Here is a 66,148-nt window from a genome sequence, read left to right as displayed (position 1 = left end):
GGGCCTCCTGCTACAACTCGCCTTTGGGCTGCTGCTCAGATGGCAAGACGCCCTCGCTGGACGCAGAGGGCTCCAACTGTCCCGGTGAGTGGGGCGGGGGCTGGTGGAGCGTGAGGAGTGGCCGGGACACGGCCAGGGATGCTGTCTCTCCTCCCAGTCAGCAGCCTGTCCAGCAGGTGGGCACTGGGTCTGTGATCTTCTGGTCTGAGCACTTGCACGTGCGTGGTTCGGGGATTCAGCACACACACGCACATGTGTGGTCTTGGCCTCCGCACACACGTGGGTGCCCAGAACCCTGTGGCTAACCTGTCTCTCCCATCGGCAGCCGGCCTGGGGCACCGCTCCGAGGAGTCTGCCTGGTAACTGGTGCCAGCCCTGCCCCGGGTCCCCACTAACCTCATGGCCATCTGACTAACTGCCACCTGCCCTGCGCTCCATGTGGCTTGCTGCTGGGGCCCATGCCCAAGGCCGGCCCAGAGGCCGGGTGGGTGCCAGGCGGGGCCTCACTGCCACCTCCCCCACAGCCACAAAGGCGTTCCAGGGTGTGCTGGAGCTTGAGTCCGTTGAGGGGCAGGAGCTGTTCTACACGCCAGAGATGGCTGACCCCAAGTCAGAGCTGTTTGGGGAGACCGCGAGGAGCATCGAGAGTGCAGTAGGTGTGGGGCCCACGGGGTCGGGGAAGCCCCTGCCCAGCCACTGGCCTTCCTCCCAGGACAGCCCCAGACAAGTGCTGGGCTGGCAAGACTGGACAGCCTGGCCTGGCAGCCCCCCAGATCCCTTGCCCTCTCCTCACCCACAGCTGGACGACCTCTTTCGGAACTCGGACGTGAAGAAGGACTTCCGGAGCGTCCGTCTGCGGGACCTGGGGCCGGGGAACTCAGTCCGAGCCATTGTGGATGTGCACTTTGACCCCAGTGAGCCCCCACCCCAGTCCCGGGAGGTAGTGGTGGACTGCACAGCCTCCGCCATGCTCAGTGTTTCCTCCTCCCCAGCCACAGCCTTCAGGGCACCAGATGTGGGCCGGGCCCTGCTGCGGCAGATCCAGGTGTCCAGACGCCGCTCCCTGGGGGTGAGGCGGCCACTACAGGAGCACGTGCGCTTCCTGGACTTGGGTGAGCGACAGGGCTGCTGCGCCACACTTGCCTGTCCCCCACAGCCCTCCCCTGCCCACCCACTGCGGTGCTGACAGCTCCCCCATCCGCAGACTGGTTTCCTGCGTTCTTCACCGGAGCCACCACGGGAGCCACTCCTGCTGCGGCCACAGCCAGAGCCACCACTGTGGCGCGCCTGCCTTCTGCTGTGACCCCCCGGGCCTTCCACCCCAGTCACACCAGCAGGCCTAGCAGCAGGACCACAGCCCACACCCCCACACGCCGGCCCCCCACCTCTGCTCCCCGTCGTGGGCCTGGACACCTGCCTTTGTCCCCAGGCTCCCAGCAGCCCCCCAGGCCCTGCGACTCCCAGCCCTGCTTCCACGGGGGCACCTGCCAGGACCTGGGTTCAGGGGGAGACTTCACCTGCAGCTGCCCAGTGGGCAGGGGGGGCACCGTCTGCGAGAAAGGTAGGGGCCTTCGGTGCTGCACGGGTGGGGGCAGGTGGATGGGGGTCGGGGCCGGGCCTGGGGCCACGTGGGAGTCGGGGGGGTGGGAGTAGGGCTGGGGTTTAGCAGGGGGACAGACCCGCTCCCTCACCCCCAGTGGTCCCTTCCTGTCTCCGTAGTGCTGGGCCCCTCCCGCTCCGCACCAGCCTTCGGGGGCCACTCCTTCCTGGCCTTCCCTACCCTGCGCGCCTACCACACACTGCGCCTGGCCCTGGAGTTCAGGGCGTTGGAGCCCCAGGGGCTGCTGCTCTACAACGGCAATGACCGGGGCAAGGACTTCCTGGCGCTGGCACTGCTGGGGGGCCGTGTGCAGCTCAGGTGGGGGACCGCGTGCAGCTCAGGTGGGGGGCAGGGCAGGTCAGGGCTGGGGCAGGTCACCAGGTTGGTGCTGTCCTGGCTCTCTTGGCCGTCCCGACTGCCTGCTCCCGCCCCCCCCCCAAGGTTCGACACGGGCTCGGGCCCTGCAGTGCTGACCAGCTCGGTGCCTGTGGAGCCTGGCCGGTGGCATCGCCTGGAGCTGTCCCGGCACTGGCGCCGGGGCACGCTCTCAGTGGACGGTGAGACCCCTGTCTTGGGCCAGAGCCCCAGTGGTACTGACGGCCTCAATCTGGACACGGACCTCTTTGTGGGCGGCGTCCCAGAGGACCAGGCTTCTGTGTGAGTATCAAGGCGGGTGGGGTGGCTGTGACCTGGATCCCTGACCTTGGTCCTGACCCCTGACTCTTGTGGGCAGCATCCAGGGGGCTCCCTGTGTGTAGCAAAGGGGTGGAAGGATGGATGTGGGTAATGGTAGGGACCCTGACTTCAACCTCAACCCTTGACCCTTGTCTTGGTCCTGTCGTATCTAAGGTGGCATCCCTGAGGACCAGGCTGCCATGTGACCGCCAAGGAGGAGGGGCTGGGCTGGCCCTGACCCTCAGCCTCCTCCTGATTCAGCCCTGTTTGTGGGACTGGCCATCTTGGGAGCACCAAGAGCGGGGATGGGGACAGGGAGCAGCAGCCCTGACCCCTGACTCTGGCTGACGGGGGGATGCCAGCAGTACAGCTGGCTGTGAGAGACAATGCCTCTGGTCTGACCCCTGACCCTCATCCTGGTGGCAGGGTGCTCGAGCGGACCTCCGTCGGCCTTGGCCTCAGGGGCTGCATTCGCCTGCTGGACATCAACAACCAGCGGCTGGAGCTCAGCGGCTGGCAGGGGGCTGCGACTCGAAGCTCCGGTGTGGGCGAGTGCGGGGACCATCCCTGCCTGCCCAGCCCCTGCCTCGGCGGGGCACCGTGCCAGGCTCTGGAAGCCGGCGCCTTCCACTGTCAGTGCCCTCCCGGCCACTTCGGTAAGGGTGGGGCCTAGGCCGGGGTCTGGGGGATGCCATATGTCTGTGGGCAGGGGCTCAGGCCTCCTGGAACCCCATCCCCTCTCCCTCCAGGCCCCACCTGTGCTGAGGAGAAGAATCCCTGTCAGCCGAACCCCTGCCATGGGGCAGCCCCCTGCCGTGTGCTGCCCGAAGGCCAGGCCAAATGCGAGTGCCCCCTGGGACGAGGGGGTCCCTTCTGCCAGACAGGTAGGGCACCAGGCTCACAGGGCAGGGATGGGGGGTTAGGGTCAAGTGTTCAGGTGTGGGTTCTGGTGGGGGTAGGGTTGGGGTTCAAGCTAGTGTTAGGGCTTGAGTTAGGCCCAGGGCTCAGAGAGCAGTGGGGGGGCGGCAGGAGACCCCAGGGGTTAGGGCTCAGCACCCTATGTGACCCCTCCTCTCTTGTCCTCCACAGTCTCGGAGTGGGAGAACCCCCGACCCTTCCTGGCCGACTTCCACGGTTTCTCCTACCTGGAGCTGAAAGGGCTTCACACCTTTGATCGGGACCTTGGGTCAGTAGGAGAGACGGGGCAGATGCAGCCCCCCAATTCCCATCCAGCCTGCGGGGCGAGGGGCCATTGACATGCCCTCACCTGACCCCGTGTGACCCCAGGGAGAAGATGGCGCTGGAGGTGGTGTTCTTGGCCCGCAGCCCCAGCGGCTTGCTCCTGTACAATGGGCAGAAGACAGACGGCAAGGGGGACTTCGTGTCACTGGCACTGCATGACCACCGTCTGGAGTTCCGCTATGACCTGGGCAAGGGGGCAGCGGTCATCAGGTGTGCCTGCATGGGGGTTGTGGGGTCTAGCCTGGCCCTGGGGTGGGGGACGAGGCTGGGACAGGTGGCAGTGTCACTTGGGCCCCTGGTAGGTGGGCTGGCCTCAGCCTGCTCATGGTGCCCCCTCCTCGCCAGGAGCAAGGAGCCCGTGGCCCTGGGCACCTGGACCAGAGTCTCGCTGGAGCGAAGTGGCCGCAAGGGCGCCATGCGAGTTGATGACGGGCCCCGTGTACTGGGGGAGTCCCCGGTGAGTGTGCAGCCGGGGGCCTCCCCCCTCCTCCTCCCGAGGCGTGGCAGCCCCACCCCCGCCAGCTCTCACTGAACTGTTTTCTCTCCGTCTGTCCTGGGCCTCTGTCTGTCTCCTCTCTGCTCCCACTGCTCTCTGGCCCTTGCTCGGCAACCCCCACCCCGCTCTTCGGATGTCAGAAATCCCGCAAGGTATGGCCTCCCTCTCATCCTGCTCATCCATCTTCTCCGCCTCCACCTAGAGTAGTTCCTCTCGACTAAGCCCCATCGGCTGTCCTGTGATTAACTGCCTCCTGGATGGGCTGGGGCGAGGGTGGGCCATCTGGGGTGGGGGCCCCTGGTCTGGGGCTCAGTGTCCTGGTCCTGCCCAGGGGCGGGCTCCACAGCCCCCTCACCCAGTACCTGCCCCCAGGTGCCGCACACGGTCCTCAACCTGAAGGAACCGCTCTATGTGGGGGGGGCCCCTGACTTCAGCAAGCTGGCCCGGGCAGCCGCCGTGTCCTCTGGCTTTGATGGCGCCATCCAGCTGGTACGTGGGGCGGGGTGGGGCTCTCTGCAGCCTGGGGGTAGAGTCATGAGGACGGGCCCATTCCAGGGAGCTTTGCCCTGCTGGGGTGGGGGCTGCCTTGAGTAGGCCCCTGGGTGGGGCTGTCACCGTAAGGACAGAGGCTCTCACCCCCACCCCCCAGGTCTCCTTGAAAGGCCAACAGCTGCTGACCCAGGAGCATGTGGTACGGGCGGTGGATGTCTCGTCCTTTGCAGACCACCCTTGTACCCGGGCCTCAGGCCACCCTTGCCTCAACGGGGCCTCCTGTCTCCCCCGGGAGGCCTCTTACGTGTGCCTGTGTCCTGGGGGCTTCTCGGGGCTGCACTGCGAGAAGGGTGAGTGCCACCCAGCACGGAGCTGAGCCTAGTGGGAGGAGGCCCCACTGCCGAGGCCGGCCCTCACTCCGACCGTTTCTCAGGGCTGATTGAGAAGTCAGCAGGGGACCTGGACACACTGGCCTTTGATGGACGGACCTACATCGAGTACCTCAATGCCGTGACAGAGAGGTAATGCACCGCTGGGGAGCCAGCGCCCCCTCTACCCTCTGCCGTCTGTCTGGTCCTGTCTATGCACCTGTAGGGCAGCCGCCCTTGGCTCTGGCTCTGTGGCCAGGAAGGGCAGGCCCGCTTCCCCTCTCCTCCACCCTCCTTCCTTCTCACCGTCTCTGTCTCTTTGTTTCCAAGCGAACTGACCAATGAGATCCCAGCGTAAGTAGCACCACAGCCCATCTCCACCTTCACACTCATCGCATCCTCCTCTGCTCCTCCCACTCGGCAGCACATTCTGAGCCCCACCGAGGGCAAGGGCTGAACTTTCCATCCCCAGTGGAGGAGGAGAGGGGTTGGGGGACTCTTTGTGCTGCACGAAGTTCCGTTTCCTAGCTTGCAGGGGGAGGTCACCCCTTCCCAGGACATGTGCTGAAGGCCGGTCACCCCATCCACCCCCGCAGCCACACACCTCACACAAGGCACCAGCACAGTGTGCACGCGTGTGTGTATGTGTGCACTTGCATGTGTCTCTGTGTACATGTGCACATGTGTCGAATGTGCGCATATGTGTCCCTGTGTGTGTGTGTGCACATGCCCATGTGTGCTGGGACACCCAGGGGCCTCTCCCACACAGCTGAGCCCTTGGTCTCCATTCCACGCTACCTCACATTTCACCTCTTAAGCTCTGCATCCAGCCTGGGCCATGCCCAGCAGCTCTGTCTGCACATGTGTGTTGCACGCGTGTTGCTGCCAGGGCTCTGAGGTGGGTGGAGCCGACACCCTGGGTCCCGTGTGTCTTCCTGGTTGCTTGCTCCTCCCACCTTCCACGGCCGAAAGGGGACGTGGGGAGGTTCCTGTTGGGTTCCTCCCCACCCTGCCCACAGCACGTCTGTCCCTTGCTCATCTTCCTCCCTCTCTTGCTGCTGCTAAGCCCCGAAGCTCCGGATTCCGGGGCCCCTCCCAGGTGAGCATTGACACCTTGGCCATGCTGTCTGCCCATTGTCTTCTCAACTCTCTGACTATTTCTCTGCCGAGCTATCCCTCTGTCTGCTCCTCCCATGCCTCTGCTCATGTGTCTGCCCGTCTACCTGCCCTGGGTCACATCATCATCCTTTTGTGGCTCTGCAGTCGTGGCCCCTGCCCTCCCACCTCCCCGACCCCATCCCCTGCCACCCTCGGGAGGCCCTGACCAGCTCTCTGCCCACCAGCGAGAAGGCGCTGCAGAGCAACCACTTTGAGCTGAGCTTGCGCACCGAGGCCACACAGGGGCTGGTGCTGTGGAGCGGCAAGGCCACAGAGCGGGCCGACTACGTTGCCCTGGCCATTGTGGATGGGCGCCTGCAGCTGGCCTACGACCTGGGCTCCCAGCCCATGGTTCTGCGCTCCACCGTGCCGGTCAACACCAACCGCTGGTTGCGGGTCAGGGCACACAGGTCAGCAGGGAGCCCAGGACACACTGAGAATAGCGGCGGGCGGTGCCTGGACTTGCCCGGCCAGGGCATGCCTGGTCACTCATGGCTAGGGTGGGGGTTTGTGGGGGGTGAGGTCACTGCCAGCAAGGGGGGAGAGACAAGAGGATGTGGGAGCAGCAGCTATGACCAGGGGACTCCTGATCTGACAAGGGAGTCCCTACTCTGCTCAGATGCTGGCTGGGGACATGTTCCTCTGGGCTGAGCCTGGCCATCCTCTCCAGCAAAGTTTGACCCACTTGAGGCCCCCCTGCCCTGGCCACCAGGTACTCTCCTGGGGGTCAGTACTGCCCCATCCTGGCCTCCAGGGGTGACATTTGGTGGTGGTCCCCAGGGCGTGGCACCTGCTAGGAGTCGAGTGAAAGGGATGTGGGGTTCAGGATCTGGAGGTGGTAGGAGGGGCCCTCTGGAGCCACCTGATGGCCTCCTCCCACCCACACCCCCAGGGAACAGAGGGAAGGTTCCCTTCAGGTGGGCAACGAGGCCCCCGTGACCGGCTCCTCCCCACTGGGTGCCACACAGCTGGACACAGATGGAGCCCTGTGGCTGGGTGAGTGTTTTAGGGGGAGGCCATGGTGGGGGCAGCCAAGGGTCTTAGACAGACCCCATCCCCGGGGGCTGGCAACCAAGAGTAGCATCTGAGTTGACCCCATCCAGGACAGCAGATGGGCCGGCCCGGGTAGGGCTGTGTCTCAGCCCCTGCAGTTCCCAGGGTGGGGTAGGGCCAGTCGGCTGGTCACTGGGTCCCCCTGGGCACTGACAGGCCCCAGGTGACTCACCTCGTCATTCTGGTGCCAGCATCCAGGCCTGCCCATCACTGAGTCCCAGCCGGGTGACCTCCCCTCTGACTTCCCTCAGGTGGCTTGGAGAAGCTGCCAGTGGGCCAGGCCCTGCCCAAGGCCTACGGTACGGGCTTCGTGGGCTGCCTGCGGGACGTTGTGGTGGGTCGGCGCCCGCTGCACCTGCTGGAGGACGCCGTCTCCAGGCCGGAGCTCCAGCCCTGTCCCACCCCGTGAGCCGTGCTGCAGCCCACCACCACCCTGCTGTAATTATTTTCTATTTTTGTAAACTCGTTGCTGTTTTGATATGATTTTTTTGCCTGCGTATTGGCCGGAGGGACTGCTGGCCCAGCTCTGTCCTGTCCAGGCTGGCGGGCTGTGGAGACAGACTCTGTGCCAAGAGATTCAAGGGGACGTGGCAGCATGGAGGGCTCGGCTTGGACAGCAGCCCCAGGAAGCGCCCCTTGGCCTCGCGCCCCCGTGGCCCAGCCCCTCGTGCTGTGTTTCCCTTGTGTGTCCACCTGTGCTGAGCCCTTGTGTCGTCCGGCCTGTCGGCAGACTCTACACACATACATCATCCACTTTCCATCTGGCGAGGCCCATGTCCTCAGAGCAGAAGGCGCTGCTGGGGTTTGAGGGGGCCTTTCTAGGTTCCCACTGGAGCTGCTCCTCCCCACCACATGTACTGTGGATGGGTTAGCCTCGAGCTGGGCTGGCCCCTCCCGGGCCTCCTGTGCCAATACTGTGACTTAGAAACAATGTTTCTGTTGGGCCACACCGCGCCCCTCCCTCCAGCTGTGTCCACAAGTCCCAGGGTGCTGGAAAGCAGAGCCAAGGGCCAGGCCTGATTGGGGCACCCTGACTCTCAGCTGGCCGTGCCCGTCCACCCAGCCCCCTTGGACGTGGCTGTGTCCCCTCCTGACACCCCAGTTCCCGTGAGGAGCCCCAAGAGGGAGCAGGGCCACTGTGAAACCTGGTTGCATCCATGGCTTGCTGCCTGGGCAGCCAGTGTCCCCGTCTCAAGGACAGACATCCCGACCTGACCACCAATCGGAGTTCTTTATGCACTGTTTTCATGTGACACCTGGGTGGCGGGGCTGTCATCTTCCCTGTCCTGGCACAAGAGCAGCTAAGGACACCACACAGCAAACTCTCCCATTCTGGTGTGAGGGGTGGTTGTCCACGTCCACGAACGACCAGGGGCTGGCCAGGTGTCTGACCGAGGCCAGGGGAGGGGGGCAGGGGTGGCAGAGACATGGCAAAGCCAGCAATGCCTTAAACTGCAACCATGCGTCTCATCGCCTCCCGCCCTGGTCCTGGTGGGGTGGCAGCCCGACCCTCTGCAGTGCCCTCCCACAGCTGGGGCTGATGGGACCCAGAGGCTGGAGGCAGCCCCATATGTCACATTACTAACTCCAGTCTGTGTCTGTGTTAATCACCGTGAAATAAAGTCTGAACACTTTAAAAGAGGAGCTTTCGTCCATCCACACCCGGCACCACTCCCACCAGCCCCCTGGCTGGCTCCTCTCTCCGGTGGCTTCTTGCTGAGATTTGTTGTGTGCGTGGTGCTGGCTTCAAGCTCCCTTAGGCAGCTCTGCATGGAGAAGGGGGCCTGCACTGGGGTGGGGGCTGCGTTGGGCAAGGAGACCGCCACATGCAGTGAATGCAGTTCAGGTGGCCTCCTTGGGGTTGGCAGGCCCCACGTGTGGCATATGTGTGCCTGCCTGTCTGTGTATCTGTGAGCACAGGGTGGGAAGGGGGCTGTGAGGAGAGGGGGCTGGCTGCACTAAGGGCAGGGAGGGCCTGGGAGGGGGGCATGGGTGGGCTGGGGACGGGAGGGCCTGGGGGGAGCCAGGGGGAGTGTGGGGGTGGCAGGCAGACATTTTCACTGGCCCAGCTGTGAGGGTGGCCATTGGCCCTGCTGGGAGACCCTAAGCAGGAGGCTGAGAGTGGTCAGGCCTGTGGAACTGGGAGCCCCTAACAAGGAGCAAGAAAGAAGGGAGGGTTGTGTGGCCTCCTCTTTGGAACTCCTGACTTTTATTAAAGATGACTAAGTGTTCTTTTTTGATTTTGTGTTAATAGGAAAAATCACAAAATGAAAATAAGAAAACAGAAAACAGCCACAAGCTCAGCCCCCAGGTGACCCGTCAGGCCCGAGGCATTTGCTTTCTCATCCCTTATTTGTTAGCCTGCTTGTTCAGGGGTTGCGTGTGCAGTGGTTGCTGTGTGTCAGGCAGCTGTGAGGTGCTGGGACCCGGGGTGGGGGGGGGCGGGGATAAGCAGGTGACAGTGAGTGCAGGGGACGGGGGCAGGACTAGCCTGGGGCTCCAGGAAAGGTCTAGGAAAAACTCAAACCCAGACCTGAAAGATGTTGCTGGAGCGAGGGTGTGAAGGCCTGAGGACGGCAGGAGGCGACTGTCCATCAGCGCAAGGGCCCTGAGCTGGACAGAGGGTGCTCTGGGCAGAAAAAGGAAGTGCAGGGCCAGCCTCAGCAGCTGGGGGCCAGGGCACATGCCCGAGAGCTTGTTGGTGAGGGTGGTAGGAACTGGACGGAGATGGGGAAGGCAGATCCCTTGGGGCCTCGTGGGCCAGGAAGAGGGCCTGGGGGTCTGCTTGAAGAGCTGCAGGAAGCTCCTGGAGGAGTTTAAGCAGGAGTTGGTGGGACAGAGCAAACGAGAGAAGGGAGGGGTTTGGGGTAGAACGGATGATTGGCCTGTGCTGCGTTAGACTTGCTGGGAGAGGCCCTAATGGAGATGAGGTGTGACTGGAGCACCTGGGTGTGATGCATCTGGAGGGGCTGGGGTCCAGGAGCTGAGAGCCACCTGAGTGGTCTCCAGAGACCCCAGGGCACTGGTGGAGGGAGGGCTGAGGCCCTGCAGTAAGGGAGCAGCTGGGCTCGGCTGAGTACTGAGTGAGGGGAGAAGAGGCCCCCACGCTGGGAGGAAGGTGAAGGTGGAACAGCGAGGCTGGGAGGACCAGGACAGGGTGCCCATGCTTCCAGAAGGAGGAGGGACTCTTGGGGCAACTGCTTCTGAAGATCAGGACCCTCAGGTGGCCGGGAGAGAGGTGACCTGGGTGAGTGGGAGAGGAGGAGCTGTGGGCACAGCAGTGGTGGGTGGGATTTGGGGTCAGGGGTTGGAAGCAGCAGCAGGTTGCATGCCAGGTGCACCATACTGAAAACGCAGCGGGAGAGGCTGGGCAGGAGAGCCCAAGTGAGGAAGGGTGGTGCCCCCCAGGGACAGGCTCAGGAAAGGTGGTTTGGCCAGTGGGGCAGAGAGGAGAAAGTGATTGTGGCTGTGGGCCCAGGAGACAAGCAAGCCTGGTGGGGAGGCCAACTTTGAGGAGCAGTTGTCTCAAGAGCAAAGGCCCTAAGGCCAAACGAGGTGTCAGGTCTCAGGAAGTGGGGAGACTCCAGCGAGGGTGGTGGAGGCAGGGAGAGAGGGAGGCAGCCCAGGTGGAAGGGGTCAGAGGGAAAACCCGGGGTCCACCCTCCCACCTTCGCCGCTCTGGGGCCTCCGGGGGCGCGGGGTGGGCCTGTTCCGACCCCTCCCCACCCCAGCTGCAGGGAGCGCAGCCCGCTCCCCTCCATTACAGAGGCGGCGCCTAGAGATTCTTGGAAGGAAGGCGCCCTGACGGAGCAGGACCACCGACCCGTGTTAATCGCTTTGACGCTCCACTGCGGAGGCGGCGGATAGCCGGGCTGGTGGCCACTCCGACCGAGCCGCGCGTGCGCAGCCCTTGGGGCTGTAACTGGGCTCCCTCGAAAATTTCGCTTTTATCCCAACTTCCAAGCGCGTCAGGCAGGCGTGGGCGCGGCGCCTTTAAGGAGGCCGGGGGCGGGGCCCGCGGTGGGCGGGGGCCTGGGGGCGGGGCCCGCGGTGGGCGGGGCCTCTCGTGGGCGGGGCCTCCTCGGAGCGCCTCGAGGGCGCGGCCGCCTGGACGGGCTAAAGAGCGGCGCGGAGCAGACATGACCTCGCGCAGGTGAGCCCGACGTCGCGAGCCCGGGGGATATGCTTCGGGCCGCCGGCCACCGGCCGCCGGCGCGGGGCGTGGAAGAGATGCGGCCCGGGACGTCTCCTCGCTCCGCCGGGCGCCCCCTAAGCCTACCGTCCTGACACCGGCCCCCTCCAGGCTAGGGCTGGACGCCTGGGTCCCGGGCCCGCGAGACCCGACCTCACTCAGGCGGGTGGAAAGGACTTTTTCAGATCGAGGGCCGGGGCTGGGTGAAGGTCAGAAGTCCTCTGACCCTAGGGAGCAGATTGTGCCCTGCAGGTGGGTGGGTGGTGGTGGCTGGAGCCTAGAGTGGGCAGTAAGTGTCAGGACAGTGGCAGACCCTCCCTCTCTCCTTCCCCTGGACTCCTTGCTCTGCTCCAGGCTCCCTTTGGGCACCAGAGATGAGTGGCATGTGGCAGGGGTACCCCTCCCTTCCGTAGGCCTGAAACCCGGGGCGGCAGCAGGCAGTCTAGTCCCCGCTCTAGACTTGGCTCCTTGCCCCTGCCTGCCTGCGAGGACCAGTCCACCTCCAGACCCTCCTGAGGGCCGGGTTTAGGAGGCAACCTCCCTGGCAGGGATGTGTGTGAGAGCTTCCTGCCTCCGTGGGGAGGAAAGTGGAAGTGTGACAGGAACTGGGCACGTCCTGCCCTTTCTGCCGGCCCGACTCTCTGGGTGTGTGCACACGCGTGGGAGCTCAGACTTCAGCGTGCATGTGGATGTCAGTGGGGAACCACACAGCTGTGAGACACATGGCACATTCAGAACACCCCCACTGAGGCTCGGTGAGCCAGAGGTCACAGGAGGGGTCATCCTATGACCCCGAGTGACCCCCTAGATCAGGGAGGGCAAGGACTAGGTCTGATTTGCAGGGCCCACAGGGCTTCTCCCTGCCTGAGCCGGGTCCTCAGCCCAGAGACCTCTGCCTCTACCTTCTGCCAGCAGCGCCTCCGCGGTGAGGGTGCCAGGTCCTACGAGGTGTGCTGAGCAGGCAAGCAGACACAGTGGCCTCGGCAGGGTCCTGGGCCCTCAGACTCAGGAATAGTCAGGAGGTGAGTTGGGTCTCTAGGAACCTGCCAGGCCCAAAGTTTAACATCCAGCCAGAACTGAGGGAGGAGGGGATTTTGAGGTCTGGTTGGAGTGACCCCTCAGGCTTCCCTTGGCCTCACTCTTCTTTGTCTCCTGGGCAGGTTCTGGCATTCAGAGAAGGCCGTGTCCATGTCATGTGCATGTGACCCTGGGCCAACCTGGGAAAGCCCCGGGTGGGGCTCTGCCGGCCCTCGCCAACCCCTCCCAGCCCCACCCTGGGATGACCATCTGGACTGTCACTCCTCCGGCCCCTGGGCCCCTGCCCACACCCCTATCAGGCCTGGGCAGGCCCAACCAAATAAAGCTCATCCCCCCATGCCCGCCCCCACCCAGGGCCCCTTCCTGTGGCCCTGTGGTTTGTGGGTCAACGGGCGCCTCTGTGAGCACCTCTCGCCCCAGGGCTCTGGTGTTGTGGCACAGGGCTGGGCGCAGGTCCTGCCTAGCTCCATGGTGGGTACCTAGAGGGGCTGGTCCTGTGGGGGCCTGCTGAGCCCCTCAGGCTCCTCTCTCTCCCAGGTTTGGAGAAGAAAAGGTGTCTGATTAATCTGGTCCTATCCAGTCAGAACCAACCCTGGTTGAGCCTCCTCTGGGACCGGGAGGGCCAGGCCTTGAGCCGAGGGGCAGGGTGATAGGGAAGGACACCACCTGCGCTTTGGGACCCTCAGCCCTGGAATTCCAACCCGGGACCCTTCTCTACTGGCCTGTGTGGCTCCCGCTGTCATGGAAGCGTCTCCCCTCAGGCGTGTCCAGCCTCATAGCATGTGTGTGTGAGTGTGTTGACAGGCTGTTTATGTGTCTCTCAGGGTTGGAGCTCTGCCATCTACAGATGGGACACCAAGGCCATGGAGGGACTGGACCCAGAGGCCACTCTGGGTTCAGGATGATCTCATAGGTGACCTGGGCTATCCTGGGCTCCTGAGCACTGACTGGGCTCAGCGGGCCTTGAGATGCCCAGGCCATTAGATCTACTGGGGGCCCTGTATGCCCTGTCCACCCCACCTGACCCCTCTTCCGGGCCATCCTGGCCATAGGCCACAGCAGAGGTCACCAGGGCAGAGCTGAGTCACTGACCTACCACGGAGCAGGGAGCCTTTCCGCACAGGTGACCCTGGGCCCTGGCACAGAGCAGGTGTGGGCATTGGAGACAGGGACCCAGAGTCTCTACCTTCTCCCCACCCCTCAGCCAGGCGCAGCAAGCCACACTGCCCTGCAGGGCACCAGTCTCCACCTCCAGGCCTGGTAGGGGGCTATGAGGCCCCACCTCGGCCTGGGACTGTGGGAGGGCGGTGGCGCGAGCTGCTGCAGCCTTTCAGGACGCCCCACCCCCGGAGATTTCCACCTGATAGACCCAGTGGCAGTTTGTGGGGAGGAGAGGGGATGGAAAGTATGATTGAGAGTCCCTGAAAGGACAAACAAGGTGCCCTTTACCCCTCTCTGCGGCTTTGATCAGGGCCTCCATCCTCTGCCCTGCCCCTGCACTCTGGGCATTGCCCATCTTGGACTGGAGTCTGAGGCTGCTGGGGCTGGGGGGAGGGGGCATCTGGGCACAGGATGTGGTTCAGCAGGTGTCAGAAGCCTTCTTCTGAGTTCCAGCACCCCCCGACCTGCAGCGTCCCAGCACGGGTCCAGGGATGGCACAAAGCCATCACCCTCTTCCTGGTGGCCCTGCCTGCTCTCCTGTGACTGGCTCTGGAGGTCACCATGTGGCAGCTCCTCCTCCAGGAAGCCCTCTCTGGCAGCCTCATCTACTGGACACTCAACCAAAATTGCCCCCAGGTCCGGCTCCCCTGTGAGCCAGAGTGAGAGGGAGCTCGAGACACCAGGCCCAAACCATGCTCAGGAGGTGCCTGGCTGGCAGCACCCCCCTCCCCCCAGGGAGAGCGTGGACAGGAGTGTTGCTCACACTAGGTGGCCCTAGACAGGTCATCTGAGCTTCTGGGCCTATGCGAACTAGTTCGTGGATCCCGGGGGTACATTGAGGTCAGAACAGAGCCTGTCCTCATGGGGTCTTAGGCTTGGTGATGAAGTCACAGGATGACAGACAAACACAGAAGTGTGACACACCTATCTGCTGTTAGCAAGTGCCACATGTGGACACTCGGCACGGCAAGGGGGCCACAGTGTCAGCCAGGAGGGCATCTTGGGAAATATGAGCTGAGGGTGAGGGGGCATGAGCTGTGCCCCAGAAGGCCAGCTGGAGGTGGCCAGACAAGGGTGAGGTCAGTGAACAGAGAGATGGAGAACAGGAGGATTTCCAGTGATGAGTCCACGAGGCATGTGTGTGCTGAGAGGCACAGAGGGCCACTGGCGAGCTTTAAGCAACTGTGATGTGCATTTCCTGAGACTCCCTCTGTCTGCCATGGCTTGGCTCTAGGGTCAAGGTTGAGGCCCTGGAACTGACAGTCCAGGCGAGAGCTGGCGGGCGCTGGCCGGCGGGGAAGTGGTTCTGGGTGCGTTTGGAAGGTAGGACATGAGGTGCCAATGGACTGGGTGCTGGTGCCAGGAAGCAGAGAGGTTGCAGGGAGGGACCTGAGCACTGGTGAGCGCGGCTCCCTTCACTGAGCGAGGATGATGCAGAACAGGCTTGGGGCATTTTCAGGAGTTTTGAATTTTGCAAACATTAAGATGGAGATGCTGCTGCCTTTCCAAACAGATGCTGAGAAGAGTCGTGTCTGAGTCTGAAGCTCAGAGCCCAAGTGGGGCTGGAGGCATAGATAGCGTGTGGATGTGTAGACGTTTTGGGCACAGGTGGGGGGCTCCGGCAGTGAGGGCTTAGAAGGAGGAGGAGAAGGAAGGCCTGGCCAGTGAGGCAGAAAACCAGGGAACATGGTGTGCTGCCGAGGACAAGCTAGTGATGAACATTTCTAGGAGGTGTGGCTACCTGTGTCACCCGCTGCTGGGGACCAAGGGCTGACCACTGCCCCGGGAGGCAGATGAAGACCCTGAGAGCTGAGGTCTCAGTGGGGCTGGAGGGCAGAGGGGAACAGGTCTGTGAGGACCCCGGCGAGGCAGGTAGTCAGGCAGTGTTGACCGGCACAGACCAGGAGAACCTTCTGTGATGATGGAAAAGATTCCTACCTGCACTGTCAACAGCCACGTGTGGCTTTTCACAATGGAATGTGGCCAGTGTGGCCGAGAAACGGGAATTTTTATTTTGTTGAATTTTAATGCATTTACAGTTACATCCCACGCACACCACAGGTTGGACCCATGCTGCGTTGGACCGTGCTGGTATAGACCAAGCACAGAAGTCTCCTTGGAGGGGTCAGGATGGGAGCTGAAGGCAGGGGAGGCCTGAGAGGGAGCGGGGGGACCTGGAGGGAGAAGGGTCCAGGGCTGCTTTCAACAGGAGATGTGATCTGATCGCTGTTCTAGAAAGATCTCTGTGGGGACAGGATCGTCCTTGTTCCCATCCCACTAGTCAGTGTGGTGGGAGGGTGGGCCCATGGCCCACCCAGAGCACAGCCGCCCCCACCCCATCAGTGCCCAGGTTATGACTGCAGACAACCGGTGGGGCCGGGGGGTGCTGCAAGGCAGCATAGGTGGAGTCGGGGCCCTGGCTTCTTGCTAACACAGGATCTCGGGCCCCCACTGTGTGTCCTGTATGTGGTGACCAGGAGATGTCCCCGCCCCTCCCGCGGTGACTCTTCAGTGCCTGAGGTAGATGAGTTGCAGAGTGACGGTGTTACCACTGGAGGATGGCGAAGCGGCAGAGGCTGGGGGAGCCTCTCCTTCCTTGTTCCTCCCTCGTCCCTTCTTGCTGACACCCTGAGACACTCTGGGGCTCCACGTGCGAGTTAATCCTGGGCCCAGAAATTCCCGCCCTGAGGGCAGGGGACACACTGGGACAGCAGCCACCAGGGCACAGAGAGCACAGTTATCTCAGACAGGGGCTCCTGTGTAGCCTGATGGGGGGCCCCGTGGACTATCCTCCATCTCGTGTGGAGGCTGTGATTTGCTGATGGGCTGTGAGGGGAGCAAGGGAGCCCCACGTGACTCTGGGGGACCCCTAGGGCCTTTGGCCAAGCTGGGAGGCCCTTGAGGGGAGGGGAAGAACAGGCACAGAGAGTGGAGTGTCTGTGTGACACTGGAGGGGTCTGCCCCCACCTCCAACCCGCCTGTGTCCCCGGACCCCAGCCCCACCTCCCTCCCCATGACCTCAGACCCTATGGTCACTGCCCGTGGAAGGTTGTGAGTTGGGGGCCGCCCACAACAGGTGTCGTGGGTGTTTGCCACTGAAACGTTGACAGAGGTTGGGTGTGGGTCAGGGTGGGGCGCAGAGTGCTCAGCATCCCCCCGGCTCTCTGCGGTCACCGACTTGCTGTCCCCATTCCAGGTGGTTTCACCCCAACATTGGCGGGGTCGAGGCGGAGCAGCTGCTCCTGTCCCGGGGCCAGCACGGGAGCTTCCTGGCCAGACCCAGCAGGAGCTGTCCCGGGGGCTTCACACTGTCTGTCAGGTGGGTGGTGCCATGGCCAGGCGTGGACAGTCTGCGGTCCCAGGAGGCCTCAAAGGGTCTGAGCACCCTCAGCTGCAGGCGCAGGTGGGGATCAGGCTCCCCAGTCCTCCCAGAGGGGTGGTGGGCAGCATCCTGGGCAGCGAGGACCCTGCTGGCAGCTGGATGCCCAGAGTCTGGTTTTTGTGGGGGTGGGAGTCCAGCATTCCAGGCCAGGTGGCCCTGGGCTTCAGGAGGGCTCTGTGAGGTGGGGTGTAGGCAGGACCTCTGAGGGGTCTGGTGGGGCGGGCAGGGGACCTCAACGGCTGTGATTGTGCTCCTGTCTCCTGGGGATGCTGCACACTGCTGCCCACTGGGGATCTGGCCAGGGCCCACAGAAGGGCCATTGTGTGGGAAGGAGGGGCAGGGAGGGGCTGCAGCCAGCATAGTGGACAGCTGGACCTATGTCTGCCCTGGATGGGGAGGTGTCAATCTGTGAGGAGCAGTGGTGGTCTGGGCAAGGGGCTTCCAGAGGGCTCTAGATTTTCCCAGGTTCTCTGCTAAACCCAAGGCAGCAGGTGGGGCTGAGGTTAGCCTCAGGATGGACTTCCCTCACCTTGGGGCTTTCAGGCCACACTGTGTGCCTGGGGGAAGCTCTCTTGGGGGCCCTGTTCCAGTAGTCCGGAGCCCCTGGACAGGTGGTCTGGGGTGAGGCAGAGCCCGTCATGGAGGGCGGCCCTAGCCTCCGCCTCCAGGCCAAGGGAGAGTCAGGCGTATGGCCTGCAAGGCCAGTGCTGGCTGCCCAAGGGGCAGTGTGGGTGGGTACCCACCACCCAGGTGGGGCCCGCCCCTTGGCTGGACCTGGAGCTGCTGTGGGAGGGCCTGGCCTTGGCGCTGTTCCTGGCGTGGGATCCGCAGAGGTGGAGACCTCAGGGCAGGGAAAGCCCAGGGACTGTTCCGGAAGCTGAGGATGGTGATGGGAAGAGGCGGCTGGTGGGAGCAGGGCCCCAACGCCAGCTGGCGCACCGCCCTCCCAGGCGCCACGACGAGGTGACCCACATTAAGATCCAGAACACGGGTGACTACTATGACCTGTATGGAGGGGAGAAGTTCGCGACGCTGGCAGAGCTGGTGCAGCACTACATGGACCAGCGCGGGGGACTGCTCCGCGAGCGCAGCGGGGCCCCCGTCGAGCTGCGACACCCGCTGAGCTGCCAGGACCCCACGACCGAACGGTGAGCGGCTGGCGTCCACGTCTGGCCGGTGTCTATTTGTCTGTCGGCGTATGTGCACGTGTCCGCGGGGGCGGGGCCTGCGACGTGTCACGGCCCCCCGGCTCAGGGTCGGGACTGGGCAGAGCTGCGGCACAGCTGAGGGGACTTGCACCCCTCCCCTGGGTTCTGGGCCTCGTTTTTTCCAGGTCCTGGCACCGCAGGGGTGGGAGTGGGGCAGGAACCCTGCGGGCAGTCTCACCCCTGCCCTCCCGGGCTGGTGACCTGGGGTGAACAGGCTCCTCCAGCCTCGGTTTCCCCCTCAGCACCTGAGAGAAGCGGGTGGGCTGGTCTGGGGAGGCGGTTCTGCCCTCCTTGCGAGGACCATGCTGCCACCTGGTGGCCGCCCCAGCCACGCAGAGCCCGCCTGTCCCGCCTCCTGCGGGCTCTTGGGTCGTTGAAGGTCAGAGAGGTGGGCAGGGCAGACCAGGCCAGCGGGGTGAGGGTGCTGCCTGGGCCCCCGAGTCTGGGTGGGTCTGTTTTTCTGTCTCTGTGTCTGTGTCTTAATGTCTGTCTCGGAGCCTCTGGCTGCATGTAGGTCTGTGCCCCTCACCTGGCCAGGCTGCTGCCCCCAGTCTCACCTGTGCTCCCTGCCCCACTGCCCTGGCCAGGTGGTACCATGGGCACCTGTCTGGCAAGGAGGCTGAGAAGCTGCTGATGGAGAAGGGACGTCCAGGCAGCTTCCTGGTGCGGGAGAGTCAGAGCAAGCCTGGGGACTTTGTGCTGTCGGTGCTCACACAGCAGCCGGACAAGGCTGACCGCCGGCCTCGGGTCACTCACATCATGATTCACTTCCAGGTGGGAGGCTGTGGCGGGGTGGGGGTGTGACTCGAGAGGTGGTGGCCAGGCCCCTCACTGCCACCTCCACCCCACAGCCAGACGGGAAGTTCGACGTGGGGGGTGGGGAGCAGTTCCACACTCTTGGAGACCTGGTCGAGCGCTACAGGAAGAATCCCATGGTGGAGAAGTCGGGGGCCGTGGTGCATCTCAAGCAGGTATGCCTCGCGTGGCCCTTGGGATCCAGAGTGGGCTTCTCCCCCTGGGGGGGGCCCCCAGGACACAGGCACAGCCCTACCAGGAGAAAGGGCACCAGGCAGTGCCGGGGCAGTGGCCCTGGGGCGGCCGACGGGAAGAGTGTGGGACAGGGCTGCTGTCCCTAGGGGAGGGCGCTGTGGGGTCTGTGGGGTCCTGCTAAGCTTGGACCGGGCCTCTCCCTGCAGCCCCTCAAGGCCACGAGGATCAGTGCCGCAAGCATCGAGAACCGCGTGCAGGAGCTCAGCAAGACTACAGAAGCCACCGAGAAGGCCAAGCAGGGCTTCTGGGAGGAGTTTGAGGTGCCTGCCTGCTGCCCATACCCCCAGACTCCTGTCCTCTGGGGCTAGGGCGAGGGCCAGCGGAGGGCTGCAAGCCGGGAGGGGTCGGTGCGGAGGGCTCTGGGGAGGGCTGGGCCTCCGGCTGACCCTCCGCTTCCTCAGATGCTGCAGCAGCAGGAATGCCGGCTCCTGTTTCCCCGGAAGGAGGGACAGCGGCCAGAGAACAAGCCCAAGAATCGCTACAAGAACATCCTCCCCTGTGAGGGCTGGGGTGGGGCCGTGTGGGGCCCCACTCCCCACATGCAGGCCCATCTGCCAGGGCGGGCTTGAGGGTGGAAGCAGGGGGCTGTATCCCACCATGGTGTGATGTTCCCTCTTGCACATGCAGGGCCCCTTCCTCCTCGTCTCTGCTCCCCACCGGGTCGGTGGGTAAGGAGGCAGGGAAGCCATGAGCTTCCCGCTTCCCTGGAGAGCTGAGTGGCATCTTACCTTTCCCAGTTGACACCACCCGTGTTGCCCTGCATGACGTGGACCGCAGCGTCCCTGGAGCTGACTACATCAACGCCAACTACATCAGGGTGCGTGTGCATGGGGCAGGTACACACGTGGGCTGGCATGGATCAAACAGGACATCTTGAGCCATGTCTGGCCACACACCAGTCACCCTGTCCCCCTGTCATGAGTCTGGAGCTCCTGCTGGCAAGCCTAGGAAGAGCCAGGACCCCCAGTGATTCATGGACCCTGGCAGGACAGTAGATACTCATGGGGGGAGGGGGGTGCAGCAGTCCCCCAAGGGGTCCTCAGAATGGACTGGACTAAGTATTGGTCCTAAGCACCCTCAGCCTGGGGTGGGAGGGGCTATGTGCCAGCCCCTCCCCCCACCCACCCCTGCCCTGGGACTACTTTGCGGATCATTGGCCTCCATTTGCTTCTGTTCTCTGGCACTTTAATTCCTGGAAACAGCAAGCAGCTAATCCTCACCCACTTCCAGAGTGACCCAGAGGAGAAGCCAGGCCATGGACTGGGCAAGGTGTACATCGCTACCCAGGGGTGTCTGCAGACCACAGTGGCTGCCTTCTGGGCCATGGTGCACCAGGAGAACACACGGGTCATCGTCATGACCACCAGGGAGGTGGAACGAGGCCGGGTAGGAGTGTGGGCTCGTCCCCTTGTGTGCTCACCTGGACTTGTGTCAGTGGCTGGCCGAGCCTTGCTTCTTCAGTCTTTGGGACCTAGGGGAGTGGGGAGGGCCCTGGAGAGCCCTGTGTGTGCCTGTGCATGCTTGTGCCCCTGCAGGGCACAGGGGCGAGGGTATTGGTGGTCTCCCAGCACGGCTGATGCAGTGCACCCACCCCCCAGAACAAGTGTTTCCGATACTGGCCCCAGCTACATGACAGCCAAGAGTATGGCCGTGTGTGTGTGTGCAGTATGGCTGAGTACCAGGCCCAGGGCTACTGTGTGCGGGAGTTGCAGGTGTGGCGGCCAGACCAGGTAAGCCTGGAGGGCAGCAAGACATGAGGGGCCTGGGTCAGAGTGGTCGGGAAGTTCCCAGTCCACACTGGGGGTGAGGCGGCCCCATCCTGGGAGAACCCTACTTGGCTCCACCCAAACCGACTGGCCTTGGTGGCTTCCATGTCCCTCAGCTCAGTGGGCACAGTCCTGGCCTGGGCTCTGCTGAGCAGTGTATACAGGTGGGCCGCATTCTCAACCCCAGGCTCTAGGTCCCAGGTGCCTGGCTCCAGGGTGGCCTCAGGCCCCCATCGTCTCTGCCTGTGCAGTGTCCCCATGGGCCATCTCCTGTGTATGCCAGTGATGCCTGTTTCTGTCCCAGGCACAGATCCCTCCCCCAGGTCCCCTAAGCCTAACCACCTGGGGGTCCTGCAGGCCCCTCACATTTGGCCCCACCCAAATGGAACTCACTGACCCTGAAGCCTGCGTCGTCTCCCCATGCTCTCCCTTCCCTTCCCCAGGCTCCTGAGCCACCTGGGGTCATCTGGGGGCCCCCAAGCCCTGAATCCCATCTCTTCCTCCCACCCCCTCCTCGGCCTTGGCCTTGCTGGTCACTTCTGGCAAACTGTGCAGCCCCGGCCTGCCTCTTCCCAGTTCATTCCCTGCGCCCCTCCCACCGCGGGGTCACCGCAGTGCCGGCCACTCTGACCCCTCGCGGGTCCCACCTGGGCGCTGCCCAGACGGCCTTGCCCCGCTCACCAGCCCGCCCTGCCAGGAAGAGCCGCCGCGCGCGGTGAAGCACTACCAGTACTTCAGCTGGCCGGACCACGGGGTCCCGGCCGAGCCCGCCGGCGTCCTTGGCTTCCTGGACGAGGTGAACCGGGCCCAGAGCAGCATGCCGGGGGCCGGACCCATGGTGGTGCACTGCAGGTGCGGCCGGGGCGGGGCCACGCGAGGCCGTGCCTCGAGAGGGTGGGCCTCCGGGCAGGCCTGGGCCTCGTCCAGTGCACTCGCCACAGGCCTCCTGGTCCGTCCCCACAGCGCCGGCATCGGACGCACAGGCACCATCATCGTGATTGACATCCTGGTGGACGTCATCCGCAGGCAAGGTGAGCCACCCCGCCCCTCCCGCCTAGCCCCGTTTCTCCCTCCCTGCCGGCCCCGCCCCTCCCTAAGCGCGCTGGTCCTCAGGGCTGGACTGCGACATCGACGTCCCCACAACGATTCAGCTGGTGCGGCGGCAGCGCTCGGGGATGGTGCAGACCGAGGCGCAGTACAAGTTCGTGTACCTGGCGCTGCAGCGGTACATCCAGGGCGAGCAGCTGCGCCTGCGCGAGCAGGTGGGGGCGGGGCCGGGCCGGGGCGGGGCCTGCAGGGGCGGCTCCGAGGTGACCGGCGGCCCCTCCCCGCAGCGCGCCCGGCCGGAGGAGCCCGACTACCTGAACGTGGGCTCCGCGCCCGCCGACCCCCACCGCAGCCCGGTACCGGCGCCGATCCGGGCGCCCGCCACGTGAGTGGGGCGTCGGAGGGCGGGACCGGCCCGGGGCCGGGAGCAGCGGGGCGCGGCCCGCCGATGGAGGGCGCGCCCGGGGTGGGGAGCGCGTGGCCTGGGGCGCGGGGGCGCGGCCTAGAAGTCGGGGGTGCGGCCGCGACACCGCGCGTGCGCGTCCCCGAACCCCGTGTCCACCCTCAGGACCCCCGAGCCCTCCGGCGGCGTGTACGAGAACCTGCCCGGCCTCGGGCGGTGAGGGCCCCGCGCCCCGGCAGGGCTGGAGCCGCGCGAGGAGGGAGCGTCCAGCAAGGCCGGCCCTCGCGTTCCTCGCAAGGACTGTCTTAAGACAGTTCTGACCGGAGCTCGTCCCGGAGTCGCCGCTCTGACACTCTCGACCAGGCCTGGACGCCTAGAGATGAGGGCGGGGTGCAGTCTCGAGACCCGGGTGTCCCTGCTGCTCCTGGGGCTCCCAGGTGAGGGTACAGGAGGGCAGGCAGGGCTGTCGCTGTCTCTCTGTGGGAGGCCACCAATGACTACCTGCACAATGCAGTGACCACGTGTGACCTTATGTGTGCTACGAGGCTGAATGACCAGCAAGCAGGTGGCCAGTCTGCGCTTGACCTCACTGCAGCCGCCAGTGCTTGTGCTTGGCTCCCCTGCATCCTGTGCACACCCCCTTCAGAGCTGCTCCTCAGCGCTGCCCACAGGTCTGCGATGTGGTCCAGGCAGTGGCTCAGTCATTGCCATGTCCAGGCCAGGCCCATGCCTTCTCATTGCTGTCACATGAGGTTAAATGCTTTTGGAATGAGGGAATTTGTGAGATGCTCATGTGACTGTGTGTACAGCCTCACGTTGGTCTTGCCGGTAACAAGGGTGAGGCTCCATGTGTGCATGACTGGTGTGTGATGGGTGTGATGTCACTGGCACGTGCTCCATGGTCACACCCCACCATCACGGTGGCCCTGTGGCTTTGTGGTGTTCTAAGTAAAATACCCTGTTCTCAGTTTTGTGTCTTTGTTGGGGCTTGGGGCAAGAGTGTGTGTGGTCCCCTCGACTGGGCCCAGCTTCTCCAGGGTCTCCCCTAGCCCTGCAGCCCCAGCCAGAGTCCCGGCTGGTTGGAGCAGGAAGTCGTGGGCTCTGGGGCAAGGGATGCCGAGGCTGAGCCCTGTGTGAGCCCAAACTGGTTGGGCCTTTCTTGGCCACGCCAACCCAGCAGTGCAAGATTCCTGGGGCTGGAAGCAGAACCAGTCCAGGGCCGGGGCCAGGGGGAGGGGTCAGGACTCCTGCCCATCCCTTGTGATGCTGCACTTTGCCTCTTCACCACCCAGGCCCAGCCTAGGGGGCCAGCCAGAGCCCTCTGCTTCTGTGCAGTGGCTGTGGGCCTTGGTTCTCAGGGTGCATGGGCTCCACCGCTCTCCAGTCAGGGTTCCCACCCAGCAGGACTGTGGGGCCACATGACACGAGTGGGGGCAGGGAGGAAGGCTCCAGACCAATCAGGGCTCCACCCCTGCCTGTCCCAGTGTTCTGGTCTCTCCCTGTGTCCCTGGAGGTGCTTCACAGTCCTGGGGGGCAGTCAGGTCCAGAATTGCTGCAACCCATCCACAGCCTGGAGGGGCAGGAGTTGGACCCATAGGACTTGGGACCCACCTGCCCTAGGGGCTGCTGGGAGTCCCAGCCAGTGGGTGCTGGATTGAGGCTCCCAGGAGCAGACCAGGCTGGGGCTCCTAGAGGAGGAGTTTGGTGGTACAGGGAGGAGGGTGCACAGGGGAGGGCTCCTTACCAAACATGGATACAAAATAATTTATTTAAAAATGTACAGTTCAGGAGAGTGGGATGGGCACTGAGGGGTGGACTCCGTGGCCAGAGGGCAGGGTCTGCACCCACCCAGGGGCAGGGGCCAGCCCTGTCCAGGGAAGGGGTATGGGAAGGAGCCATGGGTGGATGGTGAACCCCTCCCTTCTCAGTAAGGAGCTGCACCTGCAGGCGATTGTACAAGGAGGGGCCTCGGCAGACTCTCTCCTGGATCTCAGTTTCCCCATCTGTATGAAGGGGGTCGGGGGTCTCTGGGGCCCATGGGAGCCTGTGATTTTTGGAGGCTTTGGGGGCCCTTCTGTCCACCCCATCAGGACCCAGCCCCAGAGAGCGGGGGGCAGGGGGATGAATGGAATCTGGGGTCCTCAGAGATGCTGGGGCTCCTCTGGCTCCTGGTGACCAACTGCCAACAGCTGCTGCACCCTGTAACGCCAGCGTGGGCTCCACCCATGAGGCTGGGCAGGGTGGCTGGCCCTAGTTGTCGGCCAGAGGCCCGAGGGAGAAGGCAGCGGCGGTGGCAGCAGTGGTGGGGGCCCGGGGGAGGCAGCGCAGGTTCCCGGTCTTGAGCGCACACTGCACGGGCCAGAGCACCACACAGAAGAGCAGGAGCAGCAGGGCCGTGACAAGTGCCACACGCCTCCAGGCCCGGCAGCGCGCCCAGCAGTGGGCCAGGCGGCCCTGGGGGCGGGTGGGGCCCAGGGTGGGTGGGGGCGCAGCGGGCTCAGCGGGCTTCCTCAGGCCCACGTCCACGCACATGAACCCGGGTGCTGTGAGGCCAGGCGCAGTGGGCGGGGGGCAGCAGCACAGCCTGGTGCCTTCCAGCCACACAGGCTCCTCATGCTGCAGGTGCGCCGGCATCCTGGCCTGCAGCTGGCGGCTGGTGCGCAGCGCGGGGGCCCCGGCAGCGGGCACAGCCGTGGGCTGCCGGCAGAATGGGCAGGGCACAGCCTCACTACCAGGCTGGCCCATTGGCTGGGCGGCTGCCAGCCGTGCCAGGCACTCCAGGCAGAAGACGTGGGTGCAGGACAGCTCCTTGGGTGTCTTGAAGATGTTGTCATAGCCAGAGAAGCAGATGGAGCACTCTAGTGGGGAGGCCACCTTCTCTGAGCCAGGGGTGCTGGGGGACCTGGGGCCGCTGGCTGAGCTGGGTGACCTGGGACTGCTGGCTGAGCTGGGGGTCCTGGGCACTGTGGCTGTGGGACTGCTCCGGCTGTGGCGTGGCGTGGCTGTGTGCCACACCTGCTGGCCTGATGACATGGCTCTGAGCTATGGGACAAACGAGACCACTGTGAATGACCACAGGCTGTCCTTTTCCCGGAAGGTCCATCTGTTGCCCTCTCCCTGTCTCTCTCTTTTACTTGGCACTAGCCTCGAAGATCCCAGGACACTGCCCACCTGTGGGCACCTCCAGAAAACCCCACCTGTGCCCTGCCCTCCCCACCTCCTCCCAGGCTGAGATGGGGTGAGCGTCCTGGCGGCATCATGCTGACTGGCCAGTGGGCACCTCCTGCTGGCCCTGCCCTACTTGGCTGTGCCACCTGGGCAGAAATAAAGGTGACACTGACAGTGGCCCACAGTAGTTCCTATTTAGGTGTGGGCTCTGCCAGGCTGGGCTCAGGTTATGTAACGCAGCAGTCACAGAGGGTGGGGTGACTCAACCAGGGTCACCGGGCCAAGAGCCAGCACAATCTAGGATCTCATAGGAGGATGTGGCTCTGGGTCAGGTGCAGCGGGTTTGGGCACGGAGCTCAGTGGGCGCATGCCCAACTTGCGGGCAGCTGTGTGCAGGCGGGGTGCCCGGCTGCGTGGGGTACAGGTAGGGACTCTGGGTCTGGGGGCTGGTCTGAGCCAGCTGGGCTGTGGGAAGACGGGGAGGGCATGAGCAGCAGTGGCAGCCAGTGGCCTGAGGAGGGTTTGTCTCCCAGCAGTAACCCTGAGCCTGCAAGGCCAGCCTGTCTGGCTGATGGCGAGGGCCTGGTGATGGCCCTCAGGGCCTGGAAATGCACTTCGGCCTGCAGCGAGAATGGGAGGTGGACAAGCCCAGTCTTCCTCTCTGGGCTGGCCCGCTGCCCTGGAGGGTCGCACGAGCACACGCTGCCGTCCGGGAGACAGCGGGATGCCCTCCCAGCCCACTTGCATTTCCTCAGAAGTCTCGCTGGGTGGGCTCAGGTGACTGCCTGCTGACCAGGGCCCACCCAGGCACCCCTGCCCTGCCATGGGGCCCAGGTCTACACCCCAGGCAGCCCCATGAGTCCTGCCTAGGGGAGAGCAGGTGAGGGGAGGTGTTACCCATCACCCTCACAGTGGACAGAGGAGGCCAGGGCCTTTGGGAAGACCCTGGTGGTGTGACCCCATGGAGCCCAGGACATCCCCCAGAGGTGACCCCAACCCTGACTTGCCAATCAGTCCAGGTAGACTGGGGGATGACTTCTTGGTGACGCACCCTGAAGGCTTGGGTGTTGCTACATCATGACTGTGACTGCTGTGAGTCACGGGGACATCCCTATGACGTCATGAGTGCCCCCAGCATCATGGCTGAGATGTCACCATGTCTGGGTGACAGCATTGGCTGCAGGCCAGGCGGTAGCCCCAGCAGGGTCTGGGGGACTGCAGGCTGTCCTCCCCAGGCTGGTTCACCCCACATAGCTCGTTCCCTAGCTCTGAGGACCTGCCCCTCTGGGGAGGTGCCAACCTTGAGCCTGTCCAGGTGGGAGGGGAGTGCCAGCTGGGCTGGCCTTACCTGGTAGCCAGGGGTCAGCGGGGCCTGGGCATGATCCTCTCGGCTGGCCACAGCCAGGATCCAAAGCCCTGAGCTCTCCTGCTCCAGCAGTGTCCCCTCCTTCTCTGGGCCGGCCGGCCTGTGCTCCACCTGGAAGGTGTCCCTCTGCGGAGCTGGCTGCCAGCAGCTGTCCCGATGGCACTGGTCTGGCAGGTGCACCCTCTGCTCTGTCCAGGCAGGTGGGGCACAGGGGATGTGTGTGCTCTTCCAGGTGCGAAGCGCTGTCCCAGGCAGGTCTGAGTTCTCTGGGCTGGGCTACCGGCAGGTGTATTTATATGCTCACGGGGGCGTGCTGGCCAGGGGCGTGGCCTGGGGCCTCTGGGATTGGTTGGCCTCCTGTCCTTTCCCCAGCAGGCTGGGCAGTGGATACCCGGGGAATGGAGACCCAGAGGTGAGAGGTCAGAGCCTGGGGTGGGCTGGGGTCAGTGTAGGCCTCCACAGCCTGGGCAGATCTGGGGGAGTTGGATGTCTGGATAACACCTGCCCCCGCAGCCCTGGGATGCTAGAGCAGCCCCTCTGGAAACAGACCCACTTACCAACCCAGTTCAGGGAAGGTCCTGGTGGCACATGAGCTCCTGGGGGGGCCTCCAGAGGGGCCCCTCCGAGGAGCCCCCCCAGTCTCAGCTCAGCCTGTCACCCCCCCAACCTCTGCTCTCACCGATCCCACCCCAACAGCCCTGTTCCTGCCCCCTACCTCCGTGCCCACACACATGTGCCATCCCACTGTCCACACGCACGGCCCTCCAAGCTTGCACTTCTGCTGCCCCTGCCCCTCCCCCTGCTCTGGGTCCAGGGAGTGGGGTTAGAGGTCAGGGATGAAGATGAGTCAGGGGCCAGGCTGGCCACAGGAACTTGTTTCAGGTGTCTACTGGGGCCACCCTCGGTTACACACGTAGGGCAAGGACCCTGGAGCCTGAGGAAGCCCCCACCCCCCCCAGCCAGGGGCTCTGGAAATCTTCCTGGGGGGAAGGGGGAGCAGTTCAGTTACTCAGCATTGGGGCCTAGCAGACCCCAGAGTGACCTGTGCAAAGGCCTGGCTGGGGGCTGAGGCTGGAGGGGAGGGGAGGGATGGAGGGCCTGGGGGCCAGGGTGGAGGGGCTGAACCTAGTCAAGGCAGGGACTGCAGCTCCCTTACCACCTGTGCCCAAGGTGTTCCTGAGGCTCCCCGACCTGACACCCCCTCCTGGTCCCTGCGGCCACGCAGGCTCTCCCCAACTCCCCAAGGGTTCTCTGCTCCCTGGCAGTGCACAGCACACCTCAGTGCACATCTGAGTTGGAGTAGGGGTGTGGTTCCCCTGCTGCTCAGCTGGGGCCCTGGACCTGAGATGGCACCCAAACCTGAGATGTGGGGAGGGCATGTCAGGCCTGGTGAGGCTGGGAGCAGGGGCCCACTTTAGTCGGGGATTGGCCCCCACCCCAGGCTGGCCTCAGGCCACACCCACCCACCTGGCAGGCAGGCAGGCACCCATTGACCACCTCAGCGAGTGGCTGGGAACTTCAGAGGCTGCCCAGCCCCAACAGCACTCGGAGAAGCACCAAGAGCCAACAGAGGTCAGAGGTCAGTAAGAAGAGGGCACTACAGCAGCATTAGGAGGGAGGCGCACCGAGCAGGCTGCCTGGACTTGGGACCCCAGGGGGAGCCGGGCACAGTGAGAAGGGGAGGGGTGGCCAGGCCAAGGAAGGAGACAAGAGGTGGCCGAGACCCACGTGGAAGGTGGGATGTGGGGTGGCTGCAGAAGAAAGGGGGACCTGGGCTCCAGAAGGGGCAAGGGTTCCCAGCTGTTCCATGAGGGGGAGAAGTCTCATGAGGGGCTTGCCGAGAGGGTGGGGGCCCAGAGAGGGGGTGAGCATTGAGACAGAGAGTAGGGGTTCAGTGTGGGGAGCTGCTGTGAGGCCTGGCCCAGCCTGTGCATGATGGGACTAGTTCCCATGGGGATTGTGACTCGGGGTCACATGCTGCCTCCAGGAAGTGTCCTTGGTTCCTTTGCTCTGAGAACACCTCCCAAGGACTCCTGGGAATATCTGAGCTCTGAGGTCACTCCAGGCTCCTCTGAGAGCATTGCCCAGACCCAAGGGGACAGGGAGGCCTGGGGAGTGAGCAGTCTGGGGAGTGCCAGGCCTCACTGCATGGGACGCAGGCCCGGAACCCAGGGCTGGGATCTCAGTGTGCTCAGGACCTGGCTGGTCCACCTGGTCCCCAGGCACCTGCTCACCCTCCATCCCACCGACAGGCAGCAGTGCTCTGGGAGCACGTGGGCTGTTCGTGTCCTTTGTTTGAGTGGGTGGGTATGTGTGCACCACCACGTTAACCTGGTGGAGTGTGTGAGCACAAGTGTCTGCACATGAGGGGGTGTGTGTATCCCTGCATGTGATGGGGACACGGCTGCCAGCATGTGACCCACACCCCTGGACTCACTGGACTGGGGAGAGGACAAGGCCCTCAGTGACCACCCCCTGTCCAGTCATGGCTCTTAGATGTGGGGCTGGGAGTCCTGGGCTGGACACAAAGTTGTGCTCAGCCGGATGAGCAGAGGAGAGGACTGCACCCCAGGCCCACGTCCCCCACCCCAGGACTGAGGACAGAACTGGCTTCAGATCCGCGAGCACTGCCAGGGCACACAGAAACAGCCAGTGGGGGACGGCCTCGGGGGCTCATTTGGAGCCGAGTCTCCATTCCTGCCTGCCCCGTGTGGGTGACCTGCTGACCACTCTGCTGCCCCACCCCCTGCCAGCCAGGGACACTGACACAGCGAGGCTGGGGACACGTCTGGGGCTGCAATTCTTTCCTGTTGGACCAGGCGTGCGTGCGAGGGTGAGGCCTCCCCACAGGGCAGAAACTGGTTTCCCCCAGGCTGGGGCGGGAGGCCTTGGCTGTGGCAGGAGCTCTGGGGAGGGGTGTGGGCTTGGGTTTCAGTCTCTGCCTCTCCTTCTGAGCCTGGGCTCCCGATGGGCTTGGTGTTGCCCTCTGGGCGTGAGGTGGCCCTGCCGGGACGTCCAGTGGACTCAGCCAGGCCTATCCCTCCTGTGCCCAGCAGTGAGAGCCGGGCCCCGCAGGGCAGCCTGGCCGCCCGTCCCATCTCGCTGTGGCGGCTCCTACCGGGATCCCCTGCCCAGGCCCCGCAGGACCTCTGCCCACATCACTCCTCAGGCCCCTTGGTCCTGCTGTGTGTCCACCTTCTGAGGCTGCGGTGGATCTTCCTCTTGCTGACCTCTGACCTCATCAGCTCTGGGTGCTCCTAGTGCTGAGTGAATGAATTGATGAGGGAAGGAATGAGCTGCCAGCCATGACCCCAGGGCTGTGCTGCCTGACCCCCCTCCACGCTTGCCTCCTGGGGTGTGGGAGGCCCCACAGCAGTTGACATACCGGGGTGAGGAGGGGACATGCCCCACCTGCCTGGTTGGCCTGAACCTATGACCCCAAAATCGGCCTTGTTTGGACCTTTTATGTGAGGACCTGGATCCAGTAAGGGCTGGGTGAGGGGCTCAAATGGACAAGCTGCAGAGAAGCTGTGCAGGGCCCCCACTGCAGACACCTGCCCCTGCCGCACGCGTACCTTGGGTTCCCCCACCCCATGCCCCTGCTTTGTGGCCTGGATAGGGCCACCGGCTAGCCAGTCCAGCTGTCCCACCCCCACTATTTGGGGGCCTGAGAGCTGTACCTAGGCCTAGGGGTGCCCGGCTGCAGAGGTATGCCCAGCGAAGCTGAGGGCTCAAGGAGCCAGGCTGCACGGGCCTTGAAGGTCAGGGGAAGGGCATGAGGCATGCCAACTGTGGGGGCCGGGGGCTTAGGTCGGGGTACAGGGTCTAATTCAGAGTGGAGTTTTGCTGCCAGGGATGTGGCAGGGCTGAGGCTGTGGGCTGGGGACTGGGAGGAGGGGGGGCGGGGGGCTGGAGGGATGTGAAGGTGGCTGGAATGACCCTGGTTTCTGGTTTGCACCTCAGGGTGGGGGGTGATGCAAGGGCCTGGGGGGTGGTCCCTCAGAGGCGGGGACGAGAGGAGAGGCCCTGTCTGTGCCTGGGCGGGGCATCTAGGGCCTGGCTGCCCAGACCTGCTGTCCTGGTTGGACAGGGCCCTGCATTTTCTGTTTCGTCCCCAAATGAGAAGCCTGGCCTGGTGTGAGCACAGGAGCAAGGGACAGGGCACCTCCTCCCGTCTGCTCTGTCCCCCAGGGACCCACGGTGACCCATGAGAGACTGGAGGGCCCCACACCTTGCCCCTTCCAGCCCCAGCCTCCCACACAGACAGCACAGCGTCCTCTCCCTTCCTCGTGGTTCCTGAAGCCAATGGGGACCCTGAACCGGTCTCTCCACCTCCACCCGGGTCCCCTTCTCTTCACGCAAGGGGATGGAGAGGATGGAGGTGTCCACAGGGGCACAGTCCAGGCCCTTGGCCGTCCCTGTCCCTGCTGTAGTGGAAAAGTCCATACCAGCCTGGCCAGTGGGGTGCACGGGGGGCAAGAAGGGGTGGGCCGCTGGCTCTCCTGAGCACCCTCAGACTGCCCCCCAGTGCTGCGGCCGACGCCCTTCCTGCCCACCTCCCATCAGAACTCACGCTGAGGGCCTGCCCTGCACTGCCCCCCAGGAGGTCAGATTCGGCCTGGCCAGGCATCCTTCCCTGGCTGCAGACACAGGCTCAGAGACAGATGGACCCGGGGCAGCCGAGCCCCCTGGGGAGTTGCTGAGCATCAGAGAAGAGGTGGCTCTGGGGGGCCAGCACCCTCCCTGCCACAGCTGGGTCCCCTGTGCACACAGGAAGCCTGTGGCAACCCCAAAGCTTCTCAATGTTGTGGCCACGGAGACAGGCGGTTCCCCGGGTGGCTGTCCCCAGAACCCAGGATGGAGCCCCAGGGAGGCTTCCTGCAGCCCCTGGCTGTGTGGACACGGCTCCTCCCCCCCGCCTGGTGGGGGCCAGGCCCACGGCAATGCAGATGCTCCCCCAGGTGGACGGCCAGGCCCACGGCAATGCAGATGCTCCCCCAGGTGGACGTCCAGGGATGAAGCTCTGGGCCTCCTGGGCAGTCCCACTGCCAGTCAGCAAAGGCCTGCCCGCTCTCCAGCCCCTCCAAGGAGCCATCCACCTGTGAGCACGGGGGACCCCTGTGCCCCAAGGGGGCTCCAGCCTGCACTCTGTGCCCCTCTGTAACTTCCTCCCGGGAGGCTGTGAGCCGGCCCATGGGTGTCCTCTCTGCACAGGGGGCCTGTGATCACCCGGGACCTGCACGCCCCCCCACTAGGCCTGGTCATTTTACAGAAAAGCCCCCTAAGAGGCACCCACAGTCTTTCCCTTCTCAGGTCCTAATGGGCGTGGGGGGCCCCTGGGCTGTCCTGCTCATGGGAGGCGGCCTGGGGAGGCCCCTCCCCCGGGACACCGTCCTGAAAGGCGGGGCTGGTGTGGCTCTACCTGGCAGAGGCGCAGGCTCTCAGGCCCAGGAGGAGTGACAGGGCAGGGGTGCCGATCCTTGCCCTGGGCAGTGGGCCTGGGTGGGGCTTCACCCTCACTCAGGAACAGATGGCCCTGGGCGGGCTAGAAGGCCCGGAAGAGAGCGCCCTGAAGGGCTCGCCTGGCACTGACCAAGCTGGTGCCCTCAGCTGCTGGGCCAGGTCACTGGCTCGGTCTTCAAGAACAAGCGCGTATGCAGATACTAAATGCTTGAGACAGGCATCATGATGCAGAGCAGGGGAGGCTGACCACGCAGGTCCGCCTCGGGCCCCTCAGATGTGGACCAGACGCTGCAAGAGAACACGCTGGTGGTGGCTGAGAACCTGGGAAGTAGCCAGCGAGGCCCCGGGCACAGGAGGTGGCGGCGAACGCTCCTCTCCCCACAGGAACCACGGCCATCAGCAACCAGTCAAGGTTGAAGACGTGCAGGGTGGCACCTTGAGGCCTGGGGCAGCAGGACCAGCAGCCAGCATGGCCTCCATGGGTCCAGCAAAACCTGATGGTGCAGGCGGCAGTCACAGGGAAATGTGACCCTGGGTGGACACACCCCAGTGGGGGCTGGCCTTGACCTCCCACAGCTTCAGGCTAGTGTAGTCCCTTGGTGGACGAGGATAGCAGTGCCTGGGGCCCAGGCATGGGGGCAGGGGCAGGGGGCCGAGGATGGCAGTGCCACTCAGACTTCTCTACAAAATGCATTTCTGCCTAAAAACAGACACAAGTCAGTATGAAACCAGGAAACTCGCTTCTCCAGCTCCTGGAAACAGGTGGTCGCAGGCTCAGGGGTCTCAGCCATAGGACAGCCCTGTGGGCACCTCAGTCCCCAGACCCCACCCCACCCTGTCCGGCACCAGCTGGAACACCCGTAGGCCTCGGCCTCTCTCCTCTCAGAAGGGTCCAGGGGGCCATGTGGCCTAGTGGTGCAGGGGCATCTGCCCACTGTGGGCTCCCAGGGGTGAGGTGGCCGGCTGCAGCTCTGCCAGGCACCAGGCAGCCTGGCAGGCCTGCAGACTGTGGGCGCTGGGAGCTCACAGTCTCCTGAGGGCTGAGCCTGTCACAGGGTCACCTGTTCCTGTCAGTCACCCCGAGAGGCCGTGGGCAGGGAGGAGTCACCTGTAGAACACCGGGCATATTTCCACTGAGCATTGGTCACTGGGAGGCGGATGAGCTGAGCCAGGGGCTGTGTCCAGGCCCGTCCAGAGGCCTCACTGGGCAGTGCTGCCTTCTATGTGCTGGGCTTCCTCCAAGGTGGCGTGTGGAGTTCAGGTGGGCCTCCAGCTCACACGTTGCTGACCCGGGCCTCCACCAAGGAGACAGCAGTGGGGCCTGTGTCCTTGCCCGAGGGCCGCTCACGCCTGACGTAGCGCGGCTTCCGCACTGAAACAGGGTCAGACAGGTGGGGTCAGAGCAGGGCCTGGGACAGCAGGGACGCCCCGGGTTGCAGCCCCCACAGAGCTCCTGGGAGTGGGACATGGAGCAGCCCCGAAGCACCCCGCCGAGCCCCAGCTTGTACAGATGTGGCAGCTGAGGAGAGGCTCTGGGATGAATACCCCACTCTCCCCAGAGGCCCGAGCACCCTGGCCTGGGCGAGGGCCTGGCTCTCACAAATCACTGAGGCACAGGTCACATGATGCACTGCAGGGGCCTGGATGGTGGCCCCAAAAAGACACGTCCACGTCCTAAGCCTGGGGCCTGTGGATGCGACCTCTCTTGGAAAAAGGGTCTTTGCGCATGTGATTAAGTTAAGGGTCTCGTGATGAGATCCTCCTGGACTATGTGTCCTGAATTCAGTGACCAGCGTCCTCATGACAGGGAGGTCGAGAGAGGAGGAGACACGTGAGGATTGGGGAAGAGGCTGGAGAGGTCTGGCCACAGCCCAGGGATGCCTGGAGCCCCCAGAGGCCGGAAGAGGCAAGAAAGATCCAGAGGGAGCACCCCCCCAATCCTGGTTCCTGACTTCCAGCCTCCTCAACTGTGAGCAGACGTCTCGGTGGTCTCAAGCCCCCCATCTGTGGCCACCTGTCTCTACAGCCCTGGGAAACTACCAAGGCACCTTAGGAAACTCAAGATACCGCAGACACTGCTGCGTGAGAGAAACAAGAGACGAGTGTCTTGGAACCGGGCTGACCCAGCCTTGAGAAAGGAACTTCTCTGTCCCCACAGAAGAGGGACATCCTCCCCTGTCCCCACTCCAGACCCCTGCAGAGCAGCAAGAACACAACTGGGGGAGACACCCGCTCTGGGCCTGTAGCTGTGCGGCCTGTGCTCACAGCATCACCTGTAACGTGGTGAGACTGCACCTACTCCTGGAGCCATCTGAGGTGCCATGCGCCTGGCCCAGCAGAACGAAAGCCAGCCGCTTGGAGGCGGGACTGCCCAAGGGCCCAGTGCCTGGCCGGCCACACCCCACTGCTCAGGTCAACAAGCAAGGGCAGCAGAGGCGACTTCTGACTTCGCGCTGGGGAGACTCAATGTCTCAGGAATAAAGAGAAAAGGCACTAAAGCTCTGGTTGCTGAAGGGGGAAGGAACGTGGCCGGCGTCCCCAGCAGTGGGGGGTGGGGGTGGTGGAGCGGCAGGTCCAGGCACCCACCCGCTGGGCCCATCCCTGCAGGCGCCAGGGAAGTGGGGGGGGGGGGGGGGGGGGCAGGGCTGGTCCTGGAGTGGGCCGCGCCTACACACCGTGGGCTGCCTGTGAAATTCTCGAGGGGCCGAGGGGCAGTGACAGCTGACCTACCTGAGGACTGCGGCAGGGGGATCATCGCAGCCTGAAAAAGGAGAGAGCACGATGAGAACAATGGACGGCCCCGCGCAGCACGCAGCACAGGGGTGCCCAGCCCCCCGTCCGGGTTACTTACAGCTTCTCCAGGCTGCAGGGCAGGGACTGCAGGGAAAGAGCACAGGTGTCACCCGGGTCACGCAGCCATCTCAGCTTGGGGTGGGGTCCCTCATCCTGGGGCGGGGGCCCTTCAGCCTAGGGTTGGGTCCCTCAGCCTGGGGTGGGGTCCCTCAGCCTGGGTGGCGCCCTTCAGCCTGGGTGGGGTCCCTCAGCCTAAGTGGGGTCCCTCAGCCTGGGGTAGGGTCCCTCAGTCTAAGTGGGGTCCCTCAGCCTGGGTGGGATCCCTTAGCCTGGGGTGGGGGCCATAGGGCCTGCAGAGCTGCTTCCCTAGCTCCAGGCTCAGCCCAATCCCACCTCCACACCTTCGCCCAGCAGTGCCCTCAGCCTGGCTGTCTGCCCCGTTTCCCACCTGCACTTGGGGGCGGTGGGCCCCCAAGGTTCCCAGGTGAGCCGTCTCCTCCCCAGAACCCTCTTCCTGCCCGCTCGGTGGAGTGGACAAGCCATTCCTCAGAAAGTGCATTTCTTTAGGCCTCCAGCACAGCCAAGGGGGCAGAGTGTGGCTCTCCCTCCCCGGGTCCCAGCAGGTGCTTGGCGAGGTTGCCTTCTGCCCCAGCTGATGCCCAGGTCATAGGTGCGCCTTGGGGAGACCACCTTTGCCCCCCTCCCTTGCCACTGGGGAGGCTGCCACAGGCCTCCACCACCCCAGCTTCTCCCTGGCCCCGTGGCCACCTAGGGTGACCAAGCCCAGCTCTGGAGGCAGCAGGAGGAGACACAGAGTGGGCCTGCCCCAGCTACTGCACAGACATACCGAGACCCCCGTGCCCACCACTGTGCAAGCACCCTCCTCGAGCTGACCCAGAGCATCCATCCTGATGGCAGTGAGGGGCCCAGCCCTTGACGCTCAGGACCCGGGAGCTACAACAGCCCTGCTGAGGTGTCCAGCACTGGCTGAGAGGGGGCGGACAGGGGTCTCATGGAGCCCCTGATGGGCTGGGCTCTGGGTAACCACCCACTGGTGCTGCCCACCAGGGGTCAGATGCCTTGGCTGGACCACCTGCCTGGCACAGCAGGAGTGACTCCCACCTCTTCAGGAGGGAGGCAGGGCTGGCACCCAGGCCCAGGGTAAGTGGGGGCGGCCTGGCCACTCCAACCCCAGTGGGGCGGGATGGGGAGAGGACACAGCTTGCCTCGGGAGCTGTGCACAGGTCACCCCAAGACCAGGGACGCCACCTCCCCGCCCTGCCCCACCCCAGCAACCCGGCCATGATGCCCCAGGTGCTGAGTCAGGCCAGTGCCCTCTACGCTCAGGCCCCAAGGAGTCCTCGCAGGAGCGCTTCTAGGAAGTAACTGCCCCTCTTATTCCTGGGCACAGGAACCACCTGATGACCCGGCCCTTCTGGCTGTGTTCACAGGGCTGCACGCCTGGACGCCCTCATCAGTCGCCCCCAGTGCTTCTCCGAGGAGCCTGGCGTGGGGGTATGTGCTGGTCGGGCCCTTGGCTGGGCAGGGTCTCGCCACGGCGGCACGAGGGGTACCTTTGTTTCTCCTGTAGAAGACCCTGGGGAGCCTACTGGCACGCTTGAGGTAGAAGAACCCGGCCACGGAGAGGATGAGGCCCGAGCTGACGAAGAATGTCCCCAGGAACAGGGAGGCTGCCACTTGAGGGCCCCCTGCAAGCAAGGGGAGCAGCTGCCAGTGGCAGGCCTGGGCAGGCTCAGAGTGGGGACGGTCCCAGGCTCCTCCCCAGATCCCTGTTCCCTGGACACCCCGGGGCCCTCACAGGGGCTGGCCGAAGACAGGGGCTTAGGACGCCCTGCAGGCCCAGTGAGGCCCGGTGTGGGCTCTGGGGAAGTTCCACAGGGAGGAGGGACGTGGAGAGGGTTAAGGATTCCCGCCCCAGCTCCTCAGGCTTGTTCCTCAAGACTCAGCACAGACTGTGGGGCCCCATGCCCCTTGGCACACTGGGCCGGAGCCTTCAGCCCACGCCAGGGGCTCCCACATCCTCACATCTTGGGAGCTTGTTCACTGTTGCCTGGAGCGGCCTTCCCAGTGCTCTGAGCCCCGGCCATCTTCACCCAGGCCGAGGGCTCTGGACAGTCAGTGACCGTCAGCTGGGGGAACGTGCATGTAGATGCCTGTCGGGAGGTGGCTTTCTAACCCTGAGACCCAGGCGCTGGAACCCAGAGGAGTGACAAATTCCAGCCAAGTGAGTGTGTCCTGCCCAGATGTGCTGCAGTGGAGGGGCTAACAGCCAGCCCCTCGGGCCTCCCTCACTTGCCCTGCCACTGCCGGCCTGGCCATGTCAGCTCTCTGAAGCGACCCCACCCTCCAGTGCTGCTGCTCCATGTGGCCGGCCTCAGTGGGCCAGCTCAGCACAAGGCCACTTGCTTCTGGTCCTGAGCCCTCAGCCCAGGTCAACATGTCCTCTGCTGAAGGAGCAGGGTCTAGGGGTGACACCACCCAGCCACCTCAGAAGAGGAGGTGACACTCTCCCTGACTGCAGTGCCCCAAGGTACGGCCACGCCCTGAGGCTGGTGGGCATCTGGGTAGGATGAGATGCCTGGCAGACAGGAGCAGGCTGGGGACAGAGCGTCCAAGAGGTGGGTCCTGTGTCTGCCCCTGAGCACCAGGTGGTGTGACGGGTACTTCTGTCTGGCATGCAATGTTTGCAGTCTCTTCCAAGCCCTACATCCTAGAGGAACCACTGGGGATGGGGGCTAGGGGACCTCAGGGTGTCCTCCAATCTCCAGAAGACCTGCATGTCCCAAGTTCCCATGGCCCTCGGGGCTGAGTGGACTAAGAGTGAGGCCAAGGGTGAGATGTGCGGCTGGAAGGGCTTCCACTAACAGGAACTGTTCAGAGGCACAGCGAGGGCTGTGGCCGTGCAACTGACCCAGCCCAAGGGGCTGCTGGACTCTCTACTAGGCCGTCTCCGTGACCAGGGTTGAGTCCCTGTACACAGAGCTCTTGGCTGGGGTGGAGTTTGACCTTGACTGTGGACATGGCCCTTCTGTGGCGAGCATCTGTGGTTGGGGTCTGCACTGGGAAAGGCTTGGATGATGCCCCCTCTCCCCCGACAGGACCTGGGCAGAGGCCCTGCTCTGTTCTGGTGAGCTGAGAGACTTACTGAAATTTGGCCGCCCAGGCGTCCCTGTGCTTCTGTTCACCGGGAACTGTACACCCCGGCCAGCAACTATGGGGGAGCAGAGCTGTCAGTGCTGCCAGCTTTGTGGACAGCCCAGACCCATGGAAATGTCCTGGGCCATGCATGGAAACCCCACCAAGGACCCCCAGGGAGAGAGACACAGCCCAAAGGGGAACCATGAGGCAGAAACGACAAAGGGAGGGGACCATGGCAGCGGAGTGGCCCTCACCTCACAGCTGTCCTGGATAGACAAGAGGACAGGGGTGGGGTGGCCCTGGGGGTGTTCCCTCGATGGACAGTGCTTCAGGGTGAGGTGGGTCACCCACTAGTGGGGGACAAGAATAGAGACTCCCGCCCGTTCCTCCAGAACTTGGAGATGTGGCCCCTCAAGGAAAAGCAGGCCAGGTGGGCATGAGGGGGTGGGGGAAAATGGGGCAATGACGTACGGCCTCTGCACTCGGAACTGTTGTAGGTTCCGTTCCTGCACTGGACACAGCTGATGCTCCCGTCCTCGTTCCAGTGCCTGTAGCAGCCTGTGCAAGAGACAGGTACTCAGCTTGCTGTCTGCTGGAAGTTTCTCTATATTTTGAGTTTGTAAAACAACAGCTAATTAACCCATTCTGGTCATTTGGATGGAATGACATGGTCCAGTTTCAGAAAAAGAAGCTCAACAGGAACCACGGTGAGCCCTCTGGTGCAGGGGCATCCCTGGGGGGTCCTTCCCTGGATGTCTTGGAAAACACTTCAGAGAGGCTGGGGACGGGAATCCAAAATAGGTGCCGTGTTTGGCCTCACACTCAGGAGAGGACCAGGGTGAGCTCCACCTCCCACCCCCACAGCCTCAACCCCGGGCCCTCACCCCACCTTGCTGCAGTGCACTCCTCACTCAGTCGGTACGAGGGACAAGGCCCACCCACCAGTGGCACTGCTCCCGGCCCAGGCGAGGCCCTTGCTCCCTCTGTTGCCCCTGCATCCCTCCCTGGAGGGTCCCCACACTCTCAAATTCCATTGCCATCCCAGACTGCACTGCTGCCAGCAGCCCTGCCCTCCCCCAGCCAGGGGCCCAGGGAGCTACCCATCCAGCGCTCAGAGTGGTCCAGCTCTGGCCGGCCAGCAGTTGATGGACAGCCCATCTTCCCAACTGCCCACTTTAGGGCAGGAATCGTCTTACACCTCTGTTTTTTCTTAACATCCCCAACGTGCAGCACAGAGGCTGAGCTAACACATGGTAACTGGTATGGACTGTGGGTGCTGGAGGCTAGCGCTGGCCACTGGGGCAGCATCTGGGGAAAAGCCACAGGCTGCAGGCCCTTCATAATGAATTTACCGACGTTTAGTCTATACACAAATGGGTCACCGTGAGAGGAAGGCCTTTTCGCAGTGACACCGAGCAGATGGCAGGTCCTGAAGCATGACATGAGCACAGCGTGGGCAGACAGGCCAAGCAGCACCAGGAGGCCATGTCAGATCTGACATGGAGTCATAAACAGCACCAGAAACAGGCCTCCATTTCTTGTAAAAACAGAGTTTCTCTTCTCAGCACGGGGCCTCTTTGCCTTGACCTGGCCCTATTGGGGGGGGGGGGGGGGGCAGACCATGGGGAAGGCACAAGGTGTCTGCTCCAAAGTCTGCTCCAGGAGGCCTGGGAACACGGGGTCCTGGACCCAGACCTGGCGCCAACACAGCGAGTCTCCTGAGAAGCACCCTCTGACCAGCTCGGCAGCGGCTGGGCTCCTTGGCGGAGTGACCCAGGGCTGCTGGCCACGAGGAGACCCTCGGCTGGGCTGTGTGGACAGGGACAAAGTGCAGCTGGAGCGCCAGGACCAGTGACCAGACGTTTTAAGGAGCTGAGGTTGACGTTACACAGCCAATACAGCCCCTTTAAAAAGCCCCCCGACACCTTGCTTACAGGGTTCCCAGTAGCCTTACCAGGTGAATAAGGAGGGCCACTTCCTGGCAGGCCCAGGAAACTCAGGCTATTTTGGGGACCTTGAAAAGAGAGGTGTTCACCCAAATCCATAAGTACTGCAGGCCAAGTCTGATGGTGAGTCCTCAGCTTGGCTTCCTGGCCTCGAGAGACTTTGAACAGTCCACTCTGAGACTGCAGTGATAGGCTCAGCAAGACAGACTTAAACAGCCTGCCCATATGGTTACTGCTGGTGTGTTTGGGGTTTTTTTGGTGAGGAAGATTGGCCCTGAACTAACATCTGTACCAACTATCCTCTATTTTGTATGTGGGATGCCACCACAGTGTGGCTTGAAGAGCAGTGTGTAGGTCCATGCCCAGGATTCAAACCTGGTGAGCCCCAGGCTGCCAGAGCATAGCATACATACTTAACCACTCAGCCACCAGGTGGCCCCATGGTCATCACTGTTTTTGCTCCACTTATGTAAATAACCAGGACAAATTTAGTGAGGCCAGACTTCTTTTACAAGCAAATTACCCTTACTGTGATTATCTTAGGTAGAAATGGGGTGACTGTAGAGAGAAAAAGGACATTTCAGTAAAAATTAAAATCACCTACATGGATATCAGATTCTAGTCTGGCTCATTGTCTTTGCAGTTTGTCTACCTGCAAACTGGACTGGATCGTGCATTCTTCTAGTCTCCTCCAATATCTGGCTACAACTCTCCAAACTAACGTTTCCAATTTCTCCCACCCTTCGGACTTGGAATCACTAAGAACTAAAACTGTCCTTTCCCCGAAGCCCCACAAACTAAGGACGGACAACTTAACGTGAACTTCAGAGAAACCACGTCGACAGACCGCGTGGGACAGCGTTGTGCCTGCTGCTGTGTGAACCACGCGGAAAGTTCACAAGAACCCCCAGCCCATCATCAGAGACATTCAAACCGCAAACCAGGAAATTCATCAGAGACGGCCACTGCTGCCCCAGTTCATGTGAAGATGCTCTGAGCCAACATCTAGACATTTTCTCAGCTGACTGACTGCCTTCTGGACTCAACAACCGGGATTTTCATTTGCTCCAATCATTAACCTTTGTTTTTCTTCTGTTTCTATAGAAATGCCTCTTACTACATACCTGATTGCTCACACCACATAGAGGCAACCTGCAGTACAGCCTCCTAACATGAAACGCAGCTGTCTAACTGGAGCGGGCTCTCCCCAAGCCTCAGAAGCTGACTCAGTAGGACATGGGACGGTGCATGTGGACACGGGATGGTGCACTTGGATGAGCTCTTCTGCTTGTCCCATCTATGTTTCTTCTCCCCCTCTGCCACTCTCTTATCTCACAAGTGCAAACCCTAATCCCCCCACAGCTACCAACTTGGCTTTTAATATGTGAAACTTTCTGAAGATGAAGTTTCACATGGGGGAGGGAAGGAAAACAGAACATGTTGCCCCCAACATGCCTCTTTGGCATAAGGATTATTTTGAGCTAAAGACACTTAGAAAACAGGCGATGCAAGAAGGATGCTCTGGCCTCCCTTTTTCTTCCAGGAAGCAGGAGAGGAAGACACCCTCCCGGTACAGGAGGAAAGAAACAGTCACATCCTCAAGGACAGGAGCCAGGCTGCGAGAATTCTGTGCACAAACCTTGTTAAACCTCCTCCCCACCCATCTTCGGCAGCCTCCCCACACAGTTCAGCCACTTTTCCACAGCTGTCATTGCTCAACCGCACAGGCAAACGCTCAGGCCTTGCCGCTTCCTGGGGTCTCTGCTTCCTCACAAGGGCTCCCATCAAGTGATCCACACACGTTCCTGTGCTTCCCATTCGCCTGTCTTACGTCAGCAGTTCTCAGGCCCAGCTGAAACTCCCCTGGGGGACGGGGAGGTCTGGCCTCCCCACACCTCCCACTGCTCCAAACCACAGTCTCTCCACAGGGCCCTGCCCCACGCCCGGGAGAGGCAGCCAGGCTGCCAGGGGCAGGGAGGCTGGGACAAGCCATCACCTTCCTGCTGCCTTGGCCACTCCCTGAGCCCCTCGCCCAGCTCCCAGTCCCATGCCAGCCTCCTTCCTGAGAGGTCCATGTGCCCTCCTGCTCACACGGGGCATGGTGAGCGCAACAGCTCCGCAGCGCACACGAGCGCCATCCTCATCACCAAGGCCGGTCTAGGTCGGCCCAGGCCAAAGTGGCTTACCTGGGCCACACAGGCTTGTGCCTGGGCAGGTGGCATTGACGTCCACCACGTCCACACAACACTCAGGCTGCTGGCCCTAGAGGGGAGATGGCGGTGAGTTTCCAACGCCAGAGCCAGGCGGCTCACGCAAGCCAGGCCAAAGATGGTGTCTGCAGAGGGGGCGCCTCACAAGCTCATCCCAATGCCCATGGCTCTGGCCTCTTCTTGATTTAGCATCAGGTGACTGTCCCCTGATCAGCCGGGGTGAGGTGAGGACTCACGGCCACACCACATAGATGCTCTCTGGGACAGAACTTGGTATTTGAGAATGAGAGTTTGATGACTGAATAAACAACTGGAGTGTTGGGCTGGGACCTGCCAGGGTGTGTTCCCCAGCACCCGAACTCCCACAGGCCAAGAAGGAGAATCCCTTGGGGGCCCATTCAGAAGTTCTGACTGGGGCCCAGGCTGGGAGCAGCCTGGTGGGGCAGGGAGTGGTCCTGGGACCCTTCCCGGTCTGCGGGCACCCTGCGGTTTGTGGTCATCTCCTTTTGCAGCCTGCCTGGCCGACCACTCAGAGCCTCACCTGGGAGGTGGTGGGGACTGCAGCCCTTTCTCCATGTGGGTCTCTTGGGTCCAGGGCAGAGCTACTGCCTCTCACCTCATGGCCACAGGTGGGCACCAAGGGGGTCATTCTAGCCCATGAAGTTATTCCTATTAGTCACCACTTGCCAGATGGTGGCTTTGGAAACTAAAGCTGCTAAGTGTGCACAGTGCCTTCATGAGAAAGGAAACACATGTCTTCCTAGAGTATGATAAAACACGAAGATTGACCCAGGCCCCCTGGCCTCCCTGGTGAGGGACAGGGGGGCTGACACAAGCATGTTTGCCCTGTGTTCCCAAAGAAATAGTCATCCCACAGGCTCCGGCTGCTTCACTGATGTTCTCTGCAATTCTACGGACACCCCACCATCGGGGTTTCCCACCTGGCCCCACAGAGGAAGTGCCCGGTGGATGAACTCATACCTGCCACGTCCATATGCAGGAGCGGGCAGCATGGGGCACAGGTGTGCCAAGGGTTGGCATTTACGGGTTGAGCAGCTGACAGGCCTCAAGGGGGCTTGCAAGGGGACCTCAGCTCGTGTGTGTATCACAGCTGTGCTTTTGTTTCTCGAGACTGGAACGCAGTGAACAGTGAGGGGCGTCTAAAGAATGGCAGGAACCTCCACACCACCACGGGAGGGGCTGAGGCCAGCTCACAGCTGAGCCAAGCCTTGAAGACGCCCCAGCTCTCCCATCCCATCCAGCCCTGGCAGAGTGGCTGCATGGCCCACTGGCCGGGACATGTGGCAGGCATGTGCGGGCAAGGCTGGGGCTCCTAGAGAAACCACAGCTCAGCAGACCCGTGTCACTGGCTTAGGAGAGCCAGGACGCTTGGCCGTGAAGGCGTGCGGCGGACCCTGCCTGATGCGGCTGCTCGCCTGGAGTAAGCAGTCTCCGTCCACCCCAGGAGCTTGGCAGGCAGCTTGGGACTCGGGTCGGTGCCAGTAGGGGCGGCTCTGTAGAGACCTTATTTCAATTATAGCAACAGGGTCAGTTTGGCAAAGAGAGAAAGAAGGTTACAGCAGACAGAACAGAGCAGGTGCAGGCGGGGTCGTGTGTCTGCTGCCCTCCACAAGGCACAAGCCCCTCTGGCCTCGAGCGTGGGCGCAGTCAGTGTCTTCAGGGCCCAGGCAAGGATGACCCCTGAAGGTTGAAGGGTGAGACCCCGGGCGAAGGGCCCACTGCCTCCATGAGGGGCAGGGCTGAGAGGGCCCTGACTTTACTTCCTGTCCCCCACGCTGCTGCACGATAGGGACCTACCGCACTGTCTGAGGACTTGCTGGCAACTTCCACCAGGAGGCCGGCCAGGAGAACGGCGCGCTGGAGTGCCATGTTCTGGAGCACAGGGTCTGCAACAGAGAGGGGTGCTGTGCAGACACGGGTACCGCCTTCCAGGGCACCAGGTGGGGCCGAGGAGGAGGAGCCTTACCTGGCCCTCCAGGACGTGAGCTGCAGACATCCAGATCCTCACTGGCCGGTGATCGCTGTCAGGGCAGGCCTGCCAAGAACCAGGAGTCAGCCCCCGAGCCCCGCAGACCTCTGCTCTGAGGCCTGCAAATCAAAGCCGACAGTGAGGCCCCACTGCTGGTCGCTGTATGGCCACATCACTTGGGGGACTCCGCCTCTGGTGCTTGGGGTCCAACTGGACTTCCCATAAGGAGCCCAGACCAGGGGCCAGAGAGGCCTGCTCAGCCCATCTGGATCTGGACTTTGGACACTCACTCCTTCCTCCAACAGCTTTCAGCCGCTCACTGCTCCTAGAAGAAGGGCTGAGCAGAAGGGGTTCTGGATGAGCCAGTCCTTTCCATGAGCTCAGATGGGACTGGTCCATCTGTCATCTCACTCTGTCCTAGTAAAACCCTGACTTGCATTTCGAGCAATTTACCCAGAGACGGAACTGTTCAGGGCAGGGGGCTCCTGGGGTGAACACAGGCCAGTCAGGGACATTCGGTACAGTTTCTGTGGCTCACCCTACTTTCATCACAGAAGAGTACCTGAAAGACACCATGTTGGGGGATGAAGGGGACAACCTAAGACCACAGTGCAGGATGATGCCAGAGCAGACAACCTGTACAGACGACACAGGAGCAACGGCGGGAGTCCACTCTCTACACTAAGGCCCTGAGACCCGACAGCGTGCAACTCACTGCTCACATGTCACACTTGTAATGTAAGCAGAGGAAAACCACAGCCCCTGACCTGAACTGTCAGTCAAGTTCCAACAACCTCTGTCAGCTTGCAAGGTGGCAACCATGGTGTAGTCTGTCTCAAACACAGCTGGATAAATATTTTGACATATACAAGTCACCTCTGAAAAGACTCTGCACTTGACGAAGACAGCTGCAGGGCCGAGGCTGTGCACCTGCACAGACTGTTCCAGGCTACTGAAGTGGAACCTAGACCACATCCGCTGGACCCCTTACTTCTTCCGAAGAAGGTCTGCAGGGAATGCGTGTGGGGCTGGGTGTCGAGGAACCACTCCCTTGACTGGCCCAGGGCCCCGCACCAGCAGGCCCAGGATGCCTGACCTGCCTCCCCACGTGCTGTTGCCCCAGGCTGCCTAGCAGGGGGAGGGCGAAGGTTGGGTGACACTTGCAAACAAGTGATGTCAGGACATGGGCTGGGGTGTGTCCTGTCATTCACTTTACACTAGGTTGCGTCCAGGGCAGAGGCAGGATGTGGTAAGTGCCTCCCCACCCCTAATCCAGGCCATCCCATTAAAACGCATGCGTCTCCCTGATGCACCTGCTCCTTCCATGGCAACTACTGGCGTCCCAGAGCACTGCCACCCCCCCCCCGTAGGATGTGCTCAAGTTCCGCCCTTTTTTTTGTCTATGCAAGTTTTGCTCAGCAGAGGCTACCTCTCCTTGCCTCAAGGAAAAGTCGGGGAGTCACAGACCTTCTGCCCACTCTCTGTAAGAGGCATCCCCAGGGTCACACTAAATCACAAAACACCATCTCAACTCAGGAATCTCAGTCCAAGATCTCAGTCCACACTCTCACCTGCTAGTCAGTCAATGGTACTGCGGTTTAACGTGCCCACAGTGAACTGCATCTGTCTAGAACACACACTTGTGAGTCCAGACAACCTGCACCGGTGTCTCCACCGCGTGCAGGAGACACTGAGCCCTCTGCAGCCCCCACCCCTGGCCCCAGGCAGGCCGACCTGCATCGCTGCACACTAACCTGTTTTCTAGAATTTTATGTGGATGGACCATACAGTATGCATACTTTTGTGTCTGGCTCCTTCCAGTCAGCATAACAATCTTCAGGTTCATCCGTACCTCATTCCTTTTTATGGCTGAACGATAGTCCATTATGAAGATACGTGACATTTCCTATCTGCCTTACCTATCCGCCTCTCTTGGACACTTGGGCCTTGTCCAGATCTGTGACTGTGAATGAAGCTGCTGTGGACATTCTTTTTTTTTTTGAGGAAGATTAGCCCTGAGCTAACATCCGCCACCAATCCTCTTCTTTTTGCTGAGGAAGACTGGCCCTGAGCCAACATCTGTGCCCATCTTCCTCCACTTTGTATGTGGGATGCAGCCACAGCATGGCTTGATGAGAAGTGTGTAGGTCCGCATCCAGGATCCAAATTGGCAAACCCCAGGGTGCCGAAGCAGAGCACGTGAACTTAACAACTGCGCCACCAGGCCAGCCCCTGGACATTCTTGTATGCATCTTTGTGTGGACAGTTGTTTTCATTTCTCTCGGATAAATACCTAGGACTGAAACAACTACAAGGTGAGTGTATTTATAACTTTCTAAGAAACTGTCTTCAACAGTGGCTGCACCATGCGCATCCCCACCAGCAGTGTGTGATGGTTCCTCTGGCAGCATCCTCACCAGCACCCAGCATCTCACTGCTGCGCTAACCTCTGTTTCCCTGATAACCAGTGACCATCAGCACCTTCTCACGTGTTTACTGGCCATTTATATATCTTCTGGGAAGTGTCTGTTCACAACTTGTGGCCATTTTGTTTAATTGGGTTGTCTTTCTATTACTGAGTTGTAACCATTCTTTACATATTCTTTGTCAGATTTATGTATTGCAGAGATTTTCTCCCACTCCGTGGCTTTCCTTTCATTTTCTTATGGGTATCAAGAAGAGCAAATGTTTTCATTTTGATAAAATCGAATGATCTGTTTTTTTCTTTTATGGTTCTTGCTTTTTGTGTCCTAAGAAATCTCTGCCTTGACTTCAGGGTCATAAATATTTCCTGTGTTTTGTTCTAGAAGTTTTATAGTTTTAGTTTTAACATTTTGAGTTACTTTTGTGTATGGTGTGAAGTAAAGATCAAGGTTCATTTTTTAAATATGTACTTTCATTTGTTGACTTTTCTCTTCTGAGAGACATCCGTGTTGAAAAGCAATCGAGTATCTAAGTGTGGCTCTGTTTCTAGGCTTTCTATTCTGCTCATTCATCCATGTGTCTATCCTTCTCCAATGCCACACCGTCTCGATTACTGAAGCTCTGCGGAAAGTCTGAAATCAGGTAACATAAGCCTTGCTCTGTTTAATTGTTTTGGCAACTCTAGGTCATAAGCATTTCTGTATTTTAGAATCATCTTGTCACTCCCTACAAGAAAGCCTGCTGGGATTTGGACTGGGGTAAGTGACACTGTCTTGAGTCTTCCAGTCTATGAACACGCTCTCTCTCCATTTCTCCACGTGCTCCTTCATTTCTCTCGGCAATGTTCTCTGGGTTTCAGTGAAGAAGTGGTCATGCACATCTTTTGAAAAACTTATTACTAAATATTTTTTTGGTATTATTGTAAATAGAATTGAATTTCAAATTTCCTTTTCCAATGGTTTGCTGCTAGTATATAAAAATATGACTAGAGGGGCTGGCCCTGTGGCCGAGTGGTTAAGTTCGCGCGCTCCGCTGCAGGCGGCCCAGTGTTTCGTTGGTTCGAGTCCTGGGTGCGGACATGGCACTGCTCATCAGACCACACTGAGGCAGCGTCCCAAATGCCACAACTAGAAGAACCCACAACGAAGAATACACAACTATGTACCGGGGGGCTTTGGGGAGAAAAAGGAAAAAAATAAAATCTTTAAAAAAAAAAAAATGACTAGAATTTGCACATTAACTCTGATTCCTGAGATCTTGCTAAATTCACTTAATGGTTCTCGCAGTTTTTTTGCAGACGTCTTAGGATCTTCCGTATAAATAATCGTGCCATCTGTGAACAAGTACAGCTTTAGTTCTTTACTCTCTTTTGAAACTTGTTTTAGGGCTCAGCAGGTCTAGAGGATGCACAACGTGCACTTGGTGGGAATTTGTATTCTGCTCTTGATAGGAGTAGTTTTCTACAAATATCAATTGGGAAAAGATGCCTGGGACTATTGTTCAGATTCTCCATGTCTTTACTGATTTCTTTGGTCTTTTGTTCTAACTATTGGTGAGAGAGAGATGTTAAAGTCTCCTTCAATGATTGTGGAATTGCCCATTTCTCCCTTGAATTCTGTCAATTTTGCTTCATGTATTTTGAGGTTCTGTTATCAGGCATATTAATAACTGATATGTCTTCTTGAAGACATGACCTTTTATGAATAGAAATTTCCCTTTACGTTGCTAATACTCCATATCTTGGACTCTACCTTATCTGATGTAAATTTAGCCACTCCACCCTTCTCATGCTGTTTGCAAGATACATATATTTTTTGCATCTACTTATTTTCACCTGTGTTTTTATATTTACAGTGAATTTCCTACAGCCAGCATGTAGTAGAGTCTGGCTTATTTATCCATTTTGACAATCTCTACCTTTTGACTGGAGGGTTTAGTCCATCAACATTTAATGGAATTATCACTATGGTTAGGCTTAGTTCTACTATTTTATTGTTTTCTACTTGACCCTCTGTTTTGTTTTAATATATAAAAGACATTAATGTTATAAAGCAGTGTTACCTCAATAAAGAAAATAATAAAAGACTTTATGATTATTATTCTTTTTTGGTGAGGAAGATTGGCCCTGAGCTAACATCTGTAACAATCTTCCTCTGTTTGCTTGAGGAAGATTGGCCCTGAGCTAACATCTGTGACAATCTTCCTCTATTTTGTACGTGGGATGCTGCCACAGCATGGCTTGAGAAGCAGTGTGTAGGTCCATACCCAGGATCTGAACCCACGAACCCTGGGCCACTGAAGCAGAGTGTGCAAACTCAGCCACTCTGCCACCGGGCTAGCCCCAAGACTTTATTTTTTAGAGCAGTTTTAGGTTCACAGCAAAATTGAGCGGGAAGCAAGAGAGTTCCCATACGTCCCCCTCTCCTCAAAAAAGCAGAGCTTCCCCTACTATCAACATCCTGCACCACAGGGTACATTTGTTACAATCGATGAACCTACAGTGACACATCACTGTTGCCCTCAGTGCATATTTACATTAGGTCACTCGATGTTGCACATTCTGTGGGCTTTGCATATAACGACATGTGGCTCAATTTAGGGCTACCGTTTCATTATTTGTTCTTGGCTTATCTCTGGTGTTTTGTTCCCCTGTCCTCTCTTTTCTCTCTTTTATATTATTTGGATAATTTAAAAATTCTCTTCCACTTTATCTTTTGGTTCTTTAGTTACACTTCTTTGCATTATTTTTAAAGTTGCTCTAGGGATAGGATTATACATCCTTACTTTTTCACAGGCTACACAGAATCAATATTGTACCACTTCATGTCAAATTAGGAAGCTTACAACCAGGTAGGTTCACGTTCCCCTTTACTATTCTTTAGGCTACGGCTGTCATATGTATTACATCTGCATACATTACAAACCCAGGAAACGTTTTCATTTTTCTTTAAATATGTATGTTAAGGGAAACATTTCTCTCAGATATTTGCCACTTTTGATGTTCACTCATTCACAAGAGCTCAGTTTCACTCTGTCATCACTCTCTTTCAGCATTTCTGGTAGCACACATTTGATGGCAACAAATGCTATCAGTTTTCCTTTTTCTGAAAATATTTTATTTACTGCTCACTCTTGGAGGGTGCAGAATTCAGTAACAATTTTTTCTTTCAGCATCCTAAGGATGCAGTTCCACTTGCCTCTGGCCTCCATCATTTCTGATGATAAGTTCACAGTCTTTGCAATTATGTGCTATATGTAATCTGTTGTTTTTCTCGGGCTGCTTTCAAGATTTTTAAAATTAATCCTTAGTTTTCAGTAATTTGAAAATGATGTGTCTAGGTGTGGTTTTATATTTATCCTGTTTGGGATTCACTGAGCTTCTTAATTCTATAAATTTATGTCTTTCACCAAACTTGGAAAAGTTTTGGTCATTGTTTCTCTTTTTTTTTTTAATTTTTATTTTTTTGAGGAAGATTAGCCCTGAGCTAACTACTGCCAATGCTCCTATTTTTGCTGAGGAAGACTGGCCGTGAGCTAACATCCGTGCCCATCTTCCTCTACTTTATACGTGGGACGCCTGCCACAGCATGGCTTGCCAAGTGGTATGTGGGTCTGTGCCTGGGATCTGAACTGACGAACCCTGGGCCACTGAAGCGGAGCACGCGAACTTAACCGCTAGGCCACTGGGCAGCCCCTGCATGGCTTTTTGTTTTCAGAAACCAAAGCAACTTCGGCGGGCACAGAAGCTTCCTGAGAGCAGCATTCTTGCCGGCAACGAGCACTTGAGGGAACAAGTCCCAGAGTCTCGCTCACGGGGAAGGGGTCAGACGTTTAACTGACAGATGAGACAGTCTCTGTGTGGGCCTCAGAAAAGCAAATCAAGGATGCATTAAACACACTTCATGGTGAAGAAGGTGAATCTAATTGCAAAAAGATAGATTTAAGCCACTAAGTTACCCTTAGCATTATTTTAGTAGGCCCTTTCATCTTTAAAGCGCTCCCCAAAGAATGATCAAATTCGTAATCTTCTGAGATTTATTCTCCTAGAAATGTAATTTCATGGCCTTAGAGCTTCGTCGTACAGACTGTATCTGAGGTAGAGCTGGCCTTTCATGCCCACGTTGGTCTGAGGGGCTCAAGAAGTCTCCATCTGCTGAGCTCCTGGCTCTCCAGAGGATGTGGACTTGCTCACTGCCAAGCGGCAGCCCGAATAGCACTTACATAGCCCTGACTGTGCGCCAAGCACCACTCTGAGCCACGTACACACAGTAATTCATTTCACCCTCCTGGCAACGCCTATTAGCAACCCGTTTTAAAGAGGAAACAGCGTTGCACAGACCCCACAGTGAGTACGCGGCAGGTGAGGACTGGTTCAGGCCCCTGGGTCCACAGCCTCGACTTCCCACCGCACTAAACTGGCATGTGAGGGTTCTTCAACTGGAGCCGATGCACATTGCTCGTTTTACAACATTCAACTAATATGTTTAACACAGGCGGCCAAGTACAGTACAGTTCTACAGAAATCCTCAATTTAACACAAAGGCATCCAAGACTTAATAAATAAATATAATACACCTTTAACTATTTTAAAAGTCTACTAACTAAAGTAAAAATGATAACAGTGTGTGGAAGAATTTTCTAGCATCTGCAGAAGTAACATATACACCGACAAGAGCGCCAAGAGTGGGAAACGGTCACTGGGACCTGCTGTGCAAGGTTCTCACGCTGTTTGTGAAGTACAAGGATGTTTTCTAAGGTAGACCATGAAAAGGTAAACACGCACATTTAATCTCTAGAGGAAGCACTAAAAAAACCACAAAAAGGCAGAACTGAAAAGTCAGTAGAGGAGATACAATGAAATTTAAAAAATCTTTGATTCACCTAAAAAAGGAGGAGAAAGGATGAACAAAGAAACAGATGGAAAAAATAGAAATCAAACATCAAGATGGTAGATCTAAACCCGAATACTCCAATAACTGCGCTAAATGTAATTGGACTAAATATCCCAATTAAAAAGTAGAGATGAGCATCACTAATCATTAGGGAAATAGACATATACCACTTCACGCCCCTGAGGATGGCTATTATGAAAAACAGAAAGAGCAGGTGTTGGGAGGATGTGAGAAGTTGGAGCCCTTGTCTACTGCTGGTGGGGATGTCAAATGGTGCAGCCACTGGAGAAAACGGAATGGTGGTTTCTCAAAATATTTAACACAAAACTACCATATGACCCAGCAATTCCATTTGTGCACATATTTCCAAAAAGAACTGAAAACAGGGTCTCAAAGATATTTGTTCACCTATGTTCATAGCAGCATTATTCACAAAACCCAAAAAGGTGGAAGCTACCCAAGTGTTCATCAACCAATGAATGGATAAACAAAATGCGGTCTACACCTACAAGAGAATATTATTAAGCCTTAAAAAGGAAGGGAATTCTGACACATGCTACAAGATGGATGAACACTGAGGACATTATGCTGAGTGAAAGAGGTCAGTCACAAAAGGACAAATATCATATGATTCCACTTATATGAGGTCCCTAGAGGAGTCAAATTCATAGAGAAAGAAAGTAGGATGCTGGGTGCCAGGGGGTGGGAAGTTAGTGTTTAATGGGGACAGAGCTTCAGTTTGGGAGGATCAAAAAGATCTGGAGATGGATAGTGGTGAGTGTCGCACAACGATGTAAATATACTTAATGCCACAGACTATACACTTAAAATGGTAAATTTTATGTTACGTATATTTTACCACAATAAAAAAAATCTGGGAAAAACAAAATTATATAATGCCTATAGAGTGCCTTTTTTAAAAAGTAGAGATTGTCAGACTGGATAAAAAGCAAGACCCAATGATATACTCCTTATAAGAAAAAAGCTTTAAGTAGAAAGACACAGATAGACTAAAAGCACAGGATGGAAAAGACAGTCCGTAAAAACACTGAGTATGAGAACACTTGTGCAGACATGCTGACCTCAGAAAAAGCAGACTTCAAGAAGAGTACTGCTTTACGTAATAGAGGGACTTTTTGCAACGATAACAGAGTAAATTCATCAAGAAGATAAATCATTCTTAAATATGTATGCACTTAATAAAAGGCTTTCGAATACAGGAAGAATAAGTTGACAGAACTAAAAGGAAAAAGACAAATCCACAGTCATGGTTGGAGACTTTAATATCCCTCTTTCAATAAGTGATTGAACAAGTAGACCAAAAAATTGATAAGAATATAAAATATTGGGGCAATATTATTGACCAACTCAACTCAACTGACAATTACAGAACATGACACTCAACAACAATGGAATACACATTCTTAACTGCAAACAGAGCATTCACTAAGATAGACCATAAAACAAACATCAATGAATTTCAAAGGATCAAATCAAGAGTATGTTCTCTGGCTACAAAGGAATTATACTAGAAATCAATAACAAAGGCTATTTAGAAAACCTCCAAATCTTTTGAAATTAAACAACAGACTTCTAAATAACTCATGGATCGAACAAAGGAAATTTTGAAATATTTTTAACAGAAAGATAACGAAGTACAATATATCACATTTTGTGTAAGAAGCTAAAGCCATGCGTAGAAGGAAATTTATAGTTTTAAATGCCTATACAAGAAAAGAAGACAAGGGCTGGCTCAGTGGTTAAGCGCACACACTCCACTTTGGCGGCCCAGGGTTTGCTGGTTCAGAACCCGGGTACAGACCTAGTCATGCTCATCAAGCGACGCTATGGCAGCATCCCACATACAAAATAGAGGAAGCATGGCACAAATGTTAGCTCAGGGACAATCTTCCTCACCAAAAAAAAAAGAAGGAAAGAAGACAAGTGTAAAATCATTCATCTATACTTTCATCTTAAAAAGATAGAAAAAGGGGCCAGCCTGGTGGTGCAGCGGTTAAGTTCGCACGTTCTGCTCCTTGGCGGCCCAAGGTTTGCCGGTTCAGATCCCGGGTGCAGATATGGCAACGCTTGGCAAAAGCCATGCTGTGGTAGGCGTCCCATGTATAAAGTAGAGGAAGATGGACATGGATGTTAGCTCAGGGCCAGTGTTCCTCAGCAAAAAGAGGAGGATTGGCAGTAGTTAGCTCAGGGCTAATCTTCCTCAAAAAAAAAAAAAAAAAGATAGAAAAAGAAGAGTAAATTAAACTCAGATTAGGTAGACGAAAGTAAATAATAAAAATGAGAGTGGAAATGAATGAAATAAAAAATGGATAAAAATTACAGAAAATAAGCAAAGTCAAAAGTTGAATCTTTGAAAAGATTAATAAAATTGATAAACCTCTAACAAGAATAATCAAGAAAAAAATGTCAACGCAAATTATCTGTATCAGAAATGAAAGAGGAGATATCACCACAAATCCTACAACATGGCAGGATAATCAGGCAATATTATAAACAACCTTATGCCAACAAATTCAACAACTTAAGTGAAATGGTCAAGTTTATTTAAAGATACAAATTACAAAAATGACACAAGATGGGGGCTGGCCCCGTGGCGAGTGGTTAAGTTCACGCACTCTGCTTCCGTGGCCCAGGGTTTCGCGGGTTCGGATCCTGGGCACGGACATGGCACCGCTCATCAGGCCATGCTGAGGCGGCATCCCACACAGCACAACCAGAGGCACTCACAACTGGGATATACAACTATGTACTGGGGGGCTTTGGGGAGAAGAAAAAAAAGGCACAAGATGAAGCAGGAAATCTAAATAGCTTTATATTTGTGGAAGAAATTGAATTCATAATTTAAAAACTTCCCACAAAGAAAGGACGAACCCAGACAGCTTCACTGGTGAAGTCTATCCAACACCTGAGGAAGAAGCAATATCAACATCACACAAAGTCTTTCAGAAAATAAAGGAGGAGGGAACACGTCCCAACTCGTTTACAAGGCCAGCAAGCAAGACTCAAAGATAGGCCAGTCTAACCCTGATAGAAATCCAAACAAGGATGTTACAAGGAAAAAAATACAGACTAATATCCCTCATGAACAGAGACCCAAACACTCTTAACAAAATATTCACAAACTGCATGCAGTAAAATATTAAAAAGGTGACAGAATATGACCAACGCATTCCTTCCAGGAACACAGATGGGCTTCACATGCAAAAACCCATTGCTGCTACCCACACCTCAAGAGACCAAAGGAGGAAAAAGGCACATGACCATTTCAACAGCTGCAAACAAGCATGTGGCAAAATTTCAGGCTCCTTCATGATAAAAACTCTCAGCAAACGAAAAATAGAAGTAAACACTCTCAACCTGACAAAAGACATCTACAAAATAACCTACAGCTAACATCAAATTAATAGTGAAATATTAAACATTTCCCCCTGAAGACTGAAAAAGTCAAATTTTATCACTTCCATTCAACATTGTCCTGTAGGTTCAGCAAGTGCAGTAAGGAGAGAAAACAAACAAAAACCAGAAAGGGTACAAGGAGGAAGCGAACTGCCTCTGTAGACAGCATGCTTGTTGACATGGAAAATCCTAACAATTCTACAAAAAAAGCCACCTCAATTTATAAGTGAATTGAGCAATGTTCCGAGAATATAAAGTCAATGTACAAAATTAATTGTTATTTCTATATACTAGCAACAGATGACTGGATAATGAAACTTAAATATCATTTCCAATGGCATTCAAAAACATAATTTGTTTGTGGGGATAAATTTTAATAAAAAATGTGTCAGACCTGTATACTGAAAACCATGAAACATTGCTGACAGAAATTCAAGATCCAAATAATGGAAAGATAGACCACAGTGATACATATATATATCTATATACATATCTATATATCTATATATACACCATTATATATATAATGGATATATCTGTTAATCCATGTCAATGGGTTAGAGGACCCAATATTATTAAGATGTAAATTCTCCCCAAATCAATCTAATATTTAATACAGTTCCAGTCAAAATTACAGCAGGCTTTTTTTTTTTTTTTTGAGGAATTGACAAGCTGATTCTAAAATTCATATAAAAATGCAAAGAACCCAGAATAGTCGAAGAAATTTTTAAAAGAAGAATGAAGATGGAGGATTTACGCTACCTTACTTGAAGACTCCTTGTAAAGTCACGAGACAGTGTGGATTGATGAACAGACAAACAGATCGACGTAACAGAATAGAGAATACAGAAATAAACCCTGACAAACACAAATGATTTGTTTTTTTTTGTTTTTTTGTTTTTTTGCTGAGGAAGATTTGCCCTGAACTAACATCTGTGCTAATCTTCCTCTATTTTGTATATGGGTCACCGCCACAGCATGGCTGACAAGTGGTGTAGGCCCGCACCCAGGATCTGAACCTGCAAACCTGGGCTGCCGAAGCTCAGCGTGCCAAACTTAACCACTATGCCCCAGGCAGGCCCCCAGTCAAATGATTTTTGACAAGATGCCAAAGCAATTCAACGGGGGAAAGAAAGTTTTTCAACAAATGGTGCTGGACAACTGGCTACTCACATGGAATGAAAACTGAACCTAAACTCACATCATATGAAAAATTAATTAGAGATGAATCATGAAGCTACACACAACAACGGAATCTATAAAGCTTCAAGAAGAAAACACAGGAGAACATCTGCATGGCTTCTGGTTAGGCAAAGACTTTTCAATAGGACACAGAAAGCATAAACCAAAAAGGAAAAACAATTGATAAATTGAACTTCATCGATAATAAAAACTTCTGATCAAAATACATCATTATGGTGGACACAGGACTCTGCATTTGTCAACACCCATAGAACTATATCTCATAGAGAATAAACTTTAATGTATGCAAAAAACACCAATGTCAACCAGAATGCCAGCAATCTTAGGATGGAACGCAGACGGTGACTCCTGAATCCAGCTGCGTTACCAACGGATGCATTGACACTGAAGGAGATGGGAAAGGGAGCCGATCTCAGCATCTTTGGAAAACGGTGTTTTGACTAGAAACTGTAAGCCTAAAGATAAAAAGAAACCACACATAAAAACCATACTCTCGTTTGTAAATTTGTTTATCGTGAGGGGTTACAGGCAAACAATTCTGAAACTGCCTTATATGTACACTGCGGTTGGACAAACCAGAAAATGGATGGCAGGTGGTGGGCAGGTTACAGACACAAAGATGAATACATACATGTGTTAGGTAGCCCCGCCCCGAGAGGACCATGGGCAGTGACGGCCCCTCAGTGGCGTGCCCACCCAGGGCCAGAGCCTGGTTTCTAAATGCCATTCTCCAGTCAAATAAACCAGGGCTCCCTGGAGAAACGGCTGATTCCAGGGCTGAGACAGGGATACAACGCGATGAACCTGGAGCGTCTGGCAGTGCTGGACAGACAGCAGGGTGGGGACACGTCACAGGCACAAGAGGCACATGAAAGAGCTCCCGACAGCCAAGCTGGGACAACGTGAGCAGCAGAGGAGACAGCACAGCGCTGCACCACAACCCAAGCAGGCGACACACATGGCGAGTCCATCCTGATCCAAGTAAGTGACCCGTCGGTCAACACACAGGGGAGGAGAGGAACCCTCTCCACAGAATTCCAAACAGCACTCGGCTCTTCCCTGCGGGAGGCAGACCACCCCCAGAGCCCCCCCCCAAGGCTGGGCTGCTCAGGGAGCAGCTGCCAAGAGGACAGGGGGGACGGGACAGGGGGCCTCTACACAGGAGACACCTGGCCACACCACCTGAACCAGGCGCCCCAGGTCGACACCTGATACGATGTGACCAGAGGCCAGCTCACCTCTGGGGCTGTCTTTCCCCAAACCCACAACCCCAGTCTAACCCCGAGAAAGCACATCAGACAAACCCAAGATGACAGACATTCACAAAAGCCCCGGCAGTCCTCCTCGAGACTGTCAAGATCGTGAAAAAAAGGAGCGCCCGACACACTGTCACAGCCCTGGGCGGACAAGGGAGACGTGACCCTCGACACAGTGTGGGTTCTGGACATGATCTGAGGCAGAAAGACGACGCTGGGGAAACGCACAAATCTGAAGTCTGCAGGGCGGGTAACAGTCGAGTAGCAGTGCTGTCTCTTAGTTTTGACAAATGTGCTGTGGTCATGTCAGACGTTCACATTAGGGAAAACTGGGCTATCCTTGCAGCTTTTCTGAAAATCTCAAACTACTCCAAAATTTTTAAAGTTAATTTAAAAAATACACCATTGGGGCTGGCCCCATGGCCTAGTGGTTAAGTTCTCGCACTCTGCTCCAGCGGCCCAGGGTTTTGCCGGTTCAGATCCTGGGCGCAGACCTAGCACTGCTCATCAGGCCATGCTGAGGCAACATGCCACATAGCACAACTAGAAGGACCTGCAACTAGAATATACAACTACGTACTGGGGGGGCTTTGGGAAGAAGAAGGGAAAAAAAGATTGGCAACAGATGTTAGCTCAGGGCCAATCTCTGGGGGAAAAAAACTTTAAAAAATACACCATTAATAAAATGAATAGGCAAGTCAAAGAATATAATATTCACAATATATCTATCTGACAAGACTTGTATCCAGAAGATATGAAGAACTTCTACAACTCGGTAATGAAAAAAAGGGCAAAGGACTTGATCAGACACTTCAGAAGAGGTACAAATGGGTGACAAGCAGATGGAAAAGCGCTCCACAACTAAGCTGGAGGAAATGCAAATCAAACCCGTGATGAAACACTGCGCTGCCCACTAGGCCACCAGGGCAGCCTCACTCCTATGTGTTCTCCCAGAGCAGGAAAGCCCGCTCAGAAAATGTGCACAGGAATGCGCATCCCTTTAGTCCTGCAAACCAGACCTGAGGACCCCACCAGGTGCCACCGCGGGCGGTGAGTGCACTGCAGGACAACCCCAGGAGTGCTGACCACAATATCAAGGGCCTCAGAGCGGCAGCCCAACAAACACCCACCAGCCAGCACCATCAAAATGAGGTCTAGCGCCAGGAGGACCAAGGAATGGCAGCAGAGCAGGAACCACGCCTGCTTCTGGGGACAGGTCTGGACAGGCTCATGAGGCTGTCCTGACCAATCGCCACAGACCAGGCGCCTTAGACAGCAGACATTTGTTTCTCACAGTCTGGGGAGCTGGAGTCCCAGATCAAGGTGCGAGGAGACTCTGTGTCTGGTGAGGGCCCCTTCCCAGCTTGCAGACGGCCTTCTCGCTGTGGCACCCTTTCTTGGATGCATGTGAGTGGAGAGGGGAGAGCTCTCTCTCTCTCCTTTTCTTTTTCTTTTTTTTTGGTGAGGAAGACTGTTGCTGAGCTGTCATCCATGCCTATCTTCCTGTATTTTGTATGTGGGACGCCTCCACAGCATGGCTGATGAGTAGTGTACCAGTCCATGCCTGGGATCCAAACCTGCAAACCCCAGGCCACCAAGGCCAAGTGCGCCATCAGGCAGCCTCCTCCCCCTCTTCTTATAAAGGCACTAATCCCTTCATAGGGTCCCGCCTCATGACCTCATCTAACCCTAATCACCCTTCAAAGTCCAGGCCTCCAAATATCATGTCACCCTGGGGGCTCAGAGCTTCTACATGTGGATTCTGGGGAGAAGAGACATTCAGTCCACAACGCCAGGGAGCCTTTGGGGTGACAGAAGCGTTTCCTATCACGACAAGTGTGTAGGTCACACAGCTGCATGCATTTGCCAAAACTAGTCAAACTGGACCTACCCATTTCACTATATGTGAATTACACCTCAATAACTAACTAAATAAATGCAATTCATTTTCTATTTGGAAAATCTTATTGAAGCCAAAAGCTAAATAATTGGGTAAAAAAGTTTCTACAAGGTAATGGAATCTGTGGTGAGAATTTAAATTGTACTATATGTTCTTTCATAACTCTTATTTTTCCTTAGAATTGGTTTCAGTGAAGAAATAATGTCTCCAGGTCACTGTGATTTTAAACAAGTAACACATCAAGGTGACTGGGTGGAATTATTTTGGTCAGTCAACAGGGCTTAGGTGCTGGCAGGACAAACAGGCTCTCCATCAGGAAGCCTCGCTGGGTGAGCAGGGCCAGGGCTAGGCGACCACATAAACACTCACTGCAACTCGTCTTCCTCACTCAGCATGTGTTTCACACGTGCTTATCCTCCAGTTCTCCCACTGTGGGCAACACAGGAGGGCCCGCTGGACTGCCACCCCTGCCGCAGGTACTGCTGGTCACCTTCTTAGCAGGCAAACGGAGCCAAGGCCAATGCGGACCCATAAACTGCTTCTAGGTCTAAAATGGGTCTCTATCCCATTTCGGCTGGGATAGAGTAAATGCTGTGAGCCACCTGATTGGAAGTAAAGGAAACATTCCAGTCTGTTGATATGTCCCACACTCGCTGCGCACGGCTCTGCGGACTCAGCACCCCGGAGAGCGATGCGGACCCCGGGAGCCTATCTGTGGGGTTCTGCGTGCTAGGAAAACACTCGAAGGCATCCTTCCCTTGGGGACGGGAATTCTCAGGGCTATAGTGACTGGAGGTCGTTCTTCAAAGGAATTACCAGCTTACCTTGGAGAGCACGGGCGATGCAAGAGGGGCTGGGAGGTGCCTTTGGGGCCGATGCTGCGGGGGGACCACCCGGTTCAGCGGACGCACCAACACATCTGCGTGCTCCGCCTTGGGGAGGAATACGCGGGGCGGGGGTGTGCACGCGCCAGGAGAAGAGCCTTTCTGGATAGTCCAGACTTTATTTCCTTCCAGGAGCTTCTGAAAACGTGGCCATTAAGATCCTGGCTGCACACAGACTCCCCTGCGGGGGCCCTCAGCGCGGGGGGCCCGAGAGGATCCGGGCGCCCGACCACCCGGTGGGCCTCCAGCTTCCCCAGGTTAAAACCCCGAGAAGACCCAGGCCCCGACCTCCCTCCGCGCGCGACAATAACACTGGGAAAACGCGAAACAAAGGGCCGGGCGGGCTGACCCCTGGAATTCGGCAGGACGCGGCGGCCGAGACCTCGGTCACGTGGCTTTGGGGCAGAAACTGCATTGCCGGGGCGCGCTTCTTGGGGTCGGGTAGGACGGCGTCCACACCGCCCGGCCCCGTCGGACCGCGGGAGCGCGTCGGTCACGCTGTCGCGACGGCGGCACGGTCGTCGTGGGGAAGCTGGCGCCGCGACTGCGCCCCGACTGCTCGGGCGACGACGACGGGAACAAACCCGGATCACCGGTCCACGGGGACGCGGTCAGCGCAGCCCAGGACCCGGCGGCCTCGCGGGAAGCGGCCTCCGCGGGCGTCGGGCTAGGGGTCCCGCCTCCGGTTTCTGGGGCTCCGAGCTCCCGACGCCAGGGGTCGAGGGGTAGGGGCGCGGGCCGACGCCGGGGAGGACCAGGGTCCCCGCCAACCGCTGTCTGGCCGCTGCGCCCCCTGCCGCCCAGCCCGCCCAGCTCGGGTGTCCGCGCCCCCGCCCCGCCCCGCCCCGCCTCGCCCCGCCGCCCGCGCCCGCGCCCACGCCCGCCCCCGCCTCCGGCCCCTCACTCACCCGGGCGCCCTCCGGGTTCCTCTTTCGTACCCCCCGCCCTCCAGGCGGTCGCGCCTCACCCTCTGGGACTTGTAGTCTCTCCGTCGCCCCAGCCCGGGTGCTCGCGGGCGCGATTCCCAGCCCCATACTACAACTCCCGGCAGGTCCCGCGGGAGTCCACCCTCACGGGATGGGTTCCGGCACAGGGTTCTCGCGAGGCCGAGGGAGGCGCGCGGAGCGACCTGGGAAGTGTGGTCTAAGGCACTTCTGACCCTGCACCGCACGAAGGAAGGAGAAAGACTACACTCCCCAGGATTCCCCGCGCGCCGGCCGGCTTCGGCGTCGTTAGGAGATGGGAAGCCCGGAGCGGGGCGGCGGGTGGAGGCTCGCGGCGTCCGCCCGGGCGAGTAGGGGTGTCGGCGCGGCCTCCGCGGAGGGAGCCCCGGGACGCGGCCGCCCTCGGCCTCACTGGGCGAAGTGGAAACGGCGTGAGCGGCCCCCTCGGGCGGCTGGCGGTGGAGCGCCTGCGGGGACGGGGCCGTTTCCCGATCTGGCCCGGAGCGGGCGGCGCTCCCCGCTCAGTTCAGTAAGGCTCCGGTGAGCCCTCTGTCCGTCTTCCTCCTCAGGCCGTGTCCGCTCGAGGCTGCAGCCCCGGGCTCCCGGCCGGCCGGCAGGAGGAGACCAGGTAGGGCTCCTGGCCGCGGAGGACTCTGCCCGTGCGGAGGGCCTTCCTCGCCGGCCGGGGCTCCGGGGACGTCGCGTGCCCGGCCCACACCGGGGCTGCCCTCCCGCGTTCCCCCGTGGGCGTGAGCGCCGGCCCTGGGGAAGGCGCGTGCAAAGGAGCTTCTGGGAGAAGAGAGTCAGACTGACCCCTGCCGTTGTCGTGTCCGGCCTGGGTGTACCTTCCCTGGAGGTGGGGGGACCCCACAGAGAGGAGGCAGGAAAGGACACTGGGTGTCCCAAGAGGGTGTCATCGTGAACAAAGAGGGGCTGCTTTCTGTGCCATGGGGCCGGGGCTGATTTTCCTCAAGGGCCCCTACTTTGAGAGTAGTGTCTGGGCCATGAGTCTGAACAGAGAGATGTGACTTTGGCCTGGACCAGGAAGGGCACCTACAGCTGGGCATGGGTGCGGGGCGCTGGGTGGACTGCTGTCAGCAGGCACTCTTAACAGGCTTTCCAGGTCTCTGCTGCGCTTCTGTATGGATACGGTCGACAGAGACGAGAGAGTGTGACCTCTGGTCTGAGCTGGAGAAGCCGGTCAGACTGGTTACTCTTCCCACTAAAGCTCCACCCTGTGGCCCTGAGGACTCATGGATGGGGAGGGGCTGTGAATGCACCTCACAGTCCCAAAGACCACGAGGTCTAGGTGACAGGACTGACTGGCATGCTGGGCTGGCTTTATCCCAACAAGATGACACCGTGGCAGGGGGAATTTCCGCATGTGTGATCTCGAGCTCTGCCTCTGCGCCGCGTGGACAAAAAGAACCGTGTGTGTGTCCTGCAGCCCTCACAGCTTGTCAGTAAATTGAATCACGCATGTGATAATGAAAGGGTCTGGACCCTGTCAGCGTCCCTGGGTGAGAGTCGGACGCGGGTTAGAGTTAGGACTTTCAGGTGTACGGGCACATGGGTGCCACAGAACAGCTGGAGTCCATCCACACCCAGCCCCTGCGCTCCCTGACTCTGGGACAGCTGCTCAGCCTCCTTCCTTGCTGGCCTCTGTCCCAACTGGCCATCCAGCCCCAAGTCCTGGGGGTTCTCTTCCCCTTTTGGACACCACCTCAGGACATTGGTCCCAACTGTGAATGTCCAGAGTTTTCAATGGAAATAGAGTGTCTGTCTTCGGGCTTGAGGGTATTCTCCCAGCAAGAGCACCGGGGACAGGAGGGAGAGTCGTGTTCACTGACTTTCTGTGATCAGAAGCAGGAGGTACCTCCCAGGGTGCCCCTCGGGATGTCGTCTCCAAGTGTGACTTCCAAACAGCACTGTGTTTCCTTCTGTCAGAAACTTGGGCCTAAGCGCCCAGGACTGAGAAGGTCACTGATGACAGCAAGTGTTCAGAATGGTGTGACTGACAGCGATGATAAAAACTCGTGAGAACTAAATTGTGCCTGGGAACGTGACAGCTTATGTGGCCACTGTGATGGAGAGGAACCTAGCCCTTGCCTGAACCCGGATGCTTCCATTCTCCTCTGCATTAAAGCACCAGCTTTGCCATCTGCTGACGGCTCCCCTGGGGCCCTGCACCTGCCAAGCGTGTCACAGATGTGCTTTGCATGCCCAGGAGCTGAGGCGTTTCCCCTTTCTTGGTTATCTCCTGAAGACCAGTGGATGCAGGTCTTCCAGGATTGTGTTATTTATTGCCTGCCTCAGCTCTGAGTCTCCCTAGTGTCAGATCACCCGTTAATCACGTCTCATGTAATATCAGAGGGTGACGTTTTCACTCCAGCGCTTCTCAGGCTGTGGAATGCGGCCTCCCCAAAAACGCCACCAAAGAAACCTGCTGCTAAGATGATGCTGAGTGAGTCTCCGCAGAGCCCCAGCCCGGGAGGCTGGTGTCTGGGTGGAGCTGGGTCGTCCATCGAGGGCAGGGTCCGGGGGTGGCAGTTTAGCATGGTGGACACCACAGGGCCAGGATTCTGAGGAATGGGGAGTAAACATCCTTTTTGCAGGATGTATTGAAAACCTGGTGTTTCCATTTTTTTCCTTAAAGTTTCTGAAATGAACAATAAAGTTGTCTACAACTTGGGTCTTTCTACACAGGTTTCTTGAGGTCTCGAGTAACCATCTGGCCCCTAGATACCTCTGCGGGAGGTTTCCTCCCCTCACACTCCACGGCCCCACAGAAGTCCTGATCTTACTGAGCAGACGACGTTCCTGCTACTCCCACTGGGCCAAGAGGTTTTTTATTTGTTTTTGTTTTTAATCAGAAATGGATATTGGGTTTTGTCAAACACTTTTAAAAATGGTTTTTCTTTTTTAGTTTATTCATATGGTGGATTCCATTGGTTTTCTAACGTTAGACCAACCTTACATTCCTGTGGAAACCTGTCCGGTCACGATATTTTGTCTTTTTTACATATTGCTGTATACACCTTGCTAAAACCTTCCGAGTTAAGACCTAATTTGCTAGGAATTTTGCACCTGTGTTGTAAGGGATGTGGGTCTGTGGTGCTGGAGTGTGGTTTGTTAGCAGGGTCGTGCTGGCTCGTGGGATGGGCTGAAGGTGCCCCCTCCTCCTCAGGCTCCTGGGCCAGTTGGCATAGAATCCATGTCTCTTCCTTAGATGTTGGTTGAATTTACCTGCGAAGCCATCTGGACCTGGAGTTTCCTTTGTGAGAGGTTTTTAACTACACACTCAATTCTTTGATGAAGCGGTCTGCTTACTCTCAGTTGGCTTCGGTGTTCTGTGACCGGTCGCCAAATGTGCATTGTACCTCGTTGGTGCAGGAGATTCTGTGCTGTGTGAGCACTCCTGGGCTTTCCTCTGGGATCATCAGAGGACCTGGGAGCAGCCTGGTCCTTTGGGTCTTTCTCGTGAGCTGTGTGAGGTGGTCCTGGGGCAGTGATCGTTCGCTCCCGACCGAGGCCCTTCTGAGTCCCTGCCAGTGCCCTGTGAGTTCAGAGGCATACGCAGGCGCTCTCCCCTCTGCTGCTCCGTCCTGTGAGCTCCAGACGCGTTGGTCTCCCTGACCGTCAGCTCCGTCTCCTCTCCTCGGGTCTGCTGGCCACATGCTTTGACTCCTGCAGGGAGTAAAGGTCCGCGTAGGCTCAGTGTCCAGGCCCCAACATAACAGCAGCGTCCACCCCTCGGGACACAGATGCCCTGGCCTCCTTTTCTCCCAGGAGCCCCTCCTGGGCTGCTCCGTTCTGTGCTCCCTTCTGGACAGGTGCTTCCCTTGGTCTGATTCTGGGGTCGTTTGACCGTCACCCCAGGGGTGCTCTCACGCCTCCTGCGCTGCCCTGTGGCCTGGAGCCTTCATCCGTCTCCCTCCCCGGTTTGGGTGGAGCACGTCCCCCAGGAGTCCCCGGGACAGGGTGCACTGGGAAAGCCGGGGCCGCTGCACATCTGGAGTGGGGTGGGCAGGCGGCAGATTGTAGAATGTGACGTGGAGACACCCCCTCGGAGTTTCTGGCCTAGTGTGGACGTCACCCGTCTCCACACGCAGTGGATGGCTTGTTTTCTCCCTCGAAGCTTCAGCCTCTCTTCATCCCCGCTGGAAGGAGGTGTCCTGTGACTCTGGGCCCCAGTGTGGGCCTTTCCTCTGTTTGTCCTGCTGGACCTGGGCCCCTTCACTCTGACATGAGGCCGCCTGCGCTGGGCGTGTGCTGGTGCTGTGGCGGTGACAGCTTCTTCCCCTCGCTCCCTTTTTGCAGTTGGATGTTGGACCTCTTGGAATGACCTGTAGCTTTCCCACATTTTATTTCCTTTTTTCTTCTATTTTCCAGTCATTACACCTAGTTTTCAGTGTTCCTGCTGCCATGACTTAGATTCTAAGAACTCATCTTGTTCTCTAAAGGCACGTTCACTGTTTGCAGCTATCCTCGTAGCCACTCTTACGCAGTTTCTCAGCAAGGCCTCAAACAGCACTGCCATGCAGCTGAGAGACTGACCAGGGGGCTGCCCGGCCTGTCCAGGAACACACAGGCCCTGGCTCGCAGGGCTGGGCATGGGCGAGAGGATCCCGCAGAATTCCCTGAGCACTGGCCCTCGCTTTTTTTCCACTTATATTTTGTCTTCCTGCGTTTTGTGTATTTTGTCAGCCAGTCTACCCTTTCTGAACAAGGCAGGGCGTTAACAATACAGGAAATGTAGACGGCTTTAAACGCTGTTGTTGAGCTGCGTGATTTGCAAACCT

General features: G+C 58.4%; 4 protein-coding genes across 22 annotated transcripts in view; 2 read left to right on the top strand and 2 right to left on the bottom strand.

Annotated features, from left to right (window-relative positions):
• AGRN (agrin) overlaps positions 1 to 8,725 on the top strand; it is a 34,608-nt gene extending 25,883 nt beyond the window's left edge. For all 3 annotated transcript variants that reach the window (XM_046661566.1, XM_046661564.1, XM_046661565.1), the window contains 18 exons: positions 1 to 84; positions 525 to 652; positions 800 to 914; positions 993 to 1,112; positions 1,205 to 1,561; positions 1,720 to 1,918; positions 2,042 to 2,257; positions 2,702 to 2,931; positions 3,025 to 3,159; positions 3,365 to 3,461; positions 3,563 to 3,727; positions 3,863 to 3,974; positions 4,386 to 4,502; positions 4,663 to 4,855; positions 4,939 to 5,026; positions 6,217 to 6,441; positions 6,924 to 7,027; positions 7,336 to 8,725. The exon at positions 1 to 84 is cut by the window's left edge and continues 54 nt beyond it. In XM_046661566.1, coding sequence (XP_046517522.1) covers positions 1 to 84; positions 525 to 652; positions 800 to 914; positions 993 to 1,112; positions 1,205 to 1,561; positions 1,720 to 1,918; positions 2,042 to 2,257; positions 2,702 to 2,931; positions 3,025 to 3,159; positions 3,365 to 3,461; positions 3,563 to 3,727; positions 3,863 to 3,974; positions 4,386 to 4,502; positions 4,663 to 4,855; positions 4,939 to 5,026; positions 6,217 to 6,441; positions 6,924 to 7,027; positions 7,336 to 7,493 — 2,843 coding nt within the window. In that variant the 3' untranslated portion in view covers positions 7,494 to 8,725. The remainder of the gene's footprint in view (positions 85 to 524; positions 653 to 799; positions 915 to 992; positions 1,113 to 1,204; positions 1,562 to 1,719; positions 1,919 to 2,041; positions 2,258 to 2,701; positions 2,932 to 3,024; positions 3,160 to 3,364; positions 3,462 to 3,562; positions 3,728 to 3,862; positions 3,975 to 4,385; positions 4,503 to 4,662; positions 4,856 to 4,938; positions 5,027 to 6,216; positions 6,442 to 6,923; positions 7,028 to 7,335) is intronic.
• A 2,463-nt stretch (positions 8,726 to 11,188) lies between these two features.
• Positions 11,189 to 23,298, top strand: LOC124239243 (tyrosine-protein phosphatase non-receptor type 11-like). 5 transcript variants are annotated; one of them, XM_046660768.1, is made up of 15 exons: positions 11,189 to 11,237; positions 16,672 to 16,794; positions 17,808 to 18,005; positions 18,653 to 18,839; positions 18,917 to 19,036; positions 19,262 to 19,375; positions 19,517 to 19,613; positions 19,853 to 19,932; positions 20,346 to 20,501; positions 20,714 to 20,845; positions 21,579 to 21,733; positions 21,845 to 21,912; positions 21,995 to 22,143; positions 22,216 to 22,313; positions 22,497 to 23,298. In XM_046660768.1, the coding sequence occupies exons 1-15, from the start codon at positions 11,224 to 11,226 to the stop codon at positions 22,549 to 22,551; spliced, it is 1,746 nt and encodes a 581-aa protein (XP_046516724.1). In that variant the 5' UTR covers positions 11,189 to 11,223; the 3' UTR covers positions 22,552 to 23,298. The 5 variants fall into 5 exon arrangements, with proteins under 5 accessions (XP_046516724.1, XP_046516723.1, XP_046516722.1 ...); XM_046660767.1 differs by having other exon boundaries at positions 21,995 to 22,313; XM_046660766.1 differs by having other exon boundaries at positions 16,672 to 16,878; positions 21,995 to 22,313.
• A 783-nt stretch (positions 23,299 to 24,081) lies between these two features.
• On the bottom strand, positions 24,082 to 26,969 carry RNF223 (ring finger protein 223). The gene is made up of 2 exons (XM_046660770.1): positions 26,848 to 26,969; positions 24,082 to 25,373 (listed from the first exon to the last, which is right to left on the bottom strand). Exon 2 carries the CDS (start codon positions 25,362 to 25,364, stop codon positions 24,582 to 24,584), a length of 783 nt encoding a protein of 260 aa, XP_046516726.1. The 5' UTR covers positions 25,365 to 25,373; positions 26,848 to 26,969; the 3' UTR covers positions 24,082 to 24,581.
• A 5,301-nt stretch (positions 26,970 to 32,270) lies between these two features.
• C5H1orf159 (chromosome 5 C1orf159 homolog) lies at positions 32,271 to 61,414 on the bottom strand. 13 transcript variants are annotated; one of them, XM_046660776.1, is made up of 11 exons: positions 60,343 to 60,741; positions 59,888 to 60,120; positions 44,424 to 44,492; positions 44,255 to 44,343; positions 42,413 to 42,488; positions 38,752 to 38,838; positions 38,288 to 38,353; positions 36,696 to 36,830; positions 35,180 to 35,205; positions 35,059 to 35,089; positions 32,271 to 33,700 (listed from the first exon to the last, which is right to left on the bottom strand). In XM_046660776.1, the coding sequence occupies exons 4-11, from the start codon at positions 44,324 to 44,326 to the stop codon at positions 33,603 to 33,605; spliced, it is 591 nt and encodes a 196-aa protein (XP_046516732.1). In that variant the 5' UTR covers positions 44,327 to 44,343; positions 44,424 to 44,492; positions 59,888 to 60,120; positions 60,343 to 60,741; the 3' UTR covers positions 32,271 to 33,602. The 13 variants fall into 13 exon arrangements, with proteins under 13 accessions (XP_046516732.1, XP_046516737.1, XP_046516731.1 ...); XM_046660778.1 differs by lacking the exon at positions 59,888 to 60,120 and adding an exon at positions 61,311 to 61,414 and having other exon boundaries at positions 32,276 to 33,700; positions 44,424 to 44,545; positions 60,343 to 60,537; XM_046660779.1 differs by lacking the exon at positions 59,888 to 60,120 and adding an exon at positions 61,311 to 61,406 and having other exon boundaries at positions 32,276 to 33,700; positions 44,424 to 44,545; positions 60,343 to 60,540.
• Between the last annotated feature and the right edge of the window lie 4,734 nt (positions 61,415 to 66,148).

Source organism: Equus quagga, chromosome 5 (genome assembly GCF_021613505.1).
Source record: "Equus quagga isolate Etosha38 chromosome 5, UCLA_HA_Equagga_1.0, whole genome shotgun sequence".
Classification (NCBI taxonomy): domain Eukaryota; kingdom Metazoa; phylum Chordata; class Mammalia; order Perissodactyla; family Equidae; genus Equus; species Equus quagga.
This window is presented reverse-complemented; position numbering and strand designations above follow the sequence as displayed.

Coding starts and splice junctions, on each gene's coding strand:
- C5H1orf159 (XM_046660778.1), bottom strand. CDS start 44,326: ATGGCACTCCAGCGCGCCGTTCTCCTGGCCGGCCTCCTGGTGGAAGTT. Junction 38,839..42,412: donor CACAAGCCTGTGTGGCCCAG/GTAAGCCACTTT, acceptor TCTCTTGCACAG/GCTGCTACAGGCACTGGAAC. Junction 33,701..35,058: donor CCCCCTGCCGCAGTCCTCAG/GTAGGTCAGCTG, acceptor ACCCTGTTTCAG/TGCGGAAGCCGCGCTACGTC.
- LOC124239243 (XM_046660765.1), top strand. Junction 18,840..18,916: donor ACATCATGATTCACTTCCAG/GTGGGAGGCTGT, acceptor TCCACCCCACAG/CCAGACGGGAAGTTCGACGT. Junction 21,913..22,215: donor GGACGTCATCCGCAGGCAAG/GTGAGCCACCCC, acceptor CCCTCCCCGCAG/CGCGCCCGGCCGGAGGAGCC.
- RNF223 (XM_046660770.1), bottom strand. CDS start 25,364: ATGTCATCAGGCCAGCAGGTGTGGCACACAGCCACGCCACGCCACAGC.